The following is a 72,089-nucleotide window of genomic DNA, read 5'->3' as shown; positions in this document are numbered from 1 at the left end:
ACCAAAAAGCACTCCCGGTTCTATACAGCAGAGGCTTATTTAAACATTATGGTAAAACTACAGTGTCGCACTACAAATTGCGTGGCTTCATAGAGTTTAATAATTTACAATAGGGCCTAATGTGTTTCTAATGGGTGGTGTTCAATTATCCTGGGAAGCCACACGCTTTTCAGTGCGATACTGCAATTTTACCAAAATGTGCCAGTGGTTCTCTACTGCATATAAACGGGAATCATTTTTGGTAACTATCTTTTTTTTCATCAGATATAACATTTCATTTTTCGCCTATTTCCCATTCGGTTAAGGCAGGACGCAGTTGCGATCGTGCCCCACCGATCAATGTTCGCAGTTTCTGCCTGAGCGACGCAGCCCCCCTCCCCCCCAGGACTGCCCACACTCCATTGACTTTTCGCGTGACGAAAAGCGGCTTGCCAGTTTCCACACCGCTTGAGCCGCGACCATCGGCTGGCCTCGTGCGTTTTCACTCGCTCACAGAACGTACAACGCGTGGGGCGCTGTTAACGATTTGTACTTTGTACGGAACCTCATCGCGACGGCAAAACTGCGTCTGCAGCGTCCATGTAATTGCTAGCGCAATGAAATGAAATCCATGCAGAATCCCCTTTGGTAGTTTGTCTTCTCTCTATCGTTCCTAAGAGTCGGGAAAGGCCCCATGGCAGGCACATCCCGCGACCGCCGAAACGCGTGTTTGGCATCAGATTTTCCCAAAGTAGTAATTGCCCTGAGGTATACGATCCTCCCTGTCGGCTCTGTTTGTTATCCTACGGAGAATTCAATTCCTAGAAGAATTCCATAAGAATCCTAGAAGAATCCAATCCGTGTTGGCCACGTTGTGGGAAGTCTATGAGCGAGTGCCAGTGCTGGGCAGTATCGAAGATACATGTATCTTAGATACTATCTTAGATACTCTTCGGGTATCTTTTATCTGTATCGCGATACGTCTCGCAAGACGAGTATCTGTATCTGTATTTCTGATACTTTCAATAATGTATCGTGTATCTTAAGATACAAGATACTGCTATAGCAACACCAGCGTGCGAAACGACACACGTTGGCTGAACGCATTCTTTTATCTTTCCGTCAGAGTACTCCAGCAAGGGCAGGCAATGAGGACTGCGGGTCCCTATTTATGGAGCAGGGTCACGTGGTGGCACTCGCGCTATCGTGACAAAAATACGCGTGCAAACGCCTACGTGCAGCCGACCTTTTGTTTTCTCGATATTTTCTTTCTTTTTAGTTGTGTCGGTGCTCGTAGTTACCGTACTGTAGTGCATACACCAATGCCTGCGGCGTCTTTCACCCAAATTTTTATGCCGCTATAGTGTCGTTGTCGAAGTTTCTCTTGCGTGGTGCTTCGCTACGAAGTCTGTAAGGATGGGGTCTTTCACACATCAGCCATCAGCGTACAGTACGGCATTATTCACAAAAAATATTCGAGGAGTTCTTTTCTGCAATGTCTTTTGCAACGTGCTGCTAAAATACCTTCTCTGCTTTATTTTTATTTTTAACTGTCTGCGTCATTCTTACCATTTGCATATCTATATTCCATTTGAGTTTACTGTTCTTTCAAAGCCATGTTAAGGACAAATGTAAAATCTAGCCGTACTTAGAGTATACAGTAACAAAAATTCTGCTTACGACTTAGTAAAATAGCGAAATTGAGTTTGCATTGCAATAATAGAAATCATAAGCAAATATCTTAAAGATGTTAGGAAGGAGGTTCGAGAAACATTATGATACCTACTACTGCTTTTTCTCATGAGTGTCCCCACGAGTCGTTTTATACTAGTGTCCATAAGCACTGAGTTTTCTATTGTCTGACCGAGTTGCATCCAAGTTCACGATGCATTATGCTCAAGTGCAATAGCTTTTAGAGCTGCCGCCTGGATCATGCTTATACATGCTGTTTCATGTAACTAAACCAAATATTAAAGAAAAAGGTCGTTAACCTTAACTGAATTAAAGCAACGATATATGGTTTGGCGTAACGTGGCGCTCGTTATTTTTATATTGCGCTTATTTGGTTAATTAACTAAGATCAAATATGACCAATTTTTATTATTCACTCTAGAGCCAAGTACGTTACGTTGCGTTGTAGAGGGCATTCCAAAACGACCAATCCAATTTATTGTGGCAACGTACATGCTGTGTGACGACTTTTTCCGGCGTTTAGAGAAAGCCCGCGAAATGTTACCGCGTGAAATATTCCTCACCCACCGCTCCGTGGGCGAAAACATCGAGGCACTGTATAGGTAAAGTAGCGACATTTTCCTCCTCCGCTCGCGTTCCTCCTCGTTCTCCTCTCCTTCGCACTCTCTTTTCGAGCATGGCGCCACCTACCTTGCTCCAGCGTAGCAGACGACGCTTCGCAAAGAGAGCGCGCGCTTGCCAGGCGGCGCGCTTTAAGCATTCGCACTAGCCGTCTAGCTTTTGGTATCCTTTTTTTAAATTATATGTTGTTTAGGAGATGTTAGGACGCGTTTGTAAAGGACATGCGTAATGTTGAACGTTAATGTCCCGCTCTACATGAAGCCTTCTGAAACTTATACATTGTATACGTCATCCTCGCGAGGCGAATTCGTCGTGCATACCAATGACGCACTCAGGCTGCCAGTACGCACTAGAGGTAGCGGTTGGGTAAATATAGTTAACGCCGCTCTACGTGCCTGTATTATGTAGCACTGTATACTGCAGTATAAAAGGGGGCGTATTTGAGGCATCTCTTTCCCACAAAACGATATCCAGCATTTGGCTCGCTTGTTTTTTTTTTCTTTTTCGCCAAATCTCTGCGTGCTAAGAGGCGTATTCCTGTCCCGAAACAATAACCATCAATCTCGCGTGTCTTTCCTTGCATTATCGCCGGGCGCACAGTACTTCCAGGCACGAATGGCGTGCGTGTTATTAAACAGCACCTTGATAGGAAAGCGGCGAGCGCCGATTTTTCAAGAACGGAAACGCAAACTAGCCAGACGACGGTTGTTGGTGAGGGGCAAGAAGACTCCACAAAAGGTACGGACAGTTTTTAGAGTGCAAGAAACACATGGGCAATGGGTGTTGGCGGTATTATGCTAGTTAAAGAGTGGCGACTAATATTTATTTAGAAAATGACTGTCAGTTCAAGCAGCAGCTCGGAGCTTCATTGAAAGAAGAATGCGCCAAAAGGCGTACATCATTTCCATTCAAGACAGCGTTGGTTGATTAGTTAAGAGATTAGACGCACCAACCATAGTGCGCAAGTGCGCCTCATAGACGTACTTCACATACGAACTATACTCGCTGCTCAATGAACGAGCAAGCGAAAGAATAAACTAGCCAGCTGCCACCGTAAACGTTTCCTTCGCGAGAGCTCCACTCGCGGATAATAAGATCATCTGGGGTTTTACGCCCCAATACCACGATATGATTATGAGAAACGCCGTAGTGGAGGTCTCGGGAAATTTTGACCATCTGATGTTCTTTAACGAGCATTGACATCTCACGGCACACTGGCCTCAAGCTATTCACCTCCATCGAAATGTGACCGCCGCGGTCGGTCGCGACCTTCGGGTCAGCAGCCGAGCACCATAACCTCTGCTCCACCGCGGCGCAAAGCCACTCGCGGATATAAACCTCCACACGAAATGGCACGTAAACCTTCGCGCTAAATAACACGAGTACGTGAGGTTCCTAAACGATGAACGCACCCTGCGACTCGGTTGGGCACGCACGCTTTGCCTACCTACCTTCTATCGCAAGTCCACCGGCGGATGTGTCGACGAACAAGAGCCAGAGAAAGCTCTTTGCTCTAGTAAAAAAAAAAAAAAAAAAAACAACCGAGCACGCAACAAAAACAAAGAGAGAGAGTACCACTCCTAATGTGAGTTTTCACACTGCAGCTTTGTTTCTTCAAAAGAACTGCGCCGAATCTCTGAAGTTTCGCAATCACATTTTCGATCGTCAGTCGGCGTGCCATGCTAGGCGCACAAACCAATACAGGAAACTCAAACCAGTAGGCGCATCACGTCAAGCAGAAAACCTAACCATATATTCTTGAAGAAAAAAACACTGAGTACAGACCCCGCAGAAGCAGCAATAAAACGTGTGAGGAATAGCGACGTACTGCACAATTAACTGACACCTGTCCACGGCGTTATAGCACGCAGCTATTTGCGCGAACCTCGACGAGTACTTATAGTGGGAGGATAGCAACTTACCTCGCACAGTCGCGTCGAAAACGTCGGCCGAAAGTTCTATCTTCCGATTCGGTGTAACCAAGCCTTCCTTCGCAACTCGTTGCGCTTCCCGGACGGTTTTTGCCTTCGTTTTATTTGTTTCGACATCCGAAAGCGCAGCAGAAGCCCATGGCAACCAACCGTGACGTCGATCTTGTGTGCAAGGTATCACAGAGCACAACGCACGCGGTATGGAAAGTGCGTATTCATAGAACACGTGCGCTGAGAACCAGCGAGCGCGCACTTCGAGAGCAAAGGTGGCAGTCGCGAGCGACTGTAAACAAACGAACGCGGCGCGCTGTCCCACGTGACGGCAGTTGGCCAATGCCGACGCGGCGTCAGCCTAGGAGAGGGCAGAGGAGGGAGAAAAGAGAGGAGGCGCGCTTTTATGCACATATGTCGCTACTTTACGAAGTTTCAGGAACTTTATGCGCTACCGTACTGCAGCGCTCCCAAACATGCTTCGAGCGAAACAACCGGCGCGCGGACCGCGGCGAAATGAGCGACTGCGACTCTAGGAATCGGCTTCCCAGTGCGTGAGCATTCTGGACGGCCGCACATGGCAAGGAAATGCCTTCGTCCCTGCATGAGTAAAGACCGGCGGAGAATCCACGCGCCGGCTGTTTCGCTCGAAGCACGTTTGACTGAGAGTGCCGCATTACTGTAGCGCATGAGCGCAGTCACGTGGTTTCATTTCGTATTTCGCGGGCTTTCTTCAAAAGCCGATAAAAACCAACATGCAACATATAGGTCGCCACAAAAAATTAGACCGGCCATTTACGAATGTCCTCTACGACATGATGGCACGCACTTGGCCCTAGAGTAAATATTGCCACGCGCGTTTATTGTCTGATTTTGATGTATTCGGGTTTTATCCACAAAAACTGTTATCAATGCTCGGCGCAGACCACGCTACAATGATTGGGAAGCTTCGCCATTCTTTGAGATCATTCTGTCCAGATTACGCACATGACGCTAACGGTTAAGTTTTGCTTAATTGACTTTAGGAAATTAACCAGCTAAGCGCAATATAACGTAAAGTTGTTTGTTTTCTTTTCTTTTATTTTATTTACGCTTTACGCCAGCAGATAAGTAGAATATGAAAATTCATTGCAGTTTTATGTCCTCTATGTATTGTATGTCATGTCATGTATACATGATGCTCCCAAAGAAGTATCGCTCGCTACCAGCGTTGTTGCCGCTGTGCACCTGTCGGGTCATCCGGTATTGCGAAAAAGGTAATACATTTACGTGCACGACTGCACAGCGGCATTGGCGCACGATGGTGCGATGGCTTCTCATTGACGTTCTTGTGAGTATAATGACGGCAACCCGCTGTCTGGTCGGCAAGTAGAGTAACGACACCCATCAATTACAAAAGTAACAAGCAAAAGCCACCAACAGCTCAGCGCATAAAGCGTTGTCATGTTAAGCAGCCAAAGCAATCAAAATAAGTTGTTACGCAATGAAACTAAAGTACCTTTAGGAATATACTAACAGATATTTTAAATTAAAGAACGTTATAGTTAAGAAATCTTCAAGCAAAGATTTTTGTGCATAGACGTTTGCTGCTTCATTTATATAGATCTACAATGACGAATATTCAAATGTATCGAAGTATCTTAAGATAAAATTGGGAAGTATCGTATCGAATACATTTATTCTGGTAGTATCTTATATCTGTATTTCAAGTACTTTATGCCCAAGTATCTTGTATCGTATCGCGATACAATTTCAAAGTATCTTTGCCCAGCCCTGGCGAGTGCTCTATAGAAGCATCATTCGTTCTAGTAGCGCGCTCACTTACATATCGTAGAGTCTTAAGTATTTCGCGTGCAAACCAAAGCACTCGTCCGCCGCATAGCAACTGCGAACGTCTGCCATGCACAAGAGCCCTGCAGTATTCAAATCTACATATGTACAGTGGCGCTCAATATGAGTAGCAACTCGGTGGCCATGGTTGAAGGGGCCCCAAGCCTATACTGCAAGACCGGCAAATGTGAGATTGGTTTTGGAAATACCAGTAGTCGAAATAGTGTCTGCGTCACTGATTGTTACCGTGCAGTGTTGACGCCGCTTTGACTACGGTCAGGGTGTTGCAACTCACAATGGGCACGACAAGGCGTCTCAAAAGAAAAAAAAAAGGACACAGAACACTAGTCGTTAGTGATTAATAGGCTGAACAAAATTACAGCTCCAGCAGCAGTGGAAGAATTTTTCATAAGGAAATCGTCGTCCTTGTCTTCTCGCAAACGGTCTATTGTGGCTTCCAAGTTTAGTGCGTAGAATAAGACGCACGTTTTCATTACAGGAACAGCCTTCAAGTGATAGGAACTGCGTATTTTGTGTTCGTGATTGTTGTTGTTGTTGTTATTATTATTATTATTATTATTATTATTATTATTATTATTATTATTATTATTATTATTATTATTATTATTATTATTATTATTATTATTATTATTATTATTATTTTAGCCGTGGTAGCGGTCACTTATCTAGCTTGAGCTAATTAATCATTATATAAGCGCGCAGCATGTCTCACATGTTTTCTATGTTTGCTAGATATTCCGCCCTTCCTTCAACATTCTTTCATGCATTGACGCATGCAAAGTCCCCGGCTCCATCGATCTCTTCCCGGCCATTATTTTTTATTTTTATTTTTATTTTTTCGCCAGTGGTACACAACGCCTCTCTCGCTTATCTCGAACTGCTGACCAGCTAATGCATCCCTTCTCTTTGAATCCCTCGTATATACAGAAAACGGGGCCAGCGCCTCGTCGCGGAGATTTCGCGCGGACGCGTGGCTCGCATTGTGGGGACCGCGGGCAAACGGTCGGGGCGCTCAATGAGGCCATTGAGGGAGAGGCACCCGGAATCAGCGCTGCGCCACCCGTGGCCGCCGACGACGACCAAGGACTGGCTGTCTCACCCTCTGGGCCACACACTGCGGCCATGGCGCCAGAGAATCAATTGCACCACTTTTTTTTTACCCCCTCCCATCTCCTCTCCTGCAGTAACTCTTCCTCGCTTGCCATCACTGTGTTTTATCCACTCCTTTTTTTCTTATCGCCTGTTTCCTTTTGTGCCGTTGACGGTTTTTACAACCGTTCTTTCCTTCGTTTGCTTCTTGCTTTATCCCAGTAGGGATCGCCTGCTGCCGCGCGACGAATGAAAAGTAGGTGCATCCCCTGCATCGTCGTAAAAAGAAATCGCCGCGCGCGTCGTTTCGCGGGGAACTTTCTTTCCTCTTGCGTCCCGCGCGCGGCATGCGATGGAATAGCGTGCCCTGCAGGCCTGCTGCGCCGTATGTTCTGCAGCTGTATAGGAGCGCTCTCGGCAGCGTATTCGGCGATATTCTGTAGAAAGAACTTCGTGCGAAATTTTCATCTCGTGTTAGAGGTACGCTTATTGCACGTAAAGTGAGTTAATGTTCCGAATAGGAATATTTATACAAATAACATTGTTCTATAATCGCGAAAACATTTTGTATAGTCAGTGATGCTCTATGTTGAACGCTTGATGTGTGTTTGTAGAGTTTTCTTTTTCCAGGGAACGAAAAATATTGCTTCGAGTGGAGTCAGTGATGTTCAACGTAGACAATGTTATGCAGAGGACTTCGTTAGAGAGATTCGCACAACGACAAGAAGTTTTTTTCGCGTGTATTAGATATGTTCCATGCGGAAATCGCCCCACGGTGCTTTATCAGTGTTGTACAGTGTCAGAGACCTTTTCCATAGATGTACAGTGGGAATGAAAGGACAGATTTTCAGAGATAGCGCAACATATAAGCGATTGATGGGAAATATAAGAAATTGCAGAGCGCGAGACAAAACAACCCTTGCGGTAAAGTCACTCTTACATTTTACATTGTCTACTTGCATTCTTTGATTTCGATGAGAGCTCAGAAATATCCTCCTCGAGCTCCCCATCGCGGTATACGTACAGTACGGTCGGCTGTTAAAGAGAACACTCCAATGAGCGCATTTCATTTTGCTGGCACTCTGAGAGCAAGTGGACAGGAAAACATTGTTCATGCACTGCACGAGTCTGTCAAGAAGACGCAGAACTGTCAACCACCAGTAGTTTTATGCAAATCCAAGCCACTATGCTTTTGCAAGAGAGTGAAATCCAAACATGCCCTGCACGCAAGTGTTCTCTTTTACAGTGGACCCGTCTGTACACTCATGAGTCATACACTCATGAGTTGTACACTGTATGACCCAGAAAATACAGAAGTTCGGCATAAGATGGAAGCTTGAAGGTATGAAAAAATCGTCAACACGAGGTGTCGATGGAGCCGACGTTTCGGCAAGTGGACTTGTATTCTTCAAGGCTGCAACTGCTTTCCTGAGCGCGTGCGTGTATGACGCCCGCGCACGCGCTCAGGAAAGCAGTTGCAGCCTTGCAGAATACAAGTCCACTGGTCTAAACGTCGGCTACATCGACACCTCGTGTTGAGGAATTTTTCATACGGTGTATGAGTCATACACTGATACGCCGCATCGCGCTGTATGAGCGTATTAGGAGCGAGTGACAAGAATGTGCTAAAATTAAAAGAAAAAACGCGAAGAGGTTAACCTGGTTAGCCCATCTGGCTACCCTGCACCGGAAATAGGCACGGTCGTGCCCATTTCCGAAGGAGCCAGAACAGCATTAGCGCGAAAGGAGATTGGAGAATGGTAAAGCACACATGCACGCGTCAAGCGCATGTTATTCATGCACGGGTGGTCTGGAATAAACCGACGCATGGCAAAGAGATACGCTGTCCCACGGGGAGGTAATAAAAGGGTGAAAAAATACGAAAGGGCAAGAGCAGAAATTGTGCGTAACACAACGAATAAGCGCGCAACAGTTTTTAACCCTTTGCATCCCACAGCCAATACAGTTGCGCAAATAAATATTTTTTTCGTATATGAAATAACAATACATACGAAAGTAAGAATAAACCGAAAACCTGGCGAATTTAGCTTCAGTTCTAGAAGAAAACGAGTGTTCACATATGTGGACGCTGGGCACACCAGGTACGCTAGGTCCATCATCCTTCTCCATCGTTCATGGGAACTTTGCTTGCCGACGGCTCTGTTTCAACGCGTGAATTATCATCATCATCACTTCTTACCAAAATCAACGCCTTCATCATCAGTTCAACGCGTCCATCATTAATATCATCATCATCATAAACGTTCAGATGACCGCTTGCTAACGGCTCTGATTCAACACTTTCATCATCATCGTTCATTATCGCCATCATCAACGCCTTAATCCTCATGTTCCACGCTTTCATCATCACCATCATTACCACCATTCAAGGTCGATTTGCTTGCCCAAAGCTCTAGTTCAACGCGTTTGTCGTCATCTTTATCGTCGTTGATCATCATTGCCAATGGGTTCATGGTTACGTTCAAACTGAATGCTTTCATCATCAGCAGTAGCATTGTTCAAGAGGCCTTTGCTTGTTGATGACTCTGCTTCAGCGCCCTAATTATCGGTGCTCGCCAAATCGGAACATTCGCTTCCGCTAAACAGCTAAAAAAATATGGCATGTATGTCTTCATAACTTAATCCACGTCCCGAATAAAGCAAATAAATTCTGTAGATAACTCCTGAAAGGCGTATTTAGCTATTTTACAGACAATGTTTCGTGCAGAGCCGCACGGCAACGAAGCGGGTCCTACTGCCATGCGACGTTCTATCAGCTTTTTACACGAACTCTGGACTCCACAAACGTGGACGCCGCAGCGACAACTCAGCTTACAAAATTTAGTTGGCTCACAGTGCAACAAAATTCGCACAAAAACAAGATGTATCCTTCCTTTTCTCGAATAAAGCCGAATATTCTAAAACTCCTACGATTTTAGAGTGATCTTATTAAAAATTTCTGCGTTTAAAGTTCCCAAAAAAAGACTACCGTCTTTTAAAAAAAAAAAAGAAAGAAACATAGGCATACACCTCTACAGGCGACATCAGAACGCCGTTCTGTGCTCACTTACAGCTGTTTGTTCGCGGAAGTGGCCACGTACAGTTGTTTTTTTTTTATGAAATGCTGAAGTAATGCCAACACTTCAAATCTATTTTTAAGGCATTGCGTTGCCTAGCCTGATCCCACTTCACTGATCTGTTTTGTCCACATATGTGGACGCTGGGATGCCAAGGGTTAATAACCTAACACGCAAGCTAGCCCATTACCGCTGTTTGGTCTTGCATTTCGCAACTTTGAGTTTTCCGTGCGATCTCCTAATAACTGCCATGCCACTTATTATGCGCAAACAGAGAATAGTCTATATATGTTACTAGTGCACTTGCACGTGTGCACTGAGAATGCGTGTCACCCAGTTTAGGCACGGAGCCGGCCTTGCGGAATATTTGTTGAGAGTCGATCAAGGGCGTTAACTGCGACACCATATTCAGAGTAGAAGGATACAAGCACATAACAACGACGTCAAATGTTAGGCGAGCCGGTGAAGTCGAATCATGTTTAGCGCCAGGGAGTCCACGGGCACATACGAGTATACAGAGCAATACAAAACTGAAGACGACGACGGACACATCAGCAAGTGACCCGCAAATGAATATGTTCAACAAATAAAATTTCCACTACGCCTCACGTAATTCAAGTCCCCCGTTACTCAAGCACTGCAGTTGAACAAAAAATCAGCGGCAGCTATGATCGTTCTCAAAGGACTCAACGTTTCACATACATTCATCAAACGTAAATCTAGGTCCTAATGTCCCAAAACTGTAGGATTGATTGATTGATTGATTGATTGATTGATTGATTGATTGATTGATTGATTGATTGATTGATTGATTGGTTGATTGATTGATTGATTGATTGATTGATTGATTGATTGATTGATTGATTGATTGATTGATTGATCAAAAATACAGAAAATGTCGGCAAGTTTCGTTTCCGGACGTTGTCAGCAACACAACCCACATTACATTCGACAGTGAGGGAAGCCCCTAAAGAGGTGCTCCTGACTGCTTACGACATACCAGTGTTTTAACATTCCACTGATATTCTATCTCAATGTGGTCGCCATTGAGATAGATAGATTTCAATGGCGAACCCTCTGACGAACCCTCTTGCCCATCAACACGCTGTCACAACCGTCGCGCCATCACTCTCCGGGTCCTCCATCAAATACGTCAATAAATGTAGTTGAAGCGCCTATTCACTTTACGACATAGACTACTCGCATATATCGGCGCTCAAGGGGAGGGGTGAGCCGGTGCGCGTCCGAGTACTTGCTTCGCTTGCCCGTACGAGGGCGCCTCTCGAAGCTCTGGAACGTCGCCCATACACCAACGACATTGGCGAAGACGACCGAGTCGGGGAATCGGAATATCAGCGATGCATGTCCCCTCGGTGCCGTTTGTGGATGGTGATCGGCAAAGATGATGGAAACGCGTCGTCCAAAGCGGTCATCTCCATCGATCTCTGCCCGAAGAGACTGCCGCCTGTGGCAGTGTGTTGTCGCGAACGCCGAGACCCGCTTTCTTTTATTTCTTCCTCTTCACAGCGTTTGCTCTTTCGTCCTGTCTCGCCGCGCTTTTCCGCACAGTATAGAGTTCGCTGTGGTCGTGGTGGACTGACGACAACGAAGTGCGCCGCCGTCACCGCGACTGCATGGGACACGCCTCTACGGGGCCCGTGTTATCAAAGTGTCGTTTTTCTCGACCCAAAGTGGAGGTTGACCGAATGATGACGCGGTTCGGTTCCATTCGGTGGTACGTTATCGGCGTAGAGGTCACCGGGCGCCGTGTGTAGGGCACCGACTGCCTCAAAAAGAGAAGTTAGCAGAAGGGCGAGCACGGAAATGGAGGAAAGAAAGCCGACGTAGAGGCGGTCACCTTGCACAGTGACTCGGTGAGAGGTTCAGGCAGAGATGTACGGTACTCAAGGGTTGAAAAATTTAGGGCTACGTAATGCACGTACATTCGTTTCCAGCGTCTACAGTTTTGACTCGAACACTTACATCAGCGCCAACATTACCTCTAGCGGCCACATTTAAGGCGACATGACGCGGTTATCACTAGGAATGGGCCATAGCAGCCGTTATACGAAGAAAAAGATGTCGTGTTTCAATCCACTAGTACTGTACAGTCCACGTCAAACGTTTAGGGACCACACGACAAAAGAAAAGGCTGAATATATCCCCACTGCTTCGGCAGGCAGCCTTCAATTAAGATTTATGGCCTGTTCTAAAACAAGCTATACATGAACTCCGCAGTTCGACAGAATGCAGTCACAAACTGCTGGGAATTTTAAGGTTTTCTCAGACCTAGTTGTCTATAAAGTTTTGGCGCTGACTATGCGCATGTTAAAGTACGTGCGACACTATAGATGGCGCAAAAACGGAAAGCCGTAATAATTTTCGAGACTTTCATTGAAAGGTGTCAGCTTTCGACGATCATGTGATGTTAACAAGAAATATTAGATATTAAAAATCAAACAGCGTACCAGAATGCATTTTTTGTCTGAGAAAGAATCCGGTAACTTCATGCTTCGCTGAAACATTATTCATAGCACGATGACCACAGCAGAAATTGCGCGCTTCCATTTGTTAAGGCATGGAAGTGGCTAATACTTTTTTTTTCTAAGACGTGTTTTCACGTGTGTTACATTCACGGCAGTCGAATGTTTCTATACTCCACTCTGAAGTTGCCTCAAACAGATATTCTCGACCAATATATACTAACAATCGTTGTTCACTGGACCTCATGGAAACTACGAATATATTATTGGAATATAGGTGGAGTTTGTTTTTTTTAACAACTATGGAAGGCGTGTGCGTCGATAGGAACATTTTTGTTAGACACGAATCATATGAAGCCATAGAAAGCGCTGGGGATCTTATTAGCTGTTTTTAATTAAAGCGTAGTAATTATGATATCAAGTGAAACTTAAAAAAAAAATAGCCACCAGTGGACGACTCAACCCACAGCCTTCGGATTAAATGTGCGATGATATACGTGATACGGCCGAAGTCCAGTACACCTTAGGCATTTCTGTATGGCAGTGTCTGCCGCTTTTATTCGGTTCTCAAGTTTCACATTTATAGAACTCGGGGATCTTCTTAGGCGTGATCTCTCGTAATAGCCGGCTACTTAATAAATCGTCCTACCGTTCCTGTTTCTTTTTTATTTATTATTTTGTGGCAGATAATAACGAACTATATTGAGGCTACGAGTTCTCTTTTAATATTTCCTGCACTTCCCTTCACTCTTTAACGTGCGCTGAATGATATGCAGAGGACATTCACCTAAACGCCATTAGATGTATTTCTCTCCGTCTCTCTTAATACAGCTCTGTACGGATACATTCTCTGCACATGTTCGTTTACCACTTCGTGCGGCCCCGAATAAACACTCGTATGTAAACGGTCATTTATTGCGAATCTCGTAGATGGTTGGCGCGTGCATTTGCGTCGTTTTCACGTATTTCGCATTACACGCGCCATTTCGAACGGACGCGCATGCTCCCGTGCTGCAGCGCCGCTGCCACACTCAAGGACGCACTCGCGCGCGCACTCGGCCGAGCGCCATTGAGCGTCACGCCTGCGTACGCATACAAGCAGAGCGGGCAATTAAGGACGTGCCAACAACGCATCGCCGTTGCCGAATCGCTGGCGAGGCCGCGGCTTAATTCGGGCAGCTTAGATCTCCGAAGCGCACGTGCCAGAATTGTACGCACTCCATGGTTGTTCTTTTACTATCTTCATATTTCTTTTCTGTCTCCTCTACGAAGCCGCGAGGTAGGCACCGCTACTACAGAGTGGACGCGTGTTGTTGTGAACGCGATGTACAGGATCGCATGTTTCCGGAACGACGGAACCAGAAAGCGTTGCAACGGTGAGATGTGAGCGAAAGGTCAAAGGCTGTGGCAGACTTCGCTGCGAGGATCCTGACACCGCAGCCGTCGCATCAAAGCGGCCCGGGGCATCAGAGGATAAGCAGAAGCGTAATAGTGAGGCAGATAGCGCAGGAGGAAAAGGGAGTGCGAGCAAGAACGGCCAGCATGAGAATTAGGAAATGTTCAGTTCCGCATCAGCGGGATTGACAGCGGTGATGTGTGCGCGCAATCTTGCCCCCCCACTTCCTGGTTGAGCGAGTTCAACGCTGTACCGGAGCAGAGAGCGGGAAAGCGGAGAGAGAGGGGTGACGCCCAGGAAGTGCTTCCTCCCTCCCCCTCGCTCATCACCATAGTCATTGGTGCCGCCTCATAGCGAATGCAGTGAGAGCAGTTCATGATGTTACCCCAAGTGGTGATGCCTTGCGCGCGCTTTGCGATTCTTCGGTCGCTCACGGCTGTTGGCCTCCTGCTTCCTCGCGCAGTGCGTGCGCTCGCTTCTGTCGGGGTGGGAAACCTTTCAGTGTGTGGGCGAGCTCTCTACTCCATGGGTGCATGCGGGGTGGCACGGCGGCGCCACTCCTTGCAAGTGGCGTGAATGGTCGTTACGTCTTGCTTTCAGCCGACACCTCTGACGCCGATTCAGTTGCTGTTCTGCATTCTGCCCTCCCCGTGCACTTGTACAGGCCTCTATCGATGGGCGTACGCGTGGGTTCTCCTTCCGTCTGCCAACTTTTTTCCCACTCATCTTGGATACTTCGTGCATTTTCGTTCGTTTGCGCACTTCTCGCGAAAACGCACGAAAAGCACAACCTATGAATTGCATGTTTGGGGAATGGTACAGTGATCTATCTATCTATCTATCTATCTATCTATCTATCTATCTATCTATCTATCTATCTATCTATCTATCTATCTATCTATCTATCTATCTATCTATCTATCTATCTATCTATCTATCTATCTATCTATCTATCTATCTATCTATCTATCTATCTATCTATCTATCTATCTATCTATCTATCTATCTATCTATCTATCTATCGAGATACAAAGCTGACCAGTCTGTGCTGTATAGAAATTTCCTGGAAGTGGCACTGGCGTAGCTTGGAGGGGGGGGTGATATGCCCCCCCCCCCTGAAAATTTTCACTTTTGCATGCGTATATATACACGCGCACATACAAACGTACGCACTAACACACTAACATACTTAAAGGGTAGGTAAACCCCCTCTCCCCGTCCCCGGAAAAAAATTTCTGGCTATGCCCCCGGTAAGTGGGCCTTATCGCATTTCGAAGCTGATCATGCTGACGCATTGTTTCATTGGCCTTTGATTTCTCGCTATCGCACAAAGCGCACGCTACACCAGCGAGCCACCGGCACAGCTTCTTTTTCTTTATTGAAATAGAAAATAAATGAAACTTTTTTCACTTTTCACTTTTGCATGTGTATATATATATACACGCACAGGTGGCCGGCACAGCTGTCTTATGCTACGCGTTTGTTAATAAATGCACCAGCATTTCTATGCCGAATCAACTGTCCATCCATCCGTTCCTCTTTCACATGCATCCTTCCCTCTTTCATGTAAAACAAAATTTTAGTGGTGGTGTTGGTGGTGGATTTGAACTCGGCCGCCACGCACCGAACGCGAGTGTGTTAGCCCCTGGGCTACACTCCCGCGCTATCAGAATGTGAATATATCTGAACCACATGAGTGCGTTGTAACTGCGGTGAAATACAAACGTAAAAGAGCGCTTTCTATGTAGGCTTCGTTGAATATCAGGGTAGTGGAATAAAAGCCCTCTCTGGGATAGCATATAAAGCCGGCGAGGACGATTGTACCAAAGAGGATTTAAAAAAACGCCAGGCCTGCGCGGAAAGCGCAGCACAGTCACAGGGAAAGCTCGAAGAGCGGCATTTCTAGAGCCCGTTATAAACTCTCTTGTGGCTACTAATACAACTACACTAGCAACGTACCCACTACGCCACAAACGATAATTTTTTGTTAAGTTGGAAGCACCCACCACGACATTACTCGTATTTCTGCGGAGAAGCGAGGTGCCATCTTTAAGGCATTATGTGCAATTTCTTGATTAGACGACTGATGACAATGAAGAATTATGACTGAGCCTTTTGTAATGGGTTGGAAGCTTTAAACGACCCACTAGTTACGTAATTCGCATTGTGTGACGCCCGGTCGTTATTTCATTCTTCCACCACCCTTTATAACATACGCTAACGTGAGAAAGAGATAGAGATATGGAATTAACTTTATTGAGACCCTGAGGAAATGGATCATGGGAGCCTCATGGGCTCATTTGGCAACCAATAGAAGTGAACTTGCGAGGAACCCACTAGGCTATAAATCATAATTTTTGTGAAGGAAGGAAGCAGCCACTACGCAATTTTTCTTCATTCTGCGCAAAACCGTGGTACCTGCTAAACACCTGTAAGGTATTATGTGCACTTTGTTGATGCTGTGGCTAATGACGATGAATAATCATGGCAGAGCCCTTTGTAATGGGTTGGAAGCATTCAACTCACTCGTTGCGCAATTCGCGTTGTGTGACGCCTGGTTACAGAATTCGCGTTGTGTGACACTTTGTTATTACTTTACTCTTCTACCACGCTACATTACATATGTTAATGTGGTTCCTTCCCGACATGAAGACTGTATAGGGTCTTTTTGCAAAGCAGTTTCAAGCACCGGCATGGCTCAGAGGTTGAATACTGGGCTCCCACGCAGAGGGCCCAGGTTGGAACCTCGTTCCATCCTGCAATTTTTTTCTTACTTCGAGTGATAGTGGTTACGGACATCGGCGGCGGCGGCGGCGGCGGCGGACAACTACGGCGCCAAAAAGGGCCGCTGAAATGATCTCATAACAGCTTTCGCTGTAAAACAAGACAAAACGAAGAAAGAACCTCAGGACGCTCTATGTGTGTTTTTTTAGCGTTCTCCTTTACCTATGGAATTCATACTGAGCCATCCAACCATCTCAAGGGGCCCTGCATACACATTCGCAAATGTGCTTCAACCAATGAAAAATTGTAGCTTGAGCCATGAACGCGGGAAGGCGTTCCGCTTCCGGCTGGCGCGTCTCCCTCTGAATTCAAGAAGGATTTAAAGACGGTCTTGATGTAGGTCATCACTCGGTGTCATAGCAAGTGCCGGATTCTTCTGGAACAACTGGACTCGAGACCATTTTTTTGTAGACAAGATTCCAGGACGTCGAGGGCGCAGAAGGCAACGAATGCGCTACTGAAATGCGTAAAATCAACAGCTCTGTGTGACTTCCTGTAGACTGGTTGTGCTCCCCCAAGAGTGCTTGTGATTCTGTCCATCTCTCTTTTCTGTCTCTCCTTTCGTCTCTTTATCCCCTACCCCCGTGTAGGGTAGCAAATAACCTATCGAGAAGAGTACTGATGAGTAGATCTTCAACAAAATTTGCCTTGTTGTTGAAGCTTTGTAACACAAAGGCACACGTTGAGCACTACCTGGCCCAACGGTTACCCATATTAAACTGGAAGAGGAAAACGCTGCTTTTTCTTCGCTTAAAGGCTAACGTTTTTTTCTTGCCACATGGCGGATCTTCCACTCCATAAAATTTTTAAAAAATCTTCCTTGGATTGTACATGCGAAAATTTTGACGCCAGACTCGCGTTTCGGTGCTCGCTGGATGCGCGTGCCATGGAGCCGTTCCCGAGGCTGAGGAACGATAGAAAAATGAAAGACGCTACGTGATTGCCGCCTGGTGACATCGGACTTGGGAAGTCCGCAACCTACAATAAACGCTACGCGTACCCATCACAACAGCCAAAGGTGATTCCACGTGAATTTTGTTTTTCAATACGCAAGCATTTATACGCCAACTAAACGAGAAAGCTGTCCGTCTGTGCCTCTTTCATGAAAGACGATCGTCTAAGTTTTTTTCGCGGTGCTGGGATTTGAACCGAATTCACAACGCTCCGTAGGCAAGTGTCTTTACCCCTTGGCTACACTTTTTTTTTCCTTCTTTATTGTCTTGCATACGGTTGCGACGTATTGATATGCTGAAAGCATGTGAGTGTAGCCAAGTTTGTCACTTGGCTACACACCCATACTTTCAGCATATCAATATGTGGCAACCGTATGAATGCGTCGTACAGACGACGTAAGAAAGAACATGAAACGGAGAAAGCTTGCTGCGAAGGCTTTGTTGAAATATCTCGTGACGATGGAATAAAAACGATCTGTAGGACGACGCGTGATTTAGACAACGAGCATTAAAGATATCAGTAAAATTTAGACTTTGTGAAAATGTAATGCGAAATGTGCGACTCGACGATCGCTGGATGGTCTTTTCGTTGAGACGTTCCAGACGCTGCTGAACGCTAGAAAAAAGACGAAAGACACGCCGCGCTGATGCCACCCGAAAACATTGTTCCAGGGAACTGCAGGACTATACACATTCGTTAGGTAAAACTCTACGTTTGCGTATCACTTAGGCAACTCCCAAAGGAGCCCTGCGTGGATTTTTCGTTTAAGTGAGCCGTAAAACTTCGCGCCACATTAGTTGGCATCCGTGAGCAGCGAACGTTTCAAGGCGAGCCCGATATCTCGTCGATATTTGCTTTGCGTTCTGAGGTTACAGTATAAAGGATATGAAAGCAGATTAAACAGCTTTGCCCCCAGTTCTTTGTACTAAGGTTACTCGGGAGCCTAAAAAAGATATTAAGGTATGATCTTCAGTCTGACCTGTGCAATGACAGAGGCTTTTGAGAATAGCATACGTTAGCAGTGTCAACATATGTTTGGCTCCATTGGCACACCGTGCAAGCTCCCCATACTTAACTGTCGGGACCACTCCTTGCAGCTTTCTAATAGTAGTGCGCATGGTGCTCTGAAGTGTTTCGATTTTGTTCTAAACCTGTAACGTTTGCTGCTCTCCCTCAGCATATGTAGTGCTTGAAATCTATCTATCTATCTATCTATCTATCTATCTATCTATCTATCTATCTATCTATCTATCTATCTATCTATCTATCTATCTATCTATGGTGATATTATCCCCCAGTCTGGTATTTTTGTGTTCATACGGTTTCCTGTGTGAGCATATAACACAGGGGTTTCAAGTTCACCTCAGTTGGCGGGCCACAATTACTAAATTTATTCCCGCTAGGACCGGCCGGGACAGTGAAGAAGGTAGGAGAGAGAGGCGGGGGAGGGGGGTTACCTTGTACAAAATGTCAGATAACGTTGCCACCTGAGAGGCGGCATTCCCTATTCCTCATATATGAATGATTTCTGAAAGCGATATCAAGTCAGGGTTCCAATACCATATAAATACCAATCTCCAGAAAGAGTCAAATCTGGACGCTAATTCTGAAATATAGAGGGTTTCACTGTTTACTAACACAGGCCCTGGACCGCTTCCGGTTTCCTGCGCTGGCGTAGGCTGGGAGGATTGGCGGGGAACAAAAGCCTTGGCGAGTAGCCCGTAGAGTTTCAACACTTTTCTCCCTGTGTCTAGCAAAATATTCTTCTAAGCTGCACACTACACTAAAAGAGTTAGTCTTTAACTATAAGCGCCTTTCTTTTATGTCAAACTGGAAAACGAGTATTCCCTTACTCTGACAAATCTTTAAAAAAAACGCTTTACGCCTCGGTGTTGCAGAATAATAAATTAGGTGACCGGAAGTTTCTTGGAGTACACCACGTGCTCCTGCTATCGCAATCTTGAAACCGTCTTGTTTCGCGGTTATGTTTCAATGCACAGTGACCGCTTGGGATGCGCCACGAAAAAAAAAAAATGCTTGCGACCAGTCATGTCTGTGTAGCTCATGAATGCACTTGTTAAGAAAGTAAAATAAAATATGGGACGTAGATAGTCATGTGCCGGCCGCGGGTCGCCGGAGATAGGACGACGGTCCGCGGGCTTGAGACCCCTGATCTTGAAATTACCACCGAAAACAAATGTGGCATTTTTTTTCTAAAAGATCCAAGTGCACTTTGAGGCTGAAACTGAGAAAAATGCAGTTTTTTTGCTACTGACAGTACGGTCTGGCCTGGCCCAACACTTTTTTTCCAGTGTGCTTATGTCACCAAAATACCTCAAATCTATAATGCGGCTAAAACCTATATGGTCCACTTTCGTCGATATTCAGGAGTAAAATTGGCATTTGGCTCTGATAGATTGGAACACTCCATTTGGACTTGAATTAGTTCGCAAAAGTATTCTAAATCGCAGTGAATGAACGATATAGGAATATTTTGCAACAAAATTAACACCATCCTCGTGCTTCCATCAGTGCCGTCCTTTGTTGCATGGGCGTAATGGCGCTGCTTAGACTATGTAGAGCGAGCGGTCCTTCCAGGCAAAAGGCGCACTTTTCTGGACTGTCGGCAGCGTTTTCTTGTCCCTGGCATCTATTGAAGGCCTTCAAAAAGTTCTTCAGCTCTTTTTTGTTCTTCTTAGCGCCTTTTATGCCACACCGTTTCGGACCACTTCTTCTTCAAGGAATAGATCGGTGCCCAATATCTTCATTTCAGTTGTCTTCTATTTGAAGTATACCGTCTTGGAGCGAAAGAAGAACCTGTAGCGCTAAACTCGAAAAGAAACGCTAAGAGGCAGAAAGAAGTAGGAAAATCGGCCTCTATATTCGAGTTTTGCTCTTACGACATCATGTCTTCAGTAAGTACCAACTCGCTACCCAATAAAACACTAATTAAGGAACGAAAGCACGATAGGAAAGCAACTATGACACAAATGAAGCAGATTAGATGCGGCCACGCTGGTTGTTTTGGTCGCGATTGTTGGTGTACTGCTGGTTTATGTATCTGGCTCAATTTGATTCAAACAGGTGCAGGATCTGGCTCTATTTTTTTATTCGAGACAGTTTTTTTTAGTTCATGTTACAATCGGAATTTTCTCATTTTGATTACAAGTGTTCTGACTGTGAAAGATACTTCGGCGTGCTTCACATTCCGTTCATATTGTGTTTACTGAGTAGAAAAAGAAGCTGGCTTTCGCCTTCCCGTCGTCCTAGGCAAATTCATAAGAGATCGTATGACATTGATGCTGAAGATTGGTGAAATCTTCCAACTTGATAGAAGAACCGACAGAAAAGCAGGGAACAACAGTGTTACCCAAAGCTTCGCTTATATTGAATGTGCGCTGATTGCAAGTATCACAAGAACAGACACAGACGCGGGTTAAAAGAACTATGTGTCTTCTGGGACTGTGTGTATGCGCTCTTCTTGTCATACTTCAAATCAGCGCACATTGACGGTCAACATGAACGAACTATTCCTTGGCAATGAAGGAAAAGCTGCGGGGGCGGGGAGCTTTCTGCACATCTACTCCTGCGCGAATAGTCTGGTGTGGTGCGCGTATAGTGAACTAGAACGATATATGTTCTAGTTCACTATAGGTGCGAGTTTCGCACCGCTGTTGAAAGCATGGAGGAAAAAAAAATTAGGAGGGAGTTAGGAGGGAGTGCGCCTAGCGTCCCCAGGCCAACCTCCTCAGGCGCCGCTTCCTCTCCCCCCCCCCCCCCCCCCCGCTCTGTTCTCTGTGCGCTGGTCACAATTCTCAGCATGATCCGGTTTAATTTTTCATGGCTGGGCTTCAAAATTCTCACGTGACACTCCCTCCTAGTTTTCTTCTTTCCCCTCCATGGTTGAAAGTGATGGCTGTGTGCAATCAGCGTTTCATGTCGACGCAGACGCCGCTTAGCGTTCGAGGTTAACGTAAAAGGCGCCGCTTTCTCACGCTTGCAAAAACGCACAGTAACAAAGTATAAAGTAAAACAAATACAAATATCTCAGTGGTGTGAGCCGCATCCTGTCCCGAAGAGCTGCTTGTAGAAAATGAAGGACTACCTTTTATATCTCGCGCAGAAAATAGGGACGCAATTGTGGAACTACATTTATTGCCAGTAGGACACGCGCGATTTGGTTCGGTAGCCTTCGCTTCATTGCCAAGAAAAGTTGTCCGTTCATCGCCTTCCTGCCAGAGCTTCGTATTTTCTCGCGTGGGATTCCGCGGGCAGCCTCTTTTGTACAGCAAATGCTCGCCGTTGCGGCCTCACGGCTGAGGTTCTGCGCCTCTAAACTCGAGGACGCTGGTTCGGATCCCGGCCACGGCGGCGCCATTTCGATGGGGGCGAAATGCAACGACACCCGTGAACTAAGATTTAGGGCCGCGTTAAACGAGTCCCGGTGGTAAAAATTAGTACGCAGTCCCCGACTATACGACGTGCCGCATAATCATATCGAGGTTTAGTCATGTCAAACACCAGAATGTAGTGTTTTGTACCGGGAATGAACTGTTATGCACCCTGCCTGGTTGATAGAACGTTTTAGTCTGTCCGGTAGCAAAGGCCTACAGAAATACCGGATAGCATGTGTCGCAAAGCGTAGCAGCGCTCGCAAGTACGCTCGCAAGCGAACTTGCGAGCGTATTTTTGCGTACGTACAGTCGAGCGTGATATGAATGTTATCGAGCGAGCGTCGACCGGCCTAGCGTCCTAGGGGCCTAGCGGCACGTTTCGGAACAGTTAAAAATGAAGGTATCACATTCTTCGCGCCCTCGTTGGCTGTTCCACGCTGCAACAATCGCCCCTACGACAAACTATACGCCTTTTCTATATGTTTTAAGCTTTCCATTAGTTGCGATCAAGTGGGCTTCGTGGCCCTTATTCTTAGTGGGCCCTTATTTCCCCGGACGACAACAGAATTGCTGGGAACGATCTGGTAAAGCTGTTGCTTGGCACTGCTTCGTTTGAACGGCTTGCTAAGTTGAACAAAATATACTGCGTTGTCATAAAGAAAAAGAAAAAAAAATGAAAATGTGCCTTCTTCATACGGGAGTGTTCGAACCGCAAAAAGAGTGAGTGAAGCTTGCATGATACCTCCCTCTCCTCGAAAGAGTATTCCGGGACGTGGCGCTGTTGTAGTTCTTGGTCGACGCTGGCGCGATAACCTCCAAATGACGTTCGACTATACGCCAAAAAATACGCCGGCAACGTCCGCGTAACGGTTAGTCGCCGCATCCGCGTATGCACGGCGTGGAACATAGTAAGATCGCCACCACTGCCGCAAACTGGAACATTGCAGATAGTGCGAAGGCATGTTTCTGACGCTAACTTAACCTCTCGCTTGCTTTATTCGCCCTGCGTTATCTTTTTCAAATAAGTGATAAACAAATCATCGACGTCAAGTGGCGCCAGCTATGAAGGATAAAAGAAGCTCGCAAACGCGTAATGTATGTCCTCCGGTATTCCGGAAGCGCCTATCGCCACTCCCTAAGCCTGCCGCATCGATTATTCGAGTATGGCTCTCGGAAACGGGGCCGAATCGACACGAATACTTTGCTGCCGAAGCTTACGGACATGAATCTAAAGCAAATAAAAGCATCAGTTCGGAGCTAACGAGCTGCAGAGCGCACGACGGCCACTTGATAGATTCGAGGTGGAAGACTGCTTCCGGCGGTACGGGCCATGTTTTTCGGGCGTTTTTAGGCGTATCGGGCGTTTCCTGTAAGGCACGCGCATGCGCAGTTCACACTCTGTATTCCGCTATACGCAAAAAGCTTTGCGTATAGCGGACTAAAAGTTTCTATTATGGTTTTGTTTTTGTACGTAAAGTCAAGGAAAGAAAGAGCTCGATATGTTGGCGTTGCTGTACTCTGGCGCCGAAAAGGATACATCTTAATCAGTGTATTAATGGAACATACGAACTTCGGCCTTAGTCCTCTTTTCAGTGTGAGTGTATGAAATTACCATTTGATTACAAATATGCGCTGAGCCGGCGAGCAGAAATCGCTACCTTTCATGAGACTCAATGGAGTCGATCAGTCGTTTGTTGTTGTCGTTGTTGTTGTTGTTGTTGTTGTTGCTGTTGTTGCCACGTACACCTTTTATGGTTGAGGCAAGTAGCGCAAAGTATGACACGACAGAAAGGACACGCAAGCAGACACATTTACTTTCTATTACGTTATTTTATAGCGTTACCTGCGTCAAATATATAATAAGGATGCAGCACACAAACCATCTTTCCCAGACGTACTAAGTCTGTTTTCAGCCTAACCTATAATGCAAAGTTAGAGAGTGAGTGAAAACATAATTGAAAATACCCGGCGACTTTGGGCGGGGTAGCGCCACGCGCACCACGACCTGGATCCCAAATAAATATTGCATGCGTCTCTGCTGTTCTATAGTAAGACGACCGGACCAAGATTCTGCTGCGGTTGAGTACAAGCAGGATTACTGTGTTTAAATGTAGTCATGTAAACATAGAAAAACAGCACAAAGATAGAAAAGAAAGGGCATAGGTGCGTGTCCCTATCAGAAAAAAAAAACAAAAAAAACAACGCTAGTCATCTTCTTTTTCGAGAACATGGACATCGTGCGAAACCGCTTTAGGGTTTATCCAACAGAAACATCTCAACCTACAGAGTAGAGAGGTTTAACGTGGCTTTATATGTATACGACTACTCGTGGTAACATGAGAAAGTGTGCTCTTTATCATTCCCTGAGAAGGCAAACGCAAAACTATGTTTGTTGAACCTATAAGAATAGAACAGAAGAAAACAGTCAGTTTTCGAGGTATTCGTTCTTTCTTTTTTTATTCTGAAAACTTCAAATAATTCGAGAACTTTGTCTTCGAACTGAACGCCTAGGGCCAGTCAACATTTAAACAGTGCTGGTTATAGGAAGCGCCGTAAAGACAACCCTCGTTCTTACGTCAGGGCAAAATCCCACGGTGACGAAGTGTGTGACGTAGCTTGTATGACAACAGGACGCGGTAAGCACTGAGACGGTGTTTTCCCACTTGGCAGCGCAAAACGGCAGGTCGCCTAATCATTACCGCTTATTCTGTAGGCACGCCACTGCCGTTGCTTACGTGATGCACAGTGGTTTAGGCGCGCGCAGTTGTGCACTTTTGTACCTTTGCAAAAGTGCTGCAAAAGCTGCCTCAGGGAGTCCGCGGCACACTCTGAGAAAAAAGACAGTGCATTGTGATCGCGCTACTCCGGGTATTCAGTCCTAGTAAAGAGTACAATCACTTACAAAGAATTACTTTCCACCAATAAACCCAACACCCCATCTGGCGTTCGACCGAACATCAAGAAGTCAAATTCTCAAGGCACTCGTTGGCTGCCTTATAAGAAGCAAAAGACACGTGTCTATTGATAACAGATTAGTCTGTGCTGCTTCTTATATATAAAAGATAAAAGCAAGCAACAATCGGCTCTGGGCTACTAATTAGGCATTCCCTTTAAGGGCGGAACGATGCCACGCACTTCGCCATATGTCGTGGTACAAAGATGCCAAGTGGACCCCCCGCTGAAATTCCTTCATTACCTAGCACCGAATGCGATATCTTTCAATCTGCGAGCGAAGCAGGGGCCCCTCCACCCCACGGGGGGTCGGCATACGCCCCTCCCTTCCTTAGTTACGATCCTTGCCCTCCCCTTCCTTCTTCCCCTTTCCCTCTAAGTGTCGTTTCTTGTCTTTACGGCGGCCGCGAGCGTTATTAACGAATGCATCGTCATTTGTTCCGACCTTCGTGGCTTCGTACCGTTGTTCCATTTTCTGCTGCCTTCTTCACCCTTTGTATTCACTTTCTGTCTTTGTTGCAGCCTGCTCGCTCTTTCGGCCCTTTCGATTCGAGCTGAGCTGAAAATAATTGGGATCCGTCGACGCACGAGTGCACCAGCGGAAGCTGAACTCGTCGATTGGCGAATATATGTAGAAACGTGCCGGCCTCGCGTAGCTCGGCCTTGGTGCGTTGCATCGCGCCGTTACTTTTTAAATTTAGTTTTAGCAGCACATAGTTTTAATCGAAGCACTTGCCTATAGGATCAATATTGATTGACTCCCCTTCCAGTGATAGTAACAGAAACACGAATAGAAAGGGACGAGGAGACAAACTCAGTAAAAAAAGATAAATAAATAATAAGGAAGGTTGGGGGAGCCAGACGAAGGAATTTCTGCACGCTGCGTTGCCTCGAAACAAAAGGGACAAAAAGGAACTACTGACTTTGCCGATTTCTTTTAGCTTTTTTTTTCTTTTAATCATGCTCTTTCAGGCGTACTACGCTGCGAGTAAGCTCATAATTGGTTTCCGGCGTAGAGGATGCGCAGTGGCTCCTGCTTCGCCCTCACGGAATTGGCGATAGGAGATACGGATTGTTCTCCATACCCGATGGTGAGCTCCGCCAGGTCACATGCAAAGTAGTGCTATCAGCACCTGTCATCTCGTCCCTAGCCGAGGCCTTCTGCTAAACAATGAAGAGCGCCGAGCTATAGGTGTACTCCTCGAAACCGGACTAATTAAATCGCCCAAATAACTGGACGGTCAGGTAGAGCGCTTCAGTTTTAACTTCTTCGTTTCTTTTCTTCGCGAAAGACGTAGTGATTACTAAGCGCAAACTACAATGGCGAGCAACCGCAGACGAGCAGAAGGTTCGCAGCGGCCGCTGACTTTATTCCCGCTTCGCCGGTTCGCGTAATGACTTTTCTTCTCAATTAAGACATCCATTTATTACTCGTTAACTTTGCGTATTGTATGTGAGAATCGCAGACACGAAATGAAGTTGTCTTTGCGGCACCAGTTCTTGACAATGGGGTGGGAACCTGTGTAGTGGCGCTCGTTATGACACTCAGCGATACCCGCTCCGGATGGTATTAAACTGACGGGACTCGAGACAGTTTTCAGCGGCAAAGTTGCCTGCACCATTGACGGGTGCGTCGATGACGAATGGTGCAAGCAAGTCCTTGCTGGTCTACCTAAAGTCAACGGGTCTCTGCGACCGCCTGTACACTTGACGTGTTGTCCGCGTGTACGCGCGATTTTCTTTATCCCTTTCTTTTATTCTATCTCATTTTCGCCGCTTAATCCTTCCCCAAAAGCAGGGTAGGAAACCCTGCTTAACCCCCCTGCTTTTCTCTGTCCCCCTTTTTCTGTTTATCTGTCTGTCTTTCTCTCTTTGCGTCTTGCAGGACGCACGCTACGAGAAAATAATAACGACGTTGAAACCAGTTTGACAAGTTAACTTTTACGCGACTGCTTATTTTGCACTACGAAAGAGCTAACTAAGAAAAAAACCAGCACGTCTAGAACCGGTAACAACGTCGATAACAGCGCATGTATATGAGGAATTGGGAAGGACGCGGAAGCAGTCTCAAATGTTTAGTTGTGTCTTTGGCCTCTTCGGTAGCCAACACAGCACACGTCGCTTCCGCTCAAAGCTCGTAACATAATCTGGTTGCCTTTAATAGAAGTGTGAACCTAAGCTTTATTTCGCAACAGTGTAATTATAATAGACTTTCAAAGGGAACTATTAACGAGGAATTCAAGGCATCAAACTAGTAAGGAATTGCTCGCAGCGCGTTCTAGGAATCCCTTTGCTGGATAGTATCATCCGCTAACAAACTTCGCTAAACCTCGCCTTCCCTACAGCAAGCCCTGTATAACCCAATCAAACAGCTCCCCTAAGCTTCTCAGTATACTTTTTTTTTCATCATTTTTCTTTCTTCGATGCACTTAACACCTCCGAACAGTAGTGACTGCGGTGCAGCGCTTCGTTTCTACGCAGAGCTAATCTTGTTGCTTAATTGAGCTGGAGAGAAAGTCTGGCATTAAACTTCGTCGGCGTACTTATCGTTAGCATAACAGGCTTATTCGACGTTTATGTCTTCTCAACAAAGCGAATGGCTGTAAGCGTCGGTAACGTTTTGCAAAGCCTGCACGTCAAACCGTGCATCCTCATGACTTCGGCGGACATTAGAATCCCCAGGCGTTCAAACTTTCACAAAGCCCTTTAGCGCGGCGTCTGTCGTATCGCGAGTGCTCATTTGGGCGGGTAAACTTATTCCCCGAGGAAATACAGCTTTGACGCCGATAAATAACAAGCGTTTAATACAAAACCTGTGAAAATTCAGCTAACATTACAGAGTGTACTTAATATTAATCAGCACTAACAGACAATAATGCCAAGGAAGTATAGGGAATGTTATTAGTAGTAAATGTAAGGTAAATGTGAAGAAAGAAAAGTGGACGAAAAGATAACTTGGCGCGGGCAGGGACTTAAGGGGTATATTAGCGAACGGTAGCCAAGCTTACAGAAAACAAAATCTGATGCAGTACATTTACGGTCACGAGACCGATGTGGTGTTCAGTCATATCTCCCCTTCCTCGACGAACGCTTATTCTTGTGTTCTAGTTACATGGCTTATTGCAGCGTAATAATTAAGAGCTTATCTACAGTTATATGCGGTTAGCTGCCAACCGGCTTATCTAAGGTTAGCTGAGACGCCCTGTACGTTAAACATCTGTCAGCACGTCAAACCAGTAGCCACATAAATCTAATTAAGCTCAACTAAGATAGCCGTCCTGACGCCCTAATTGACTAGAACAGAAGACGTTCTTTAAGCCAGCCCTACTACGAAGAAAGAGATCCCCTTTTCTAAGAATTCACCACCTCCTTCCTCATGCCCCATTTTCCTCCTCAGTCCAATACGAAAGAGCCTCTGCGCACATCTGGATATACGATTCCAGAAGAAAGGAACCCCATTGTGAAGTATAGTGAGACGAGCAGCTGTAGGAGCAACAAGGGGGATGAGACAGCGCTCGTACTTGGAATCTGCGACGGAGAAAGTGCGGGAAGCCAATGAGGAATAATATACAGTGCTCGGTATGCCTACGGCGCCGTCGAGCTTTTGACCTCACGTGTTTTGTCCTGGCACGGCGCGTCACAAGCATGTCTATCTCGATGAACGTTGCAACCGGGATCTGGCTTCCGCTTTCAAAGCCGTTTATTTCTTCCGTCAGGAATGTGCTTCCGTGTAAGGATAGAAAAATAGCTGAGTTAGATTAACCAGAATCCGGATTCACGAAAATGTTTTACGCTGAAAATTTTCGTAAGACAATATTTCAGCCAATCATGATGCGGGACTTATCAATAGCGGAACCGGCTGACCAGTGGGAAAGTGCACCTACGAAAGAGACGTTTTGTGAATTTGGTCCCAGGATATTTTTTTTTTCTGACACGGCTTTTCTGGGAGCCTACGGATCAGCGCACCCTCGTAATGTCTGAAGCCTTTTCACATCGAACAATATCGAAGAATCACGCGCAGTCTTGCGTCCGCCAGAAATCTATTGCTTTCAAAAATCAGGAGCTTTTGTTTGTTTGTTTTTTGTTTTGGTGATTACACATAACTTCTCTCCGCTCTTGTCATTGTTGCATTTTCAATTTTGTTACCTCATTTTCATTTTATTAAGATGCTTTTGCTTCTTTTGTTAACTTGTATGTTTATATCCAGGTGTTTTCCATTAAACATTAAGCTGAGAGACAGCGCTGGTGGCGTCCCTGCACTTCATCGGCTTGACTGCTGACCCGAAGGCTGCGGAATCGAATCCCGGCCGCGACGGCCACGTTTCGGTGGAGGCGAGATGCTAGAGGCCCGTGGGCTTATATTAGAGGCACGTTAAAGAACCCCAGATGGTCAAAATTTCCAGACCCCTCCACTACGGCATCTCTCGTAATCATATCGTTGTTTTGGGACGTAAAACTCCGATAGTTATTATCCATTTGTCGGCTCTTGTTTTTATTGGCTGTGAACTACGAACCTGTATCTTTTTATTTAGAGAAAAATATTACGTTATTCGACGCGATACTTACACGTGCATGACTGTGGAAAACTGCGTGTTCTGGTAACTTGCAGCATAGGATAATCGTAGCGTCTGTTCTTGCTTTCACTTGAATAAAATACTGCGATACTTGTTTTTAGTTGTATACGTTTTATTTCACAACAGAAATAATTTAATACTGGAGTTATGCTGAAGATATCGACCGTCGAAAATCATTGGCTCATATGCTCCGTGTTTCTTCGTTAAATGTCATTCGGTTTACTAATTTCCTGTGGGACTAGCTGCGCGAAACAAGTCAGTCTGCGGATATCCGAACATTTATCACGCCAAAGGCAGGCTTTAGAATAAAATCACACGCAGTTGTAAACATCTCTCATGTTTCTCCTGACGCGTCCTAAGTGTTGAAATTCGATGCGAATTAGGTATATTTGTCAGCAATATACGCGGAATTTTTAAAAGTCCAGTTCTTCTGCGATGATTCTGAAGCAACCTGTAGTCTTTATTACAGTTACGACAAGTAGAAGTATACCACCCTCTGTTGAGTAAAACGGTGCTTAAATCTTGGATGTGCCCTTCAGCAGCGCAGGGGTGTGTGACTAAGTGTGGGCGAGCTCAGTCGCTGCTTCAGGTAATGGGTTAAGTGTACAAATGTTGTAAGGAAACACAAGGGGCTGTAGCTAGTATCAATAGCAAAATAAAGTACACAAGCATGTCTATTAGCTGCGTTCTGGGGGTTCACCAGTTAGTAGTAAAGGAAGGCGCCGTTTCAGCGCACATTTAGCGCAATAGTGGCGGCTCTGCTGAGTCAGTTTTTTATAGACACTGAGAACGGTAGAACGCGTATACAGCGTCGGAGAACGCGTTCAGCCCCACATCATGTAACCAACCTCCTAAAATTCAACATCAGACATGATGGGACTTCAAACGCAAAAAAAAAGAAAATTATCAATTGCCGACGTGCCTATTAAAAACAATATTGTCACTGTCTTGTGGTTGTCGTTATCTGTGAATGTGACGCGACATTTTGATGCGACATTTCTTTCTCTTTTGCTGCTCAGCTGATTTCGTCAGGCCAACGCGCTGTGCACCGTGCTGTGTGCCGGTATACCCTGGCACAGCTAAAGCCTCAAGTCCTAACTGCCTTTCTGGGATGTTCGATGCCGCAGCTGTATCGCTATCGTCAGCCCTGACTGCCTTACGTCATCTCCGCATATGTTGCTTTACACATGTCCATCCATTCGACGCTTGTCAGTCCCACTGCAGTAGCCAACAATACGCGCTAACAGCTAATCAACTCATGTCAACGTCGTTAGCAGGTCTGACGTGTTTTTAGCTGTTCTTCAATGGCGAACTGCAACCGGCTATTCTGAAGCTTCGCGTGTTTGTAACTCTTTACTTGTGCCGCGCAACTGGAAGACACTCACGGAGGCATCTTACCGGTGTAATTACTACTGCTGCTTTTGGCACTCAGTCCAATAGGTTTTGTGTTGCCGCAGCGTACTGAAGCGCGTGGTAAGGAAAATCCTGACGTGATTGCTCTTTCAATCCTGTGGCAAATTCTCGCTACGATGAGCAGTAGGCATACGCTGAAGATCCCTTTGTTCGTCCTACACGGGGCAGCAAAGTGTTCTTTTTAACCCATACATTGGAATGACAGTTCTTAGGGCGAGTCTTACTGGATGAACGTGAACGCACTCCTATTAGTAATAACATGAGTAACTCACTCGCCGTAGACGATGGCGCGTTTCGCTGATTAAAACTGCGGAATTTAAACGCGTTTAGTCTTTTGACGTTCTTGTTACGTCATTGACACTGATGACCCCCCTGGGATCTCTTCGCTAGGATTTTAAGAGAGGGGCGGTCAGTTTCACAATAGATAATTCACAAAAGTTGCCGGAAAGACAACACGATCAAGTGTCAGTACGTCTTTATACCGACACGCACCCAAACTATAAGCCGGTTGAAGAGTAGCGCGTGATGCGCCGATGTAAACGTACCTGTGGCGATGCTGTACGCGTTGGGATACGGACTCGACGGGAAGACTGGCAGCACGTACTCGGCACGGATGCCGGATTGGGCCAGTCTCGCGAATCCCTGGTGCACGGCGTGGTCGATGTAGTCGGCCCTGACGCCCTGCACCAGAATCACCAGCAGCTTGGGCCTCGGCTGCTGCTCGTTCGATGACGACGAAAGACTGCGCGGGTTTAGACGACCGCTGCCGGCGGCGACGACTCCGGCCATCGCCAGGCACCACAGGACCCACCACCAGCACAGAGTGGTGGACATGGCTTGCCCCGCGGGACGCCGAGTTGCAAGCAACGGGTTCGGCACGATCGATAGCCGCGACGCGGGACGTCTCGCCATGCTGGTGCGAGCCGCGTGTCGTCGTTTTGTCCGGCTGCGGAGAAGTGCGCCCGCCGCTGGCGCACCCGCTCGCTGGCCGCTCCTCCGGTTCTTTCGCTCCTCCGAACTCTCTCTCACCCCGACTTCGGAGGAGCGCGCTTCCCTCACAGATTCTGGAGGCCCCCGTCCCGTCCCGGCGTCGTTGCTCGCTCGACGCCGCCGCCGGCGTTGTCAGCGCGCTGCAGTCCGCTTCTAGAAAAGCGTCCCGCGCCAGTTCCGAAACTACGCATCGGCTCCTCCTCGCGTCGAAGCCCCTTTAATTTCCCTCTCTTTCTCCCGCATCGCCTCTCCCCCTTTCCTTCTCGGATGGAGAGCATCCCTCTGCTACTGCCCTCTCTCGCCAGCATCTCCTTTGCTCCCGGCGCTCCTTTTTCGAAACCCTTTCTCGCGTCCTCCATCGTTCCTTTCATTCCTCTTCGCATGCACGCCGATTGGGAATCCGTCCCGAGGCGGGCCTCCCGGCAGAAAAAGACAGTCTGCTTCCCATGTCGCGAGGGTATCGCTTCCTGTTTTTCTTGCCCTCTGCAAACAAAGCTCGGCCGCAATCTCTGCTCTCCTAAGTGGTCTCACCAAACCCCTTTCGTCTCAGTCACGACCTTTGTTTCTTCGTCGTTTTCTCTATTTCTTTATCGCGAGAGGCCACTATGGAGCAGTTCGACCATATCGTTCTTCCAAGCGCAAAACACCTCCCGTATTTCCCTGAACTGTTTTTGCTCCAACCCTCGCTTCTCTCTCTGATGTCGTGCCCTCTGCGGCTCTCGATCCGAGAGGAGGGGCGTGTCGAGTAGGGAAGCAAAAATAGTGACCCGCAGGAGAGGCAGAGGGATGCGGGAGCGTTCCTCCTTTCTCGGTGGTTCTCTCTGCGGCCGGGACGAAAACAGGCGCAAGACGGCGGACCAGGGGCAGAAACGTTCTGGGACCGCTGTTCGTGGAAGCCGTACGATTCTGAACGAGAGTGTGCGGAGGGTACGGACGAAGGCGTAGCAAGGGTCCCTTCTGGCTCGGACCTCAGGCCCGATTCAGGCGAATGCAGCTAAGAATGAGCTCTGTGAAATGGCTGGCGAGGGAGGAGAAAAGAGCGGCGATGGTTGAGAGGAGAAGCTGGATGTTCGTGGAGGATACAAGCGACTTTGTTCGCGTCATATTTTATTCCTCTTGTTTGGCGTCCCGTCCGCTTGCTCTCTTGCCTTGATTTCCTTTGTGTTCACTGGCTGCTCGCGTGTCCTATTTATACGCGACCGCGATGTCACTGATGTATCTCCGCCCCCTCTCCTCCAAGCAGTTCCTTCTTCTCCGAAGAATTCTTTCAATTGCGACCCTTCCGCCTTTCCCCATTCTCGCACTCGAATGCTAGGCATTGCTCGCAGTTTATGTCTCGAACGTGGATCTTTTCATGCTTCTTACGTGGTCTTTGTTATCGAGCATTTCCCGCTTTGCGATCGCGCTATGGAACAGCGTAGTTGGTGCCGTGTTCCCTTTGCCGCCTTATAGGCCGGTGACATCTCTCAGAATCCAGTAAGCATTCACGCTTCTTTTGACAACATCGTTGTGCCGATGGAGGAGGAACGTGAAAAGCAAAACGAGAAGCCGTGTCCTAAATTCTGGCCGGGGCTTGACATGTTAAGTAATACAATATATGAGCTTGAAAGCGCTCTAGGCTGGGACCGCGAGATTTAAAATCCGGATGGCCGAACAGAACATTAAGCTGACAACATGGAGGCCTACTTAAAGTAATGAAAATAGTACATCATGCGAAGCTTCCGGGGAAGCCACTGAAGATTCACAAGAGCGTCACTGACCGCGGTTTCGTGTATCAGAGGTGTATGTAAGACTTTCGGCTAATCTTGGTCTCTAAACCCCTGTTCGCTTTTTATTCCGCCACATTGCCTTGTGCGGGGACGTGTACAAAAACGCATTCAGTAAATGATTAATGTCGTGGTAAATATAATTGTTTCACGTGAACTTGTGTTTGCCGTTGTCGTTGAGGGCCCGGTTGCACTCTATTATTTTGGACCCTCTTCTGTGTGTTTTACGCTTTGCAATCATCCTACTATGTAATAATAAAATTGATTGATTGATTGATTGATTGATTGATTGATTGATTGATTGATTGATTGATTGATTGATTGATTGATTGATTGATTGATTGATTGATTGATTGATTGATTGATTGATTGATTGATTGATTGATTGATTGATCTTGTTATCAGACTACCAGGGCGCCTTGAAAAATGCCCAGTCAACTTTGCTGTTGATTACTAATCAATGCCGTAGTGCGCATTTGTTTCCTGGTCGCCGTTACGGCATTCAATCGTGGGTGCAATGCGGCAACGGTCCTGAACACCGGTGAAGCTGAAGGCCTAGTTTACAGCGGCGCTGGTAATCTATAAAGTAGCTTTGGGTAATAAAGCTCAATCTGCAAGCACAATGCTAGTTAAGAGCGTGCTATAATTGTGGAAATCGTTTGCTAGTCGTTGGTGCTACCCAAGGGTGATTCCACGAGAGATCGAACATGCCTGTCCGGTCGCAATTTTTGTTTTGCCTGGGTTTTTTATATGTTATGTGGGCACATTCAAAGTGCACGGAACTGAAAATTTTATTTCCGAGAAACGCTCCTAGCGCGCCAAAAAAATATTTGAAGGTGGCGGCGCGTGCCTCCTGTTTTTGCTCACTGCAATGTTTTCGGATTTCACGGCCGAATTTAGCGCGAACTATAAATGATGTGTCGAAAATTTCTTTTGCTGGTTTTAATACGCATTGCTGTGAATTACATCCATGCTTTTTTTATGCCGTCCTCGAAAAGAAGAAAATGTGAAAAAATGGCAAACACGGCCGAAATAAAAAAAGTGTCCTAAGTTTGAGGCGCCTTGGCGCCTTTACTATTTCAAACAGAAACTTGAAAACAGTGTCAACTACAGAAAAGAGCCTTTGCAACATTTATACGGAAGCTCAATTTCCTACGGGTAGCGCAAAAAAAGAAAAAAATAGTTAAAGAAGCGAGTTTTTTCAAAAAAGTACATTTTCAAAAAATAAAATAAAAAAACTCCGGTCTCAATTTTGACGACAATTTTTTATCGAAGAGCGCTTATGTCAATGAACACACGGTTTTAATATCATATGTCCTCATTTGCTTTGTTTACAAGATATAACTGGCCAAAGTGACCCTTGCTGTGAATGCTCACTTCAGTGCGACTGATGGTTGTTAATAGCTTGTATTGTGCGTAAATAACAGTTTTAATTATTCTGCTGCAGCAAAACCTTGCTCTGGTGGCTTTTCGTCAAGAGAAATGTGTTCTCAGATTTTATTTGTGTCTAGCGTGTGCAAAAGTGGGCTGCTGCCGCCCTCTAAAGGGTGATTCCACGAGAGATCGAACATGCCTGTCCGGTCGATATTTTTGTTTTGCCTGGGTTTTTTATATGTTATGTGGGCACATTCAAAGTGCACGGAACCGAAAATTTTATTTCCAAGAAATGCTCCCAGCGTGCCAAAAATGTATTTGAAGGTGGCGGCGCAGACCTCCTGTTTTTGTTCACTGCAATGTTTTGGGATTTCACGGCCGAATTTAACGCGAACTATAAATGATGTGTCGAAAATGTTTTTGTTGGTTTTAATACGCATTACTGCGAATTACATCCATGCTTTTTTCCAAGTATTTCAAAGAGCCTTTGCAACATTTATGCGGAAGATCGTTTTCCTACAGGCAGCGCAAAATAAGAAGAAAATAGTTAAAGAACCGAGTTCTTTTCAAAAAAGTACATTTTCAAAAAATAAGAACACTCAGGCCTCAATTATGACGACATTTTTTGTCGAAGAGCGCTTATGTCAGTGAAAACACCGTGTTAATATGTATGTTCTCATTTGCTTTGTTCACGAGATTTAACTGGCCAAAATTAACCTTGCTGTGTGTGCTCACTTCAGTGCGATTGATAGTTGTCATCAGCTTGCATTGCACTTAAATCTAGTTTTAATTATTTTCCTGCAGTAAAACCTTGCTCTGGTGTCTTGTCGTCAAGAAAAATGTATTCTCAAAGTTTAATTGTGTCTAGCGTGTGTGGGGGTGGGCTGCTGCCGCTCTCTAAAGGCCGAACGCGTACGCAGTTTGCAGCTTACAACCTCAACTTACCCCGCCAGTATTCGCTAATCAGAAGCACGCGAGACACCGCGAACACATGGTTTAGGTCACTTTGTCAAAACTCTCCTTGCACACAGAATAAAGCATCTGTATGCAGCGAAGGCCAACTTAATCTGTAACTAAATGCCACAATCAGCAGGCGCGCTGTTATGCAGTTGTTTTCTCACTGCCTGCTTGCTTCCCTTCCATTACATGCATTGTACGCTCTAAGCATCTTCCCCATTCGATGCACACCGTGCCTAAACAACATTTGTAAAAAAGTTAGCTCAATGATTTCCGAGCCGTTTATTTCACTTCCCGCTATCACATGTTTTCGGCGTCGCAGATAACGTCTTCCTGTATCATCTCGACCTTTACGTCAGCGTTTCAGCAGCCATAAAACGTGCGGTGCGGCATGATTAAGCCATGAGTGGCCGAAGCTGCCCAATTTATGATGCTTTGTTGCCACTTTACTAAAGTGCTTTCCCACGTCGAGGACAGCAGATGTCATTGGTGGCACCAGACGGACATTACCCTTAGTTTTGACAATGAGTGCTGCCTACAAATTAAATATTACAGCCCAAAGCGCTTAGACACCCTTAGTCATAAAATGTTAAACCGTACTCAGTTCTGGAAAGGCATTCATGACAGCTGCGCAGATGTGAGATAATTTGTGCAGCGCCATTCAGTATAAACGTTTCGGCTTGCTCTAGGTCAGCTGTTCACTATACGCGATGTGCGCGGCCCATGGCTACGTCCGATTGTTCTGTGCCGATTATTTACGCGTTCACAAAAAGAAGATTGCTGAGGAAAACGTTTTCGTTGCGCAATTTGTTTTCTTTGCTCTTTTTGTTGTTGCCTACCTCCAGAAGCTACTGTCATAGGCTGAGGATCTTCGCGACACCTGCGAGGTCTGCTTGCATTGCTTTAGGCTCCTCAAGGAAAACCTGTCTACATCTATCCGCGATGAGGTAGACCAGGCATTCCTTCAGGAAGAATAAGCGGTTGATATCCTGAACAGGCGCGCCCATCTTTCCTCTGATGATTGTAGGCGAGGTTGTAGGCTGCAAACTGTTTACACGTGAGCCATTTAGAAGGCGGCAGCAGCCCACTTTTGCACACGCTAGACACTGTAGCGAAGCTTATTGGTCACACAAATAAAATCTGAGAACACATTTCTCTTGACGAAAAGCCACCAGAGCAAGGTTTTGCTGCAGCAGAATAATTAAAACTGCGATTTACGCACAATACAAACTATTAACAACCATCAGTCGCACTGAAGTGAGCACTCACAGCAAGGGTCACTTTGGCCAGTTATATCTTGTAAACAAAGCAAATGAGGACATATGATATTAAAACCGTGTGTTCATTGACATAAGCGCTCTTCGATAAAAAATTGCCGTCAAAATTGAGACCGGAGTTTTTTTTATTTTATTTTTTGAAAATGTACTTTTTTGAAAAAACTCGCTTCTTTAACTATTTTTTTCTTTTTTTGCGCTACCCGTAGGAAATTGAGCTTCCGTATAAATGTTGCAAAGGCTCTTTTCTGTAGTTGACACTGTTTTCAAGTTTCTGTTTGAAATAGTAAAGGCGCCAAGGCGCCTCAAACTTAGGACACTTTTTTTATTTCGGCCGTGTTTGCCATTTTTTCACATTTTCTTCTTTTCGAGGACGGCATAAAAAAAGCATGGATGTAATTCACAGCAATGCGTATTAAAACCAGCAAAAGAAATTTTCGACACATCATTTATAGTTCGCGCTAAATTCGGCCGTGAAATCCGAAAACATTGCAGTGAGCAAAAACAGGAGGCACGCGCCGCCACCTTCAAATATTTTTTTGGCGCGCTAGGAGCGTTTCTCGGAAATAAAATTTTCAGTTCCGTGCACTTTGAATGTGCCCACATAACATATAAAAAACCCAGGCAAAACAAAAATTGCGACCGGACAGGCATGTTCGATCTCTCGTGGAATCACCCCCAAAACCACAGCTAAGTACAACTGTCGCGCAATCGCCACCGTTACAATGATAAAGAATGTAGATTGCGGCAATATCTATAATCTAATAAATCAGGAAACTCACCATAACCGACATGACGTGCTTACATATAACTTGCGTCCAGTTTTAGAAAAGCGCAAATGTGGCATTTATGCGCCACACAAAGTTACCATTTGAAGAAATCAGGATTGAGATGGAAGGAGGGGAGATCAAAAGAGTGAGGGGGGGGGGAGGTGTCTGGAAGAATTAGAGGTGCCAACTTGAGTATTCTAGGTACACGTTGCCGCAGAAATAATGAAGGAAAAGCCTTTATAATAATATAATTGTTGAGGTTTTACGTCCCAAAAGCACGATATGATTATATGAGAGACGTCGGAGTGGACGGCTCCGTAAATTTCGACCACCTGGGGTTATTTAACGTGCACGGGCGTCTAGCATTTCGCCTCCATAGAAATGCTGCCGCCGCGCCCGGTTTTCGATCCCGTGACCTTCGGGTCAGCATTCGAGCATGATAACCACTAGACCACCGAGGCGGATCGAAGAGCATGTATGGCTGGCAGAGAGGAGGAGGAGTAAACTTTATTAGCAGAAACCAGCAGGTTGTGAAATACATTAATGATACCGCTGGGGCTGTTAGTCTGGCTGATAACGTGGCTTCCTATGCGCCAGGCACAGTTTGATAATTACAGTATATACAGTAATCACACAGACGCACGAATGGAGTCACACATACATACCTGCAGTTTGCAGTTATTCGCAAGGTCTTGTTAAAGCCCGTCGACTTCAGGCGCTCAGCGCGCTAGTGGCGCATTCTCACAGGCCGATAATGTGCCGTAACAACAAGGCTTGAACCGCGTCGCAAGAGTAGTGCATCCGTCGAAGACTGCTCTGGGAAGCAGCGGCTGCATTATTAGTCAGTGTTAAATACACGCAAACACACACGCAAACACACACACACGCACACGCACACACTCGCCATTTGATTTGATGACTCTTTTGATGTCTTTAGTTTGCAGAAACATTTGGTATAGATCGTTTTTGTCCCCCGCGCTGTCTTAATAAAAACCGCAAAAATGCTTTCTCTGTCACTTGATAAAAAATACTGCACGACGTCGCCTGACTTGACTCGATAGCGATGACGGCTATATTTAGGCGTAAGCGCACTGTTGCTCGCTTTCGGTTGTACAAATCAAAGTTCCCACGGCGCTAACCTGACAGCATGTAAGAGCTGTGACATATCGACCACTCGTGCCATTCGTATCTCGCGAGAACCACGCCGTAAACGCAATTATAAGCCGAGTAGTCGCGACGCGCGCTGTCGTCAACGTTTATACGTTCTACGACATTCCGACATTCAAGATTGCCTTACATGAAAGTCGCCGAAAATAGACCTCGTCATAATGTAGAAGACAAGGTTTTTTAGCCAGCGAGAAAGATAGGGGCCTTCGGACATGGCGGCCCCGCATCATGTCTCCAGACCACACAAAAGTCTTTTTTTTTTCCTTCCTGCACGCTTCACCACAACGCGTACGTGCAGAAGCGCTTGCAGTCGGCTGTTCTGCAGGATGTGCTTGGTGAATCGCGCAGTCCTCGCAGGCGAAGGAGGAACGGCAGGACCTCCCCGTTCCTTTCGTATATACAAATCCGACGCGCGCGTTCTGATAGCACAAGCATAAACAGTGCCCCGAGCCCTTCTCGGCGGATAGCTCCGATATGCCCGAGAAACACGCCCGACGAACGCCGATTCCGTGTCGGCCGCGCCTTGTCGATGGCTTGTTTGCTCGGCAGTATACTTCGCCGAACTGCCATTTCTCGGTCCTTCTTTACTCGTTCCTTTTCGTGTCTTCTCACTGTTGCTATCTTCTTTTTTTCTTCTCTCTCTCTCTCTGCGCTTAAATGAGGGGAGTACAAAAGCGTCTAGCTAGCGTCAAGACGTCGACTAGAACGAGCTCAAATGATCGTTGTGTTTATGGCCCTACGTGATGATAGTCAGGCGAATTCGAAAAAAGGGATTCTCCTCTCTCTGTCTCTTTAAAACTTCAATGGAGTAATATGAATACATTACGGGACGCGCAGATTGAGGCGAGAGACGGTCGTTGATCCCAACCAGAATAGCCGGAGAGGAAGGAACGTTGAGCGCTGGAAAGAACGCATAATATTCAAATTATGCTTTCTGGAGCACTGCATCTAACTGTAATAATTTCGATAACAGAGCTTTCTTCATTAGACTTTACAAAATGAGCTGCTTTTATATGCAAAATAGCAAGCGGTCAAGCTGAAATTTTCGTTGCAGGGCCTACTGTCATGCAACGTGAAAAAAAAAAGAAAATAAAAACACTTCGTGAATCAGTGAAAAAAGAGGCAAGTACAGCCACTTTTTCGCAGAAAGGCCAGGCGGCTAATGCCGAAAATGGCTTATTGGATTTTGCTTTTTTAAGACAAGCCACACGATGAAAAGGAGGGAAGCAGAAAATTTCGGAGGACAACCATGCCCACTTCCGGTTTGTTAATCTGTACAGGGTATAGGAAAGGGACCAGCGTTGTGATGTCCAAACAGTGTTCACAGTGAAGTAGAAGTGGTCCACATTCATTGGTGGGTGCGCAGAGGTAATTAATAGAAATGAAATAATGAAATATGTTTTGAGTTATGCTATAGCAACTGATTAATCATTTTCTTTCTGAATGAGCTACTGAAAGCTCTCTACAGAGCATAAAAAAAAGACAGCTCTATGTGACATAAGTTTCTCATGCTCAGATATCGTGCAGGTATCTAAGATTGCATTCTTCTTTCTTTGTCTGTGTCAAAAAATTCCGCTTTTTCCTACAACACGATGAATCAAAACCAACTCGCCCACCTTTTTGTCTTGCTCTCTCTGATGCTGAACCCTGCAGACTCCTCTGCCTGATTTGACACTAATTTCAACACCTACCCGTCGTAAGCAGGTGTCGAAGGTGCCTTGCCGCCTCTTCACGTGCCATTGATTCTACAAATCCACATCGCCACGCCGGTGTCTGTTACTTGGTACCAACTTGACGGAGAACGCTGCAGCCACAGGCGTGCACAGGGGGGGGGGGGGGGGAGGGGCGGGCAAAGTTTGCCCATACTTTGACTTAGTAATGGGGGAGGGGCGCTGCGATGAACTTTCGCCCCCCCCCCCCCCCGCCCTGGTGGGGAACCCTGCGCGCGCTTATGACTGTAGCCCGGACATCTCAAAAGTTAACTAGGCCTGTAACTGGCACGCAGAAGATCAAGAAGGAAATAAGGATTGCCGACCGTCAACGTACGCACAAGCACAACAAGAGTGGCATAGTGCTTTTAAATGCGTAGCACTTAATAAAGCCCAACTCCGGCGATTTTTTGACCATGTCAAAGTAATGGGGCTTTTATGTTCCTGAGACGCATCTGTCACGGGTCCTATAGCAGAAATACTCGGCAAAACGGACAATAATTTTATATAAGCAAAAAGCGCTACACCGAAACCCAAACCCAACCGAGCAGTACTGTCTTCGCGTGACGTATAAGTCGGCAAAAACCGGAAATCGTGCAAGGCATGCCGGTCCCGCCGTGCGTAGTATGAAAGCTGCGATAGCGGCGAAGCTCAGAAGCTCAGGGGAAAGGTGACCTCGTCGCAACAGCCGTACCACGTCTGTGACTGATCGTGCTACGTGCCCAAACTCCTCGGAGCTGTCGAAAAATGACAGCTGCGATTCGGATGCATTTGGAGGCGAACTAAAATCGCCACTCCTCTTCGATTAAGTTAAAAACACTTGTTTAGACATTTGCTTGCATGGTTGCACATTCCACCGCCAGATGGCGCCACCTGTCCAGGCGGCCCAAGTTTGTGGGGCCGCGATCGGGTCAAATGCTATCGCTGAGAAGTTTGTGTACTAACTAAAGCTTCTTAATATTGATATGGGAAGAGTTCATAAGTTTGGCAATAGCGACGTTCAACATCGTGTTGGTAGGCATTAGTACTTGGCTTAAATTAAATTCCTTCGGCCCTAGTAGGGCCGAAGGAATAGACCTCTACCAGCCTACGTCACTCACGCCCCATGACGTCAGGTCGCGTGACCTCTCGGCGCACGTGCAACGGTGGGTGGTTGGCAAAACACTCCCGCTGCCTGCTCAGCGTGGTACAGTCGCACGGTGTTTGGCGCACGTTTTTTTTTTCTTTCGAACCTTTTCCTTAATCTTTCGGTTCCAAGCTTATTTGTGGTATGTGTCAAAGAACATATAAATGGGTCGTGGACTGCGTGACGAAAAATTTGCCACGCTGCTGGCTGTTTAACTTGGGGAAGTGAATCCACGTGGTGGTCTGTGCGAGGAACAGCGATATCGTCTTCGAAAATGTGCCTCGTTAAATGTGGCGGCTAGTGTGCGTTTAAAGGCAACGCCGATATCGGTTCACATTTGCGGACGTTGAAACTGACAATATTGTGTGTGGTGTGTGCTGTGTGAATAACGATGCATCTTGTTTACGAAAACACTGGCGCGCGTCGTATATAACAGGGCTGTTTGCAGTGACCGATTGTCAACGGGACAGCAGGATTGGACATTTTATTTGACGCGATGATCTGCGAGTGCCTACATCTCAGTGTTTGTGCTGCGTGCACAAAAAAAAAAAACACGAGAAAAGAAAGGTGCATGATGTCCGGGCTGAAAGGTGAGACTACGCATGAGATACCAGCGTGTTTTAGCATTGCCGAACATGCACGTACGGTTTACCACGGCGAATATCCAGACCTATACCCGTATCGCCTTTTATTGGAGATGTACGTCTTAATGAAAGCAGTGGATATTCTTGTTTGTCATATTCTAGTTAGCTTATCTTTACGGCTCGATATTTATGAAGTGACATTTCGAGTTTGTGTACCAAGTCTAAAGAAGGGGAGTAAGTATGGAAACACGTCGTAGGCATCAGATACAGCGAAGTAACCGCGCAAGAGATTATTTAAAACTAAATTATTGTATTTAACATCTCAAAACTGCTCAGTGGATTATGAGGAACGCCGTAGGGGAAAACTTCGCTTTAATTTTCACGGGGATTTGTTAACCTCAACCGAACGCACGCCAATGAGTGTTTCCCTCGTTTTTTTTTTTTTTCATTGATCTATTTTTCATCTATTTTTTTTTCATTCATCTACGTATCTAAACAGACGAACTCTCCCCATGTACGTTAAACTTCTTATTTATAACTCGCTATTTTATTCACATGTAATCTACTGTCATCTTGTATGGGGATCAACGACATTCACGAATTTACGAATACCGTACTCGCTTCAGAAAAAAATGTTAAGGTATATATATATATATAATGTGGCTTTTGATCATCCTTCAGCATCGCTTTTCCATAGGCATCATACTCTACGTATTCCATCTCTCTATTCTTACCGCCTGTCCACAGCATACAAATCCGAAATTAAAGATAACGGCCATTTCCTAGCTCGATTAGCCTGTTTAGAAAGGAGGATGCAGACATATTCAGTGCGCCATCCAGAGACTTGGAAAGTACCGTTATGTCGAACAAATTACGGGACACAAATGCTAAAACACAAGCTTCCGGAGTTACTAAACTTGTTTAGCAACCAAAACATTGCACCGGAGAGATCATCTACAAAAAAACTGCGTACTTTTTTTTCAAACGTTGAAGTTTAATTGTATTCATAGTTTTGCAGTGGTTCTCCCCTCATATTTCTAATGCTTGTTTTGAAACAATTTTTTATGTTCTGTAAGCACCATTGTCATTTCATAAATCTAACCCATACGTTGTCTCGTTTGCCCCTGATGAATTTCAACACTGGTTTCTCTAGGCACGAATATTTTCTCACAAATGTTTTCTAGTTACGAATGTTTTGTGATAACAAATGTTGTGTGATTACATGATATTTTCAATGAAAATTAATTGTATTATTCCCAAATGTTTTCTCTCTTCCATCTCTTAATTTTTTTTCCCTTGATGTTTTTTTTTTGCCCTGTTTATGTACAATGTTTAATAGCCTGTCACTTTGCATTCTCATTGTCATTTTGGTTATTCAATATGTTCAGCACAGTCTGCTGTAAACGCGCCGAAGTGTACATTTTGGGGGGCCGGAGCTAGTCAAGCTGCCCGTCAGCTTTTTCTCCCTGCCTCCCTCATCTTATGCTTGATGAAAAATAAAGGACCTATTATTATTATTATCTCCCATCAGAATTTTGCGCCGTGAGTGAGAATCTAATCGGTGACCTCGCGCACAGTAGCCGCCAATACTTTACATCGTTTAAAACTGCAGTGCAGATTTCGCGACGGAAATTGAATACGTTCACATCCATCCCATGCTAATATTTCTCCAAACACCAGTCGTCGTGAAAATGTACAACGTTCGCTTTCGAGGAGCATAAGATTTTTTTATCGCTGTCATCCACGACGAGCAAATCATATGTTGACCTAACAGAATCGTTCATTACAGGCTGTAACTTCCTTCTAACAGCTGTGAGTTCAGAAAACAGCAATTTGCAAAAACTTCCATCGAAGTAAAGCAGACACACGCAGCGCTGCTATGCAGAGAGATCCCGCCGGCGGAACTTTCTTGCCAACCAGCCCCTGCGCCGAAGGCGGGACTTGGGGGCGGGACACTGCCAGTGACGTCACACTGTTTGCAAACAGGGAGAGGTCTATTTAATATAAGCCAAGTACGAGCCATCTTTCGCGTGACGCGCAGCTCACCGTATACCGATAGGCCCGGTTGAAAAGTGTTTCCGTACGGTAATGTTTAAGCGTGTGCACTCTTCAGCCGGTACCGTATTACCGTACTTTCTGTGGGGTAAACCGGTCCTGCTAGGTAAAACACTCTAATATAAAGACGCGCTGTAATCGTTAGCTGGGAGTGCTTCGTGACTGTCAAGGTAATTACACCGGGAATCGTGTGCAACCCACAACGCAACACCACTTGCCACCCATCGCACGCACGCCCACAAGGAACTGAAATTCGCTCGCCCAGCCAACTAAGCGCTGGCCAAACGCACACATTCGTTGCCTTGTGGATAGCAGAAACTGTAGTGGCACCTCGGTTCCGTCACTTTCGGTTTGCCAAAAATGACGTCACGCTCACAATGTTGCCAATAATTCTGGAAGGCTAGGTGGAGAGAGTCGGGGCAATCAATAAAATTCATTTGAAATGAATCTGCGTATCTCTCCAGCCTGTAATTTGGCATAAATGACGGGAACGTGAAAAGGAACGAACCCAGCGAATTTTATTGAAATCCATGGACCTCGAAAAATATCCGGACTTGGCCCGGCTTGTCGTCCATCCGTTGATATCATGTGGCGTGAGCACACTAAAAATCAAGTGACCAATACAGGCCCAAAACAAGGCTAACAATGCTCAAAACCAAGTTAAAATAAACGAACCGCGACGAGAATAATATAATTAACAGGAATAATCAAGAAGTAATCGCATAATTAACTTAAGATCGCTAAAAACGCTTTGGAATCATGCGGCTGACACCCACGCCGCGCTACAGAGGGCACCACCATCTCGCGAAGCGCGCGATTGCTTCTCCCACCGGCGCTTCTCCGCCGCCTTCATCGCTATATCTGAAGAGGGAAACAACCTGATGGCACTCGCTGCAGACGACACGTATCTTAACGTAACAAGCAGGAAGTCGATAAAGGGCAGCAAAAGGTAGTGCGCATGCGGCACACCGAGTTTGCGAATCTCACTAAAGATATTCTACTTGGGCCACGGAAACCCTACATGCTTACCTCAAACATTGACGTCATCGACGGTTTCGTAAACGGACCAGTGAGAACTCTACGAAGGCGAATCGCTGGGTGCCCGTGCTAGCAATTCCTTTCACAGAAGTGGAGCTGCATTTAGCGCAGCATTTTCAACTACACCAATCGCTACACAATTTTTTTATTTAGATTGTAAGGGAGTCGGAGGTTGTTCTGGTGCTTCGTTTTAACAAACTAATAAGAGTAAGTCAACAATCAGTTAAATCAAGGAACGAAGCAGAGAAGAAATCGTGTCACAGTGCTTGAAGAAGAGCGCGATAAACCGAAACGCATGCATAATTTTCGAGATAAGCTTTAAGAAAGAAGATCCAGTAAGTGCAACAATCTTTTCGTGCTGAATGCTTCGTTTTAAAGTAAATCGTCAGCCCCTTCTTAGAGATACCACTTGTTTTCAACAAGCCATGGTTATTTTCTGTTCTCTTTTTTTGTCGGATTGTACACTCAAGCAGTCCTCATAATACATTGATGGTGACGATGATTGGCACACACTCAGAAACATAAAGGCAAAGAAAGAAAATAGCACATCAAACATATGTAGACGATGTAGCTTATATAATGAGTCCTGGTGTAGGATGGTGTATAGATTTATCTCCACCCTTGACAAGAGCAAACTATCTGGGGCTACTCCTGTGAGCGCTCTCACGCAGTCTTTAAAAGCACCACAGTGTGAGGCACCAAGACTTAGCGTTAAAGAGAGACGCATATGGTCACGCAGTTACTCGGCCACGCAACACAGTCTTTTAAGCAACGTAGCAAAGCCACAAACGCATAGCTTTTGTTTGACTTGATTCGTCAGATATAGTGGCATAAGTACAACGATGCGATCAGACGAAGACGAAACACAGCATAGGGCGCCAGTTCTATCTATGTCTGTTTCGTTTCCCGATTTATTTTTCGCTGCTTAATACTTATCGAGCCAGTCGGATCGCTGCTGCAAATGGGGCCCTGAACTGAGGGCTGCACTATCTGTGACTTCACGAGCATAATGAACAAAAATTATGTTTTCTACTTCTACACCTCTAAGGCAGCTCGAGCTACCTTCAGTCGAGGCATTCCGTTTTTCTACTTCTGCAGTCAGTGTATCTCTCTCTTCCTGAATGGGCGAGTGGGCATGACACACGAAACTCTCAGCCGTGCGTGTGGTCCATCTTAAAACTCGCCAGAAAATGTTTGTCAGTGATTGCTAGGCAGCCAAAACTTACTAATAAGAAGCTTCGTGTTACTATTTTCAAGGTGAAACACATATCTGTCGATTCACGAGCATGTGTTTATAAAAAAAAAGATCGACGATTTAGAGTACTGTGTACGAATGGAATGGAAAAACTTTATTTCGCTCTCTTGTCGAAAAGAAGTCACCGCTCAACCTACACATGGTTAACCAGCGAAGCTGAAACGCACGACCCTTGCCTTTATCCCTAATTTACACCCGAAGGTTCATTAAAGTATTTCTCAATTATTGGTTACGTCCGTCCAGAAATCTTAACTGGTGATTGCTGCCCGTGCGTGCACTTCTTCATCTTGAGTGGACCAGTGGTGGGTAGTGTGGGATTTGCCAGATTTCTGTCGCAGGTACGCGCTGGGAGTTTTTGCGCACATAGAACGGGCAAGAGCTTTTTCTTCCCATGCCCTCTACTTCCTGAAGTGGTAAATAAATAAATAAATAAATTGATTGATTGATTGATTGATTGATTGATTGATTGATTGATTGATTGATTGATTGATTGATTGATTGATTGATTGATTGATTGATTGATTGATTGATTGATTGATTGATTGAATTTTGCTTTCGCCTGGCCATGTGCAGCTTCGCTGTTAAAAGGAAGCTCTCAAGGAAGGGGTGTGCGGAGGTTGATGCTAATTCATCTTCGAGTACGTGTAGTTTTCATTACTCGTAATCTTCACGTAACCGCAACGGGTACAAAGATGAGCGTGCCACCGAGGTGCTTTCTCGTGAAATTTTATTAGTTACCGCCATTACCCGCATATCCTTGTGATTTTGCCTCCGACATAATGATTGCACTGATGTATGATTTCAGTTTAGGTGTTACCTGGGCCGTGTGGCATTGCGCATTAAAGCTTAAACAGCGGAGCTGTTTAAGCTTGGCAAAACCCCTCGTGGTGTTGGCGGGTATGCGCCACTGAAAGCGGGTATGGGCAAAGCAGCTCCCAGCATAGCATAGCCGTGCATACATAGTACAGTATAGCAAGGGGACGGGAAAGGGAAGTGCGGGTGAGGAGGAGTGACATTAGGGCGAGTAGGAGAGAAAGGAGGAGGGGAGAGGGTGATGCATTGTACAGTGTTGTAAGTATAGCAAAGGGTTAGGAAAGAGAAGTGAGGTTGAGGAGGAGAGAAAGGAGGGGGGAGAGGGTAAATCATAGTATAGCTATGTATAGTAGGGTATAGCGAAGGGGTGGGAAAGGGAAATGAGGATGGGGAGGAGGTAAAGGAGGAGGGTAAGGCCACCAGCTTCACTGCTTCTTGATCTTCGCACCACCAGTGCGTAAGTGACCCAATTTTATCACCCGTTTTCTAGTTCTTTCTCATACAAACTCATCAGCAGGTGCGAGGCATGAAGGCGTAGCTGTAACACTGTACGCCAGCGTTCGAATCTCCCAGCCGGTACCTTTTGTGTTCAAGGTAAAACAATACCACTGATGACTACTGATGTGGATACCATAGGTCATTGTCAAAGCGAAGACGGAAGAAAGTAAAATACATTGTGCAACATTCAGTAATTGAAGCATATGAACCAAGACAGAATATTTTTTATGAAATAGAAATTTTTTTTATGCACAATAAAGCAGGTGGTGGAAACAAGAGGCGCTGTTTTCAACGTCGCATTGTATAAGATGTTGTGACGAAGAAATGTGCACCACTGTAAAGAAAAACACTCGAAGGGACACTAAAGAGAAAAGCAATTTTTCTCGTATTTAGTAAATTACTTTTTCACTATACGAAAATCACCACGCTTGCAGCGAGAATACACTTGGTTAGTAAGAAAACGCGCAAAATAAAATGCGGGTGGCGACGCCACTTTGAAATCCTTGCACGAATCACAGTGACGTCATAGATTTTGACGGCATCTACTATGGCTTACGTAGTTTCTAATCGGAAAGATTAAATAAATTGACCACTGAGCGGGCCATGACTTAACATACCAAGTTTGAATGAAACGATAAACGTTTCATTGAAACGTATTATTGTTCTTTATTTTTTTTTTTGTAACAGCTCTTTTCTATGATCTTTCACTCCCCCTTCCCGTTTCCCCAGAACAGGGTAGCCAGCCGGTCTGAGAACTGGCTAACCTCCCTGTCTTTCCGTTTTTCTTCTCCTCCTCCTCCTTTTTCAATGAATTTCATTGAGGCAATGTCGCCAAAATACGAAATATTCACATTGAAATCCGTGACGCCAGGCGCAAGGATTACGGCGCGGAATTTAAAAATGATACTTTGACCTTGATGTTCTCCTCCATTAATATGCCTATGATGATGGAATTAACTAAAATAATGTTTTAAGGGTACAATTTACCAATCTAAGCAGAATCATTGTTTTACTTGAGTGTCCCTTTAAAGGGTCCCTCACCACTCCGAGTTCAAAGACGAGGGAATAGTTTCTTCCTCACCTTCACTTCCCATCCTACAGATGATATCTCCTCCTCGCCACCTATTTCTTAAAAGCACGTGCACAATGCCAGCACTAAGCGTGGAGCCTATCAAGATTTCGCGCTTGTTGGCTACACGTTGTTATCTCCGCTTGCGCAGTCTGAAACGCACAGAATCGAGTGAAATCAGTAGATCGCGCACGGTAGTCATGCAAGACAAGAAAGAACGGGAGGGCGGCTGCATGACAAAGCAATGTAGGAGACAATTCACAACTGATATTTTGCGTATGTGGATGAGTCGATATTATGTAATGTAATGACGTCACGTAAACCACCCTTGTTGCGTCCCGAAGTGCGCCAGAAAGACGAGAAACGCCAGGTGGGAATACCGTGCTCGCTTTTTGTATTTTCAGAGGATGGTTAGGGGACCTTTAAGGCGAGTGTCACTATATGCTGCTGCATAAAAATGCTACGGGATGAAAACTATAGAGTATCTACTAGATGCATTCAAGACTCGAAGTTAATGAATAGCATTAACTTTTATTTCATTCACACATATAAAAACGGTCGTTAGCCAACAAGAGCTTCTTTGGAAAGTAGATCGTTAGCTCACTGATCCAAGTGAGGCTTTTAGAGGTCCAGTCACTGCAATGGCGAAAATGAAAGCATACAGACGCATCCACACAAAAAAGGTTATATCATGAAGTTATTACAAAAGTACACGACTACTCAATGAACCCCAAACCAGTTGGTGCTGACACACACTGGTTGGGGTAAACAAGCCTCTTCTTTGTCAGTTCTTGGTCTATAACGCCTAATATTAGCATCATGGCCTCTAAGGAACTGGTGAACAAATCTCATGGAGAATCGCAACAATCATATCTCCATTTGGTCAGCAATAACTCGCAAGTGGAATTCGTGCAAGTGGGCAACAGTTGACCAGCCGCAATGCGGATAGGTTGTAGCGCCGATAGATTTTACGTACATACTTGAGCATCGCTTATAAATGTTAATATTCCAATGGTAGTAAGTACAACTCTCAACTTCGTTCCGGTGTCGTAAGACGTTTATTTTGCTTAATGTACCGGAGGCTGTTTCTAAAAAAAAAACAAGAAAAGAAAACGTGTGGAGGAAATCTATAACTAGGCATACATTTCAATTGCAAGTTACTCCCATTGAAACGCTGTAAATGGCGCCTGCGCCGTAATTTCTGCGCCGTAATTTCTAAAAAATTACACCAGTTTCTTCACTGACGTCACACAACAAATGAAGATAAAGGAAAGGGTAGATACAACACACATTGAAAACCGATGTCATACAAAAAAAAAGGACTTCAGGGAGATTATGTAGGCGGTTGTTGGCCGTGTGGTTACTATCTTATCTGCCCGTTAGCTAACATCATGTGCAGGGTCAAGAAATAGACTTCACTTTAATTAGCAAGCCGACGTTGTAAAAACTGTAGTTTGACGTGACTAGGCAAAATGGACGCCAGGAGCTGTGTCTTGATTTAAATATTACTAGAAAATATTGTTAAAATAAGCGGGAAACATGAGGTTGTTAAACAGCAACCTTCACAGTTCTAACCTAATTTTAATTTACAATGAACTAGCGTGTTGACTCACGAGACACCGTGAAAACAGAAGTGGAAACAAAACCCAGCGTTGTGTTTCAGATTTCAACTGGTGATTTCTAATCATATTCGAAGGAGGTAAATTCGTCCGAAACTCTGCGACGGCACACTCGGGATTTCGTGTCACTGCCGCCTCTCTCACTCCTGTCATCTCACTGCTGTGTACCGCCTTGCCGGTGTAGTCACTCTGTTCCATGTTGCCGTTTTATCACGTGACCCTCGCAACACCCCTCTGAATAAAGCGTTGGTTCGGACTGGCTGGTAATCCGCACACTCAGCTTTTAGCACAGAATATATGATGACAACAACAGATAGAGGTACGAAAGACAAAATAGCTTTGCACTATACTCAGCGACAACCTAAGAAAAAAAGCGACAGTTTCGCCGCAAGGACGAAGCAATGAATGGGATAGCAAGAAATTGCAATGTCACACGAATAACGAGAAGCAGCTCGATACTTGCAGCGCAGGGACGTAGCCAAGGGGGGGGGGGGGGGGTTCAAAGCCCCCCCCCCTCGAAAATTTTCTATTTTGCTTGCGTATATATACACGCACACATACAAACGCACGCACGAATATACACAAAGTATGGTTGAACGACACCCCCCCCCCCCCCCCGAAAAAAATTTCCACCAGGCACTACCTCCAAGGTAGTGCCTGGTGAGATTTCTCCTGTGCGTGATTAAACAATAAAAATTTTGTTCAAAACACCGTTGATTAATGAAATAAACCAACGAAAGACGCCAGATGTTTTGTAAAAGCAAAACGGAAGAACGCCAGATGTTTCTAAAGCAAAACGAAAAGACGCCAGCTGCTTAACGAAAGACGCCAGATGTTTTCTAAAGCAATGGTTTTCTAAACAATGAAAATTCACAGCGTACATGTAAAATTAAAGTGAGCTGCAAGTCGTCATAACTCATCGAACCTTTAGTATAAACGCGCCCGATTTCACGTCGGTGATGATGTACTGGGCAGAATTCACGGAAGATTCACGGTTTACCGATGAACCTCCGCAACTTCGCCCACTCATCATCATTCACTCCGTGGATATGGTGTGATTTTTTTTTGCTTGAGCAACGCGCTGCAACTGTTCACAATGGAAAATCAGATGCTCTTATATATTTCTTTTTCTTTTAAACTGCGGCGCGCGGAGTGAGCCCCTGCGTCTCCAGCCACACGGGGGCGTCTGATGTAAGGTGTGCCTAGTGTCCCTCGATGTGTGCGCCCAAAACGCGCAACAAAACGCGCATCAAGGCACCCAGGTGTGCCCGGTGTTCTTTATTTTTTTTTATTTCCACATCACAAGTGGGTACTGAGAAGGGCACTTTATCGCGCGCGTCTCAAGGGCAGTTTTCAAAGTGAAAGAAAATTAGGAGCGTGGCGTGATAGAAAACACGCTCGAGCTCCTCCAAGATTTGCTTACGACCGGCATTAAATAGTGTATATAAATAGCTCGCCATTAGTTCACCGGCGCATGCATGGGGCATGGTTGAGTTCTCTCATTTTTTTTTCATTTTTTCTTAGGTTGCAATGACTATATAGCACCTGTGCCTTTCGTGTCTTTAATGTGGGACGTAATCGTAGATTCTGCGCCAAAATAAGTCTCCTCTTAATGTTCAGGACACACCATAACACAGTTCCGTCCGTCATTTCTCAGCAGTCCATAGTGACGTGGAGCTGCAAGCTCGATTCCGACTCGCCTCTTCAGACACGAGTTCTGACTAGCGTAGTCCTCCGGTGCATGAGAGGCTACTCCTCGGCGCTGTACCCGAACCTCTGCTTCAGGCTGAGGTAGACGTGTGGCTTGGCGCGTATCTTGAAGTAAAGGAGCGTGGCGATGATGATGGCCAGCACGACGGTGACGGTGATGAGGAGACCCAGAGCGACGCGCATGGCGACGTTGATCTCCTGCCAGCCAGGGTGCTCCACGGCGACGCTCTCGGCGCACGGCATGTCGGCGCTGCTCAGCTTGGCGATCAGCCGGCCCTCCAGTTCCTTAGGGCTGCCACACCTGCCGGAGAAAGATACGGCAAACGTCATTTTTTTTCGTTCTTTTCTGTATTCTATTTTCTGCACAAAATAACTTGCAAATAGACGGCTGCCTCTCCCGTAATCGAGCGCCCATGTTAGCATAAAATGGCTTTCCACAAGCTTTGTTTGTTGGAGATGGTAGAAGCCGTGGTTTTAAAATTGGTGCAGTGCGTGTTCGCAAGGGTACACGCCATGCCAAGAAGTAAGGTTAAGGTCTGGGTCCAGGGGCGTAGCCAGGGGGGGGGGGTTGGGGGGTTCAACCCCCCCCCGAAATTTTTCAGTTTTGCTTGCGTATATATACACGCGCACATACAAACGCACGCACGAACATACATAAAGTATGATTGAACCCCCCCCCCCCCCCCCGAAAAAATTTCTGGCTACGCCCCTGTCTGGGTCAGATAGTATATAACGCTGAAAGAACAAACCAGTCAACAGCATGAAGGACAAAGGAGAGAAGTGGTACACACAACACAGGACTATCAACTGTGCTTTATTAGCAAACACCATCTTCCAGGAAAACGAAGGGCGCATGCGCTGTTCAAACAACAAAAAACAAAGGACTACTTGATAATCGAGATGCTAACGCCAAAGCGATAGGAACCTACATTCGTTCTGCATCAAGGAAATGGATGTAGTATTGACACAATTGTCATCGTGCATGTTGATATGATATGCTTCAAGAATTTCGCGTTCCACCTTGTCCCCGCTTCTGCCAAGGATCCTAACATTAGATAATAACGGAACGCATCCACAGTTCCAACAATGGTTCGTCCACAGTTCCAGTCGTTGTGTTTGCCACTTCTCCCCTTTGTCCGCCGTCCTCTTGACTGGTTTATTCTTTCAACCATACCATGCAACGGTCCACATGGACGCCATTGTTTACTCTATCAATGTTGCACTTTGACTAGCGTATTCGGCCACGAAGCCACGCAGACCTGAGCGTCCGCAGGCCGTACGCTGGCGTGCCGCACTAAGCGTGGCGCCATCTCTCGAAGGTGGTGGCAAAACCCCCGCCGCGAAACTCTCTCGCATTGTTGCCTGGATGTTCTTTTTGTTCTCGTAACGATACCCGGATATTCTTGTTTGAACCCGGATAACGGCTCCGACTTGACGCGAGGTCACGTGAAGATAGCTGACAATGGAAGCTAAAAGCACTTCCTGTTAAATCGTCCTAGTTGTGAGCTCTTCATGTTTAAATGCGGAGCACTTTAGGGGCCCGGCCTCTCGTATGCTGTCGTATGATGTCATCGTATGCTGTCGTAGCTTGACGTAACACAGGCAAAACCACGAATAGCATAGCCATCTGTAGCATATTGAGCGCGCGCTCGCGTCAGAGAGAAGTCTTCTTCCTCTTGTTCTTCGAGCTGTTCTTCGAGCGCTTTGCTCTTGTTAGCATGCCTTGCGTTAGCATGCCTTCACTGACATTGCTCTCGAAGGAGCAGCAATTTTTAGATGGTTTTATGTAATCAGACGTTCATTTGTGTTTTATTTTTTTGTTTGCCACTTCAGCGCATGTTACTGATCGTACTCTACCCGCATATCACTATCACCATAGTTTGCAGGTTGGCGTTTGCGCGGTGGACCTTAGATAAGGCTTCAAATTTTGGTGCTCTTAGTTTTCCGCTTTTATTGGTTCTTATATTTGTTCGGTTTTTTAGGCACGTGTCAGGCAGATGTTGATTCAAACTTTTTAACGGCTTTGGCCTTCCGTTTATTCAGTTGAAGTTTTGCGCCCGTCCTGTCCACTTACCTTCGTCCTTGTTCTTTCGCGCAACCCTACACTATGTGTTCACCTGTGCACCAACTAGCCCACATGAGAGCTTTACTGCTCTTGTTCTTCGAGCTGCACATGGCAGCCAGCTTCCAAGAAATATTCTATAGAGCTGCGAATCCTTTTACATGTTTAGATAATTGAAAATGCTCGTCGATTCACGAATGCTGTCGTATGCTGTGGTTGCTTGGCGTAACGCAGGCAAACCATGTATAAAAAAAGAAAAAAAAAGGAAGGAAGCGAGAAATAGAAAGACAGAGAGAAAGAAAGGGAGAAATAGGAAGAAAAATAGAAATAGCGAGAAAGAGAAAGAAATAGATAACGAGAGAGGACGAAATAAATAGGAATAAACATGGAAAAGGGGAAAAAGAAAGAGAGTATGAAAAAAAGAGAAAACTGAAGAGAAACAAAGAAGGCTGCCCAACTCCGCACTTCCTTCAGGCTTGGCATCCCTAGTGTGCAGTTGCCTTATCTTTAAGAATGTTGAGTGACGTTACTCGAAGTGATGCTGGGCGGTTAGCTGTTCTTACTATTATATTTTTCGTTATAATTGTCCCAAAACAATACACAGAGATGATTCTCTGTTTAAAGAGCCCCTCACCAGGTGACATACCGAATTTTAGTTAAACACTGGAAGTTGTTGCGAGCCCAATAAAGAGCGTTATGCCACAGGAATCTTTCTAATCGGTCCGTCAGAAGCTGAGAAAAACAGTAACTTGTAGCGGCGACCATGAAACCATGATGCGAGGAGGCGAGCCGCAAACCCTTGCCGCTCGCCCCGTGTAGCCTTCGCAAGCCAAATCCCTTCCCTGCCCTCTTCGGCACGCGAGCAGGAGGATCACATAACGCATACGCATGAATACTTCATGCGCACACAATGTCACGAGCGCATGACGTGCCCGAACCAGCCCGAGCCCCCGAGACGCGCGCGGTGTTGTGGCGGCGTTCTTTGCGCTTCGTCTCTGAAAGTTATGCCGAATGCGCCCTCGCTGATCACTTGGCTTTCAACCTCTTACTGAGCACGAAAGCTGCGGCATTTCTACGGACGCGAGACATCTAGTTAGACGCGGGGGATAAATGAGCCTAATGAGCGCTGGAACGCGGTAGAAAATTAGTTTCGTTGTAAAGGGTGGCGTCTGCACGATGCGCAATGCGCGAGGACACGAACGCATGCGAAACGGAGGTAGATTAGTCTCGAATCTCGCTGCGATTCGCAGTAAAAATTAAAAAAACACAACGCACACATTCCGTTTGTGTGTTTTATTATTACTCTCAAGTTTTATTCATCCATTCAAGTAGCAAATTACACAAACGACACGTCGTGTAAAATAATTATCGCAGTGTCACGTGCTACTGTTGACGACGTCAGAGCACAGTCGTCAACGTAGAGGAGCGACTTCACAGCACTACCATCTACATAGGGCCATTCCCTCGTGTACGTCATCCCCTCATTCTCTGGGCGCGAGCCCGCGCGAGGAAGGGCAAGCAGCGTTCACCTTGAAATTTGCCCCATTTACGCGGCGCGTAGCGTTGCGAATTTTGGCAGACGTAATCGTGAACGCCCAGTGCATGCGTTGCGCCAGTCTGCTCAAAACTGTCAAACCTGGTGAGGGGCCCTCTGAAGTTAGTTATTGAGTTTGGCCACTGCGTCACTGTACACTATGGCCTCTCCCGTTAAAATTCACTTTGTTATGTATGCGCCATTGCATGTCTATTGTTGATATACTGCCTGGGTAGTAAAAATAAGTGCTCGCGAAAAAGGTGCATGCAGAACATATTTTACCAAATTGAGCGCCACTAGACCCTGACAAGATGCGCTTTGCCTAATCGCACCGGCAACGTGCTACTTTGAGGTGTACGTATATTGTTGGGTGGCAGTCGAAGAGCACTAGTATGTTATTCAGGTTTTACACGCTGCTTTATTAGTGTGAGGAGAAATACTTTATTTATCCCCAGTGGGAAGCATGCGATGGTGGTAGTGTACTCTTTATTACGCCCAAAATGAGGGGACCAGTGCGAAGACTAGTTGCGCTGGCTTAGAGGAGGTCGACGGCGATCTCTTAGGATACCCCAGCCTCCACCGTAGGCCTGGACTGAGGGAGCACAGGAGCCTACCCGGCGTTAGTCTCCGCTACCCTCTTGGCCCAATCCAGGATCTGCACCTGGACCTCGGACGTCGAGCTGCACATGGCAGCCAGCTTTCAAGAAACCTTCTATAGAGCTGCGGATCCGTCAACTTGTGACATGGTCGGACCCGCGATGATACGGCCGTTGCGGAGCTTCGTGATGGGTACAGGAAACAACTAGCACCTCCACCACAAAGATGTTACGTAAAATGACACGAGGCGTGACTATTTACAAGTACACTGATGTGCACAGCATCGATCAAGATGGAGGACGGCACCCACAGCAGACAGACAGGCCAGTCCTCTTTGTCGTCTTCTGTACGCAGAATGTCTGGCTCTTGATGGGTTAGCTACGTAGCAATCTGTTTAGATAAGTGAACAATCCTCGACCTCGATTCCCGCATGCCGGCAGTATATTTCTGTTATATGTACAGGTTGACGTGTCGCAACAATTTGACCACCCTCCGCGAAGTGTAATGTGCGTTTTAATTCCACGTACTTGAAATGCTTTGGAGTTCTCTAGAGGCATGATTAAAGATGACTTTGCAAGCACTGTTTTAGATGCGAAGTATCTTAAGGTCGAGCTCAATCCGGCGTTGGTGGTGGTGGTGGTGTGCGGCGTGACCACCCTTACTGCGCATGCGCATACCCTCTCCACTCACCCTCTCCCCTTTCCCTCTCCTCTGCCCCTCTCCATTTTCCCTCTCCCCTTCCCCTCTCCCATACCCCTCTCCCCTCTCCCTTTCCACTCCCTCTGAAACGCGGGCTAGACATGCCGAAATTCTCTCCTGCGCAACGCCGCGATGAGCTCGAGCGCATGCGCGTCCCCTCCCCTTCTCTCTCCTCTCCTACGCTGCCCCCCTCTCGCCCGCCTGTCGACCGCGTTCCCCGCTCGCCCTGTGAGAATTAACGGCCAGGCTAGATGGACGATACAACGCGCGTAGCGTCCCTCTTCGCGTTCCAAGACGCGAGGTCGGTAGCATGCCCAACGAACGCCAACGGAAAGCGATCGTGCAAGTGCTACGGCTTCGCATCGCCTCATGGTCCCCTTTAGCGGGAGATGGTGTAATTTTTTTCGGTATAGAACGTGTGCCAGTCCGAGTCGTCTTCCTGTGTACGTGTTCTTTCTCTCTCTCTCTCTCTCTCTGTGGGCATGCCAACATAAAGCTACTTTCACCGGCACACTGTTTTAATAGGCCCAAAGACACCCTAAGTGGTGATAGCACTGTGCACTCGAGTATTTGCACAGCTCTTCCGGACAACGACAAGAAAGCAATGTTCGTTATTGCCATCTTAACCTTCCTTACACCGCTATAACCTAACACGACTTTCTGTTGAAGAGTGTGCATCAGAACTCTATGGTTTCTTTTCATCTGTTTTCACTCGAGAAGATCATTCCAACCTGCCAGCTGTTCCCGAAACTGACTTTCGTTTTATTGAAATCTCGCTCGATGGCATAATGGGTTTGATTTCTAATTTTAAACTATCTACATCTTGCGTATTGATAACATAAATTCTAAAGTACCCAAAAATACATCTTTTGTGATTTCCAGTCAAATATTATTCCACATATTTAAGCAGTCACTAATATCTGCACATTCACCGGCCGGCGGATTGGAAATTTGTCAAATTTTCCCGCATTTAAAAATGGAAGTCGCCAGGCAGTTGAAAACTATCTCCCCATTTTATTGACATGTATCTGCCGTAAACTTCTAAAGAACATTATTTCTTCACACCTATACAACCACCTCGAGTCTAACCATTTTTTTTTTTCAGTAACTAGCATGGTTTTCGCAGAACCTGATCATGCCAAACACAAATTCTTGAATTAACCACCGATCTACAGTCTTAAACATCGCAAACTTGTTAACCAACCAATCATCTCGCTTAAACCGACACACTGAACATTGGGCAGTTCCGCGACCACGCACAAACTATGGTTTTCAAACACTTTCCTACTGTCTTCCCTCCACTCTAAATAAATATAAACTATGCGATGAAAACATACGTTATGTTCCTAAAAACGCATTGCTTCAACTAATATTATGAATAACAACCTTGCTTTTGTGTTTCTTGAAAATGTGTGTTTCTTGCTGATGCTTATCACTTTGCTTTGTGTATTTTTATTTTAATATTGCAACAAGTGGGAATATTTGTCATGTTGCTGCTGTTATTGTATGGGGAGGTGGGACTAGTCAAGCCGCCTATATGAAGATTTTATCCCACCATCCTTGCTGTGTATACATGTTTTCTAACTATGTGGCAATAAACTTCAATTCAATTCAAAATTCAATTCAATAAATGGATGATAGCCTTCAAACTGACTGCGTCTTTCTAAATTACTCTAAAGCCTTTGACCGCTTAGCACATTGTCATCTTATTGCAAAATTATCAACCCTTGAAAGTGACAGTCTAACTTTGTCACGGATTAGAAATTTTTTTTTATCTTGTCGCCTAGAATTTACAGTCGCAAATAACTTCTCTTCTTCTGCCAGTGACGTAATATCTGGTGTACCGCAGGTATAGCATCCTGGGTTTCTTGCTATTTTAATTAACATTAACGATATTATCGCTAACATAACTTCTAGTGTAAGGCTCTTTGCCGGTGACTGTGTTGTCTAGCAGGCTATAAAAAAATACTGATGATCATCAGATTCTTTAAAACCGTCTTAACGCTATTAACTGTTGGTGCGATAAATGGCTAATGACCCTTAACTCAACTAAACGACGTAGTTTCATTTAGTCGTAAACACTCTACATCTAACTTTCCTTTTCCTTATTCTATAAATAATACAGTATCGCCTCATGCTTCCTCATACACTCAGTTAGGAATAAATTTAACCTCTACCCTTTCTTAGAAAGAGCATATAACTACAGTTTGTGCTTAGACATCTAGAACGCTTGGATATTTGTGCCGTAACCTGCGTCATTCTAAATGTAACTTACGTCAATTAGCCTACCTAACCTATGTTGGCCCACGCCTGGAAACACCTCAGCGGTGTGGTTTCCTCATCAGAAGTACCTCATTAACACGATAGAGTCAATACAAAACAGGGCCGCTCCATTTATATAATCTAAATACGATCGATATTCCAGTGTTACTAACCTTAAGCAAGAAGTTGATCTACAGCCATTAGAAGTCCGTCGCTCTGCTTCACTTTTATGTCATAAGTACGTTCATATTCTGCCATGTGATCAATTGCCATTTCGCACCCCAACGCCGACATCACGACGTTTACACAACAGCCTAAGCATTAGGCGTACTTTTGGAAGGACTCAAGCTTTTAATTCATCTGCACTACCACGCCATTGAACTATGGAATGATCTTCCCGAAGCCATTGTCACAATCACTGACCGTAACCATTTTCATGAACAACTAAACAAACATTTGAACACACTTGCTTAAAATGTACTTGTGGGCTAGCTAGACGTTTTAATACTGCGCAACGATTTCCATTTGGATACTGCTTTGCTACTTTTGGCCTGTATTGTACTTTTGTACACATTGTCTGTGCTTAGTCATTTGTTACTAATTACTCTGTACCCTCTTTACTCATTCCTTCTTCGGAAGCCCTGAGATGTATTCTAAATAAATAAATAAATAAATAAATAAATAAATAAATAAATAAATAGGAACTAAAAGAGACCTCGTCGTTATTCAATACCATCAATGTGCGACGGCAATCTGGTGTCGATCAATTGTCCAAACCATTGTCAAAGCTTGTGATGCACAAAAGAGCAAAAGTTTATTAGACTAGACGCTCTTCAAACAGCTAAATTAACTCGTTTTCTGAAAAAGGAAACTTAATAGATCGTGCAAGAGAATGCAAATCTGCACACCACCACTGTGCCTTGATAAGCGCTTTAGGTGTGTGTGGTCTCTTGGGACATGCATTTGATTGGGTCAAAAGAAAAAGGAGAAGTTCCGGCATCCATAGTAAAACGACTCGACGTATTGCGTTTGCAAGGTACGCGTTTCATAGCCCCCTTCCTTATAGAACTACAAAAGTTTCATTCGTCTCTTTGTGTGACCAAAATTCAATAGGCCAATAACTATAATTTTTGCGTGTGGAGGACCCCCTGTTCTACTGAGATAGCATTATATATACAGCATGTGACAATATGGCTGAGTGAAAAAAAAACAAAAACGCCAGGCCTTGGCGCAGCACAGTCGCAGCGAAAGCCGGAAGAGCGCCCCTTCCAGAGCCCGTTCTAAGCTCTTCTGGGGAAACTAATACAAGTACACATGCAAGGTATCCACTACGCCACAAATAGTAATTTTTTGAAGTAAGGGAGCACCCACTATGCCATTGTTCGTCTTTCTGCGGATAAGCGAGGTACCCGTTAAACATCTGTAAGGCATTCCTTCTCTCTCTCTCTCTCTGTAAGGCATTAGGTGCTCTTTGTTGATGGTGCATGTGGCTGACGACGATGAAGAATTGTGGTTGAGCACTTTGTAGGGGGTGGGAAGCTTTGAACCACACACACTCTTTGCGCAATTAGCACTGTGTGACGCCTGTTTGATATTTTACTCTTTTTCCGCGTTATATTAACATGTTAACGCGATTCCTTGCCCGACATGACGCCTGTGCAGGGTGTTTTTGCAGATGAGTTTCAAGCACCAGCGTGACTCTGTGGTACAATACTCGACTGCCACGCGGTGGGCCCGGGTTCAAATCCGATTCGATCCTGGATGTGTTTTTATTGTTTCATTTATTTCGCACGATAGTGGTTACGGACACTGGCGGCGGCGGCGGCGGCGGACAGCTACCCCACTGCCGTTGTGATTTGATAAAAGCTTTCGCTGTAAACAAAAAAAGAAGCATAGAATAGCGCTGTTTCACGATGTCACCCGGAAAGCCCGTGTTACTCGACGTGTTCGACGTCGCAACGGCTGTAGAAATGGCGACTGCTATACATTTAACCGATTAAAGGTTGCCGACACCTATTGTCTGTATGCCATCACAGGGAACGAGCCGTACGGCTCTGCGCAAAAGGGGAGTGGGAAGCGAACAGATATCTCACCTCAGCTTGGCGTCGATGACGTCTCTTTTCACGATGTGCGGCATCCATTCGAGCTTGCAGTCGCACTTCCAGTCGTTCTCAGCGAAGTCCACCTTGGTGACGTACTCCCAGCGCAGAAGCGTCGCAGGCAGGGTCTTCAGCGCCGTCTGGCGAGCGTAAAACTCGTCCAGGTCAATCTTAGCGTCAGAGTCATTGTAGGTGAACGCCCTCCTGTCGATGATCGACAGCCTGTGACAGAAGCTTAAGTCTATGCTCTTGAGACTCGTGACGTCGCTGAACGCGTGGGCCTCGATCGTCGTCAGGTCGACCATGTACTTCAGGAAGAGGCTCCTCAGGGACGTTAGGTTGTAAAAACTGTAAGGTTTGATGGTCGTGATGGGATTTCTGCTCAGATCGAGGTGACGCAGCAGGCTGAGCCGGTGGAGGCCTTTGAACGGAACCTCTTCAAACCCGTTTCCGCTGAGGTCGAGCCACTTGAGGTTGGTCAGGCCGTCGAAGTCGGTTTGCCTGAGCTCCTTGAGAGCGGTGCTCTGAAGGATCAACTTGTTCAGCGAGGTGAGCTGCGCGAGCGCGTTGCCGTTGAATTCCGCGAGGCTGTTATAGGCCAGGTTCAGCTCGGTGAGGTTGCCGAGATGGTCGAAGATCCTAGGATACAGCGTCGTCAATCTGTTGTGGCTGAGGTCGAGGGACTGGAGCTTCCCGAGATGAGAGAAGACCTCTTCCTCAAGAGACGCGAGGCGATTGTGGGACAGTGTGAGTCGGTTCAGTTCGCCGAACATCTGCAAGGCCGTGAATGCGATGAACTGTATATGGTTATGGGACAAGTCGAGCACGTGAACGCCAGGCGCCGTGTAGAAATAAGTGTCCAACACCCTCTTGAGGTCGTTTCCTGCCAGGTTGATCTCGATGACGTGGTTGGGTACGGCTACCCTGTTCAGAGAGGCGATGTGCTTGTAGGAGCAGTCGATTGTTTTTGGCACGGCTTCAGTGTAGCAGCCACAACTGTGAAGCCGACATAGATCTGTCGGAGTGGTTATTGGAAGATCAGGCCGGATGGTGTCGTTCGTTCCGTGAGTTTCAGCTTGGACTTGGCTGCCGTTACTAGAGAAGAAACCAATGGGTGAGGTGCACCTTACACTGCTGACAAACAGTGTTAGCAGCAGCACTGTATATGTTCTTTCGGGAACCATGATGAGGATGCCTGCATAAAAGAAAATTGCACTTGTTTGTTTCAATGGGCTTTAAATTCATTAACGATTAACAAAGTGGCTATGAGAGCCTCTTTGTGGTTTGCTCCAGCTTATTTCTAACAAACCTAGGTTTTTTTAACAGACATTCTATGTGCTGTGCACAAGTGCTCTTGCCTTGTGCCACCGTCGGATTGCGGTCATCGTGACGAGAACCAAACCCGCAACCCCTTACAAAGCAATAATACAAAATGGCCAGGTACGGCCTTGTTACAGAAAGTAAATACAAAAGTGTGCAGGGATATTACCTGTCAACTGTCTCATATATAGTAAATAATAAACTGTCTGGCTGTTTCTCTTGTGACATTAAGGATATATCAGAAAACTATGCTGCAGGCAACAGCATGCCTGATATCAAATAACTGGATTATTCATTCATTGATTCATTCATGTTCACGCTCGCTTGTAAAGATTGTTTGAGGCTGCCAACACGGTACTGCAGAATTGCGCTTAAATGTTCTATATTGCTCTCAATTGCTGTAAACGCCAAAAGGAGCAAACGGCGTTAAACATAAAAAATTGCTGCGGAAACTTCCTACCGGATAACAGTCAAATAGCGCGTAGGTATTATTTGTAACTGTATCACTTACCTAACGTATTGGCAACTGTAGCCGAACTCATCCATCATTTAGCCAATACCAGCCGACATTAGCCATAATTTGGCCTGTGTGTTATGCTTACTTTTTGTGGCAACTGTACTGTCCTGTTATGTAAATGTAACATATAGCCACTTTTGTGCGGCAACTACAGCGACACACTTTTCTTTATGCGCCGACTGTTTTTGGCAACTGTTTCACGCTGTGACACACGAAGGCATGCACGCTTTTCCACAGAGACCTAGCCAAATGTTTACGCATTAAAATTGCACGGAGGAGGGCACATAAACTCTCACAGTTTACAGTCACGTAGAGTTGGAGTACTCGAACGCTGTCAATAAATGCTTACTATATGTCAGCGTTACATTAATGGCTCACTACGGTGGCTACATCCTGAATCAAAGACAAATCATGAAGTCATCTAGCGAAATGCATCACGCAATTGCGACGTATCGTTAACCGGTTGAAAGAATTTCAATCACAGTTCCTCTTTTGCCATTCGCGTATGTAAGAGCAAGTGCAAACAGCGTTCCTGGCGTGTCTCTCTTGACGGTTACATGTGGGACTCTAGGAATTTCTGTAGCGATAAGCCTAGGCAAAGGTAAAGTCTGAATGACAGAACTTCCTGAATCATACTTGAAGGACGCGCTGGTCGAGCCTTATCACAGGGAGTATGAGGCGAGAAGCGATGCTTGCCACACACGGACGAAAAGCCCCAAGATAACCTTGGCAGTAAAAACGTCATCTGCACGTCCTACCTTCTTCCGAACCTGGTAGCCAAGCCTGGAAGCAGCCGCACACTCACATCGAACACGTTAGACGCGGATTCAGATACACATGCAGAAAAGGAAAGCGATGACGAATGCCGCTCCCACAACCACAACAAACAACGAGCGGAAGCGTTAGACTGTCGAAACCGGATATTGTATTATAATGGCTGCTGTAAATATCACTGCTCGGCACGAGCTCCTAGGTTGAACTCCCTGCTGTACGGTGATAGTATTCCCATACTGCGAATAGGTAGGAGTGACCGACAGCCAACATCTAAGCACAGCTACAAAAACCTGATGTGATCGAACTTACTCCGCAGCCTAAACTACTTCATCTTTAATAGTCCAGCGACAGCTTCGACATCAAGAGTATATATGCGTTATTGCATTGTCACCGGTTGCTGCACTCTGATGTCTGTCCTTTTCAAGTTGAGCTTTAGTTACATTCTCCTTATAGCATCAAGTCTAGAGAATGTCTATGACTCGGCTAGTTGGTAAGCCACTGTGAAATTCAAGTCTGAGGAGTACAGAAACTCACAGCCTCGCGATTAGACATGACTGTGTTGATAGAACTGCTGATCTTATCTCATAGCCCTACGCTTGGACGACCAGAAGCAGCATTGTAATCATAACTCAGAACAACCTGTAACGAAAATCAAAATAAATACAGGCCAAGCGAACGCTTGTAATGGCAAAAGTAACAGTCAGCATTGGCTGTACTGACGGCAAGGATTGACAGCTGCGCTCCCAAAACCACCTCTTCCTATAAAGACAATACGCATAAATTATCGTTACGAATGCCAATGCAAACTATAAAAACTTAAACTTTCATTTGCTACGTAGTTAATCTTAATTTTGGGCACACGTTGCAATTGTCGAAAAGAAATCAGCTACTGCTCATATCATTTAGTTTTACTTGTCCTCCCAGTAATACGACTACCGCTTCTTATGTGTTGACCCCTATATATCCGCCGGAAGTATCTTGAGCTGAGAGTAATATTTTTCCAAAAAGCTTACCAACTGCCACATGAAACCTTAATCTATACGGTAAAGTACCTTTGGGTCGATACCAATAAAGCTCTGCTACATTTAGGATATCGGCTAAATAACTACGCTTTTGAAACGCCTTCCGTGAACACCGGCAACATTAACCTAAAGTCATTAAGCAAGAAATGTATTATAACCCGTATTACTTATACAATCTACGTGTTACCGTGATGTCAGCATGGATATTTATTGCAAAGAGATATAGTGATCATTAGGTTTTGTTTAGGAACACTTGTTTTTGATAAGCTACTTAAATTAAAGAAACCAAACGCGGTGCCGTTACAGATACTGCAGCTGTGAGAGGAGTCGTGCGGCCATCTTTAATCATCATTTGAAAAGAAAATTAATGGTTGCAATAGTGCTGCCAAATTATTTCTTTCTGGTCTACGCAGAAACAGCAGCACTGTTGAATGATGAGTGGCATTATCAGCCCTTCCATGAGAAAGAAACGGAGAGGTTCTATTGTCCAGTCGCCACTGAGTGACTATGTATCTCTTCTTCGCACAAACACGGGGTGACTCACGGAGCACCGTATCAACACTGTTGACTAAATAGCTATGCCGGGCAAACACGCACAGGCTGGTAGCTAATACATAAAGTAGCGTAACTGCAATAATATTTTGCCGAACGACGATGAGTCTCATGCGTGTACCTTGCAAAAAAAAAACGCCTCAGTTTCTCCTGATCCCTTTCTTAATTCATACGCGAGCAAATAAGCTACATTTTGTCGAAAAGTTCATCAATACTAAATAAAATGTTCTTGCAATGAAGCCATGTTTAAATAAGTACCTCGCCATAATCTTCGATTTATTATTTGGCTCCTACATAACATAAAAACCACCTATGTTTCCTAATTTATTCAGCCTTAATCCTTAAAAAGAAAGCTTCGCATTCGGGCCCCTTCTGTAGTTTTTAATAGAAGCCTGGCTGATTATCTTGTATTGGTTTCTATATAGTGTTCATTTATAACTCAATCAAACAAAACTTGTCATAGTTGGGTGGGTGGGACAGTAGTATGTCTGCCGCGATAATGCCACTTGTATCACAACACAATCAGACAAATGCTCAATAAACAGGTTACAACAAATTTTAATGACCTCGTCTGTAATAGTCACCGGGCAAAAAAAAATGTGACAAGTACGAATAGGAGGTTCCCGTACGGTTACTGAGCTCTGAGGTAAGACCTTATCTAAATTAACTTGGAAATACTACTGGAGATATCACTGCGGACATCCTCCACACGTGGTGGTTCGGTCCTGCTTGAGGACCGAGCCATTTTTACTTCGTAGTCTGCGTTAAAGGCGACAGAAACAAGGTATGCACTCTTACCTGAAGCAGGAACGGTCGCAACTGCTAAGACTAGCAGAGACTGGCCCGAAGGCGTTGGCTCCAGAGTCCGCGATAACGGCGAGACTCGCGATCTTTGCTCTCTACGTAGATACGGGCTGCTCTGGACAAGGCGAAGCCGTTGCCATGACAACAGCCTAGATAAGCTGTTCTCTCTCTCTCTCTCTCTCTCCTCTGTCTCTAGGCTGCAACGTTGCTGTACGTGAATGCTGGCGTGGGAACTGGGAGACAGGGGAAGCAGGTGGCGTTCTATTCGTCCCACTCAGATGCGAGGGCCCTTCGACCTCGTGGTTCTATGTTGACGACTAATCGGCACACACCGGAGCGTCGATAAGCAGCGGCGATCGCTTCTTCATAGAACCCTTCCGCCCAAGCCACCGGCCTTATGTGCTGATGGGGTTCGTGTATGTAGGGGTAACGCGATACTGGCGGGAGAGTATACGGCCGGATGGCGCCGGACGGAGGAGGCTCGTGCGAGAGACCTGCAAGCGAAGCAGCGCAGGTGTGTAGAAGCGCAGCACGGCCTCTCACGTAGCCTCGACGTCGGCGGCCGTACAAGAGGGCAGCGGTGGGTGAAGCTCGTATTTTACTGTCGTTTCTCGTGCAAGAGACGTGTTCCCCTGCGAACACGACCATCGGCGCCGGCGATAGGCGTACGCGTGACGACGATGCTGTTGCTCGTATACGAAGCTTAGAGCGAACCTCAGGCAGCCTTCACAGCAGCCTTCTCTAAATAGCCAGAAACCACAAGGCTCAAGTAAGCAAAGGACATAGACTTGCTATAGGCGGATACACGTTGTTTCCGATGGGGGGGGGGGGGGGGGGGGTGAGGTTGGCAGCTTTCTGTCGCTCTCTCTCTCTGATACATAAAGGGGAGAATGGGGCGTCAAAGCTCATGCTCACCTTATGCATTCAAAAATAAACGGAGGTTGGGGGGGGGTGGGGCATCATCTCGACCTCCCTCCCTCCTCTGCATCCGCCCGTGGACTTGCTGTACGTAATAAAGTTCAACGACGCCCCAATTTTTCATGGAACACTTGAAATTTTATTTGAGCACTGAGAACAAGAGCGGCCCGTCGGCTCAAAATTTGTTAGCCGCAGTCATACGAAAAAACTGGTAATGGAACCAGTGAAAACACGTAAGCGAAGTTGAGTGGTTCGCTTTATGCATACGCAAAAATAAAAAGTCGCAGACAAATGAAAGAAAGAAAAAACTTGCCCCAAGTGGGAACTAAACACTAACAGCGGAGTGCCGGTCGCTAGTATGGACGGAATGGATAATTTTGACAATGTCAATAACATGTGGCACTGACGGGCTGTGATTAGACACTGTACTTTGGAAAAACTCCTCGAACACAATCTGATCATTTCATGCCCTTGGTGCCGAAGGACGTAAGGTTTCAGAATGTAACCTTTTCCTTCGGTGTGCCTATGAAAGTAAATGCTTTTTATCGACGCCAAGGACCTTTGTACTTAGCACAGACGCGCACTTCGGAGTCGGTTATCAATGTTTGAACTTCCTTTTTTCAAATGACCCGCAGGATTTGTTTGAGTGCTGCTATCACGTTCCCGCTCGCTGCATCAGACTGCAAGTGCGTCCTTACTTCTACTTGCGTTGCCTTTGTTTTTAAGGCGCCTTTTCAACGGCACACAAAAGTCATCGAAAGATGATGGCCGTATTATTTTGGCAGCTCACTGCGCATGTTAGCAGTTAGTCGCTAAATTTATCTGAGGCATATTATATTTATTTATTTATTTATTTATTTATTTATTTATTTATTTATTTATTTATTTATTTATTTATTTGATTTGTATACATACAAGCACAAGGACACAGAGAAAAGAGGGAGAGAGCAAGCTGGCAACTGCCACCAGAAGGGGCACAACGCCTGCCTGCTCTTTCGGGAGGTGGGAAGAGACAGAGGAAAGGAAGTTAGGAGGAGAAAAAGAGGAAAGGAGATCTACACACACTATACATGCCTTAGGAGAATATGGCTTTTATTATAGGCAATCCAGGGAGGGTTAGCCGGCCCGCTAACAGTCCCTGGATAATATACTTACAATACGTATAGCGACTAACTGCTAGCTTGCGCAGTGAGCTTAACAGTACCTGGAATACGCGCCTTCTAACACTCACTAGTTTACGTGTACAGAAATGCCCGCTAAAGTATACGAAAGAATTGCTGCCGCCACAGCTGATATACTTGAGCATCATACGCGTAATTCGAAGGTCGTGGGTCGTTTTCAACCGGTGTGCGCATGTGGTTTCTTCGTCCACCTTAATGCATTTCCACTTATGTCATAACTACAAAAGTACAATTAAACACTATAAATAGTGTTCCCTATGCTTTCCGTGGATTGATTGTATGCTGGTTTCATTAGGTTGTGTATAAAAAGGGAGCAAACCCTTTGATTCATAGCCCTTCTACTGTTCGCTGATTACATTGTGCATAAAGTGACACCGTTTGTTTCGCTGTATGTACTGCATGACAAGGTGCGCACTGTAGTTGAACGAAACCGCTTCCCTCCTACGTGAATAATTGTAGCCGCCTCGTCAGCTTTGATGTTCTATTAATCATTTTCTAGACTGAAAGTAACATCATCGCTCATACGATTTACATATCTATACTTAGGTTTAGTGCCGCGCCGTGTCACGCATGTTTGTAAAAAGCTTTACAGAGCACCTATAACAACAGAGAAGAGCACTTTAAAGTATCCCATACTCGAACTTCCTTGTCAAGCACGTACTTCTTTCCTCTGTAGGAACAGTGTCGGTTTTACTAGTTTCGGTTTCACCGCCGAAGTGTGGCAACCACGAGCGACCCTGGTGTGCCGCCGGAATGCGTGGTCAATATAAATATCGTATAAGAAATTGAAAATAGACAACCACCACTTTGTAGCACGAAGCCACAAGGAAACACATACGAATTTTTCAGCAATAAAACCTCCTAGTCGCCGGAAACTTCGTCCTGGTCCGAGGTTCGAACCCGGGATCAACGCGGGGCGGTCGCTCTACCAATTAAGCTAACCAGGAAGCTAGCAATTGGCAGCGCGAAGGCTAATACATTGACAACTCGATGAATTTTCTTATCCTTTCCCTTAACCTTTCCGCCACCTTGCGGGATTCCGAAGAACTGATTTACAATATACGTGTCCAGTTGCTTTGAGTTGTCGATGAATTCGCCCTCGCACTGCCAATTGCTAGCTTCCTGGTTAGCTCAGTTGGTAGAGCGACGGCCCCGGAAAGGCGTTGGTCCCAAGTTCGAACCCCGGACCAGGACGAATTTTAAAAATCCATATGAATTTCCTCGTAGCTTCGTGCTACAAACGGGTAGTTCCATCTTCTAGCAAACTGCGCAGCAGACGGGACACAAAGAGGGAACGAAGGGGTGTCGTCACCGTCAGTAAAGTGAAGGAAACCAGAGGGATGCACATGTACACTTTTCGCTTCGGCTATTTACTTTTCGAATATACATAAAAAATAGAATACACACAGAAGGTACTGTCATCAATATTACATTGCTAATGGCTTATTCGATATTCAACATCGCTAAGTAAGAGTCCAAATCACAAACTAATTTCGCTTCTGCACGTAAAAGACAATAAAGTCCGAATTTACTTCTTTGGTTGCAGTTGGCGTCCGGTGTTGCACTTGACACTTGCTGGAGCCCTCGTAGCATAGCCGGGGGAACGACTTAGAACCAGGGACCGGAGCGTAGCCGATGTTGGTTCTGTCCAGCTCGAGTCGCGTACGTCTTCCTTTCGCCCAAGCCAAGGTTCGACTGCCCCGAGCTCTAGGTCGTCTTCTTCGAAATCCCTCTCCCGAGATTCCTTGGGGTCAATTGTGGGAGAGGAGCCTTTCCTCCTGCCGCGCCGGTGCGCACGGTGTTTACATTGAACTTTGCGCGGCGCCGGGACCGTGGGGCCCGCGCAGGGGGCAACTTCACGTTCTGCTGTAAGATACGGGGGGCCCGCTCACGGGGGCGGCTTCGAATTCGCACTGTCTGGCGACGTCTTCTGTGGGCGCAAATTCACTTGGCATCTGATTATTCAACGAAGTCCATTTGAATATGCACACCCATGACAAGGGGTCTGCTGCGCAGTTTGCTAGAAGATGAAACCTTACCAACTCGCCCAGCTTTCGACGCTTCTTAAACGGGTAGTTGTCTATTTTCCCTTTCTTAAACCTTGTGCCACCTCTCTGGATTCTGCAGAAATGATTCGCAATAAACATCGTCTCGAGTTACACCCGTGGTCTGGAGAAAACCCCAGAGGCTTCCGAGGGACGAGACGCACTCGTGGGGCCTCGTACCATTCAGTCATGTACACTTAGTAATAAACAGTAAATCAGTCTAATGTAGCCAGGAAATCATTCCTCTACACCTCCATATTGTAGGGTGAGGCACTGCTGAAGAAATGCGCGATGCGGAACTACACCCTTTGCACAGATCCTATAATATTACTCCTCGAAGTGCCACTCCAGACTACCATGCTGTTCAACGTGGCTGGCCGGACGCCAGATAATGACACTTTTTTTTAAGGTGTATATGTCTACCATTTATGCATGCATAGACGTGCGTGCGGTATATTTGCAGTAAGGAGATACCAGGAGTCATATAGAGGGGAGCAGCGCGGGCACTATGACGATTTCATGGAACTCTGTTCAGCTGCAGTACACCAGCAATACCACTCTGTCGCGTGGCTATTTCCGAAATAAAGCCCTTAAAACAAATGCCAGAAAATGTCTACAGAGAGACGGCTCCAGCGCGGTAGAAAAGAACGTGCCAGAAATTAACCAGAATATTGTTGCTTGTTGTTTTTTTTCGTCCTTACTGCGATAGGGATTATTCGAACCGTGGCCTCTGTGATTAACTCCGGCA

At 45.8% G+C, this 72,089-nt stretch overlaps 1 protein-coding gene across 1 annotated transcript; it reads right to left on the bottom strand.

The window, feature by feature from the left end:
- Nucleotides 1-52,524: 52,524 nt before the first annotated feature.
- Nucleotides 52,525-67,459, bottom strand: LOC119394166 (phospholipase A2 inhibitor beta). The gene is made up of 3 exons (XM_049415678.1): nt 67,192-67,459; nt 62,203-63,403; nt 52,525-53,256 (listed from the first exon to the last, which is right to left on the bottom strand). The coding sequence occupies exons 2-3, from the start codon at nt 63,390-63,392 to the stop codon at nt 52,995-52,997; spliced, it is 1,452 nt and encodes a 483-aa protein (XP_049271635.1). The 5' UTR covers nt 63,393-63,403; nt 67,192-67,459; the 3' UTR covers nt 52,525-52,994.
- Between the last annotated feature and the right edge of the window lie 4,630 nt (nt 67,460-72,089).

Source organism: Rhipicephalus sanguineus, chromosome 5 (genome assembly GCF_013339695.2).
Source record: "Rhipicephalus sanguineus isolate Rsan-2018 chromosome 5, BIME_Rsan_1.4, whole genome shotgun sequence".
NCBI classification, from domain to species: Eukaryota; Metazoa; Arthropoda; class Arachnida; order Ixodida; family Ixodidae; genus Rhipicephalus; species Rhipicephalus sanguineus.
The sequence above is the reverse complement of the archived record's forward strand: the minus strand, read 5'-3'. Positions and strand labels throughout refer to the sequence as shown.

Coding starts and splice junctions, on each gene's coding strand:
- LOC119394166 (XM_049415678.1), bottom strand. CDS start 63,392: ATGGTTCCCGAAAGAACATATACAGTGCTGCTGCTAACACTGTTTGTC. Junction 53,257..62,202: donor GTCATCGACGCCAAGCTGAG/GTGAGATATCTG, acceptor TTTCTCCGGCAG/GTGTGGCAGCCCTAAGGAAC.